General features: G+C 41.5%; 1 protein-coding gene across 1 annotated transcript; it reads right to left on the minus strand.

The window, feature by feature from the left end:
- Positions 4,814-42,493, minus strand: ACBD3 (acyl-CoA binding domain containing 3). Its single transcript, XM_018060225.1, has 8 exons — positions 42,095-42,493; positions 22,471-22,612; positions 21,613-21,753; positions 18,637-18,795; positions 16,746-16,920; positions 13,175-13,361; positions 10,774-11,058; positions 4,814-7,087 (listed from the first exon to the last, which is right to left on the minus strand). The coding sequence occupies exons 1-8, from the start codon at positions 42,378-42,380 to the stop codon at positions 6,876-6,878; spliced, it is 1,587 nt and encodes a 528-aa protein (XP_017915714.1). The 5' UTR covers positions 42,381-42,493; the 3' UTR covers positions 4,814-6,875.

Genomic DNA, 72,089 nt, shown 5'->3' on the forward strand with positions numbered 1-72,089 from the left:
GAGTATATACAGTAGGGGAGAATTTATAAATATGTACTTATTTACTTGGCTTTACAGAACACAAATGAAACTTGTAATATTGCTTGCCGTCAGAGAGCAAGGTGAGTGGCTGGCAACAAGGTAGAAGTATTTTTTATATAAGCTTGTACCTATATATTGTTGTACCTTTTGTATTGTGAACCATGTAAATACATTAATATTAAAAAAAAAACTAAGAAAAATAAAGTTAACATGGAAAAGCGAAGTACAAAGCTAATCAAAACAATTTTGAAAATTAAGGGGAGATGGGACCTTCACTCTCTCAGATATTTAGACTGTGTAAGACTAGACCAAAAAACAAAGAATAGAGAAAGGTCCCCAAACAGACAAATACACTCACAGTATGAATACATACATATGTTTTGTCTCTATGTATCAGACTTATATAAACAAATAAATATAAAAATTCACACAGGGTAACTAGTCTATGAAAGATGGTAGAATAATCTTAGTTATCCCTATAGAAAAATAAAGCAGTAACTCCTGCTGCTGCTGCTGCTAAGTCGCTTCAGTTGTGGCCGACTCTGAGACCCCAGAGACGGCACCCCACCAGACTCCCCCGTCCCTGGGATTCTCCAGGCAAGAACACTGGAGTGGGTTGCCATTTCCTTCTCCAATGCATGAGAGTGAAAAGTGAAGTCACTCAGTCGTGTCCGACTCCTAGCGACCCCATGGACTGCATCCCATCAGGCTCCTCCATCCATGGGATTTGCCAGGCAAGAGTACTGGAGTGGGGTGCCATTGCCTTCTCCGAGTAACTCCTGCCTCACACCAAAAATAAATTTCATGTGTACTTGAGACACAAAACACATTTTAAAGAGAATCTTTATAGCCTCTGGGGTGAGGAAAACTTCTTAAAGTGGATATAGAAAACACAAACCATGAAAGTTTAATAAATTTAAAGTAAAAATTTCTAAATAGTAAAAGCACAAGATAAAGGATATAAATATGCACTTCATAAATGGCCAGTAACATAAAGAGATGCTTATCCTCACTGGTTATTAAGGACATGCAGTTAAACCACACATAAGGTTTTAGTTTTACCTCCATCCAATTGGTAAAATACCAAAATCTGACAATTGTCACTAAACATGTGGAACAAAGGCACCTTTGTATATTGCTTTTGGGAATTTAAATTGACACAATCATTTGAAGAATAATTTCACATCATCTAGAATAGTTGCAGATTCATGCAGCTTAAGACTTAATTCTATTTCTTGATATATACACAAGAAACTGTTGCATATGAGTATAAACAGACACATACAAGAATATTTATAGTAGTGGAAACCTGAGAACAACCCTAAATATCCAAAAGTAGGAGAATGACTCCATGGTGTTATATAGTATCCACATGACGAATTTCTCTCAGCATAGAGCTATATGAAGCTAATCACTAAAATAAAATGCAGATCAGAAAAAATAAACTATCCAATGATATCATTTTATATAAAATCAAAAGCATTCTGCAAAAGCAAACTATTTTGGCAACCAAACTTTTCTGGCAACACACAACAATTATAAAAGTCATATAGAATGATACACCAAAATTAGAATTATAATTATCTTTGGGAGCAAGAAAGAGGAATGGTAATCAGGGAAGGTACACAGGGCTCAACTCTTTCATTCATGTTTTATTACTTTGGCAAGATCTGAAGCAAATAAGGTAAAAGGGCACATGTGACCAAAGGGGGTTGTAGCTATATGAGTACTCATATTATGTTCTATACTTTAATGTACACTAGAATTGTATCATAATTGAAAATGAGAAAAAAAGATCAGAAGGAAGATTCCCAAATGATAACTATTATTTCCTGGTTGTAGGTTTATAGTTTTATTCTTTTCCCCTATGCATACTGTCTAAATCTTCTATAATAAATGAGTATGGCATTTATAATGGAAAAAAAAAATCAACAAAAGTTATATACTTTAAAACTCACCTGGTAAATTCAAGACTGCTAAGTGTCCACTAGAATCCATTTCTTTTTCCTAATAACCACAGACAAGAGTGCCCAGCAAGAGACACTGCAGCTAGAGGAGGCCATGTAACTAAGTACTTGCTAATGGAAAATGATCCAGGAAATAAGGGTTTTGCCCTTCAAATTAGGCATGAGTCCCATCCCCCTCCCCTGGCTGAGTCAGGAATGTGATCCCTGCAAGCCTGAGTCAGCCATGCACACAGAAACAAGACCGTCCCTCAGGACAACGGAGCACTAACATTAAGAATCTGGGGCTCTGGGAATGCTGGAGCCCACCTGCCCGGCAACATCTGCCTTCTCTGGCCTGTTTGAGATAGCAAACTATCTTTCTTGAACTACTTTATTTTTGAGTCTCTGTTGCCCCAGATTAGCCAGTATTCTAATTAATAATGGCAGGAAAGACAACTTAAAGGTTGTACCTTCCATTTCTTCTCTTTAAGTTACCATTTAAGAACAAAGAACTGTCTTTTAGAAAGGCCATCTAAAACCTACATTAACAAATCAGTGGCTGAATCTCTACCAATTAATCTAGAAATTAATGAAGTATTCCAATGTAAATCCCCAATAAGACTTTTCCATGAAATACAACCACCTAAAGATTAAATTCATATGGAAGAAAGGTGCAAAAATAGCCAAGAAAAAGTATCAAAAGAACAGAGGAGATTTACCATGTATCAAAATGTATTTTAAAACTACAGTAAAGTATAGTATTAGCACACAAATGGCCAAATAGATAAATGGAACAGAATTCAGAAACAAACTCATATATATATATGGAAATAACCAAAACATAAAGGAAAAAACTCAATAAAACTGACAACATAGTTTATGACATCTACGACCAAACAGACACATACACACAAAAAAAACCACCATAAACAAAATTAACAAACCAGCAATAAACTGAGAGAAAACACTTAGATATAATGTATGATCAGTATATAAACTGTATTTTTAAATGCTAATAAATCAATATAAAATTACCCAGTTGAAAATGGGTAAAGGATATAAACAGGCAATTTATATAAGAGGAAATACATATAAGCAATAAAAACAGATGCTTAATCCTACTAGTTAACTGGGAAATACACAAAATTTCATTTTTCCCCATCAGATTAACCAAAATTAAGTCTGATAAAAGAGAAAAAAGCAGTATTCTCATACATTACCAACCTTAGTGTATTAGAGGGGAAAGTAGTCAACCACTTGGAAGCACCATTGGTAGGGTCTATTAAAATTAAAAATGCACAGAATTTATCCAGCAATTCCACTACTTGGTATCTACTCTTGAAAAAGTGATGCACATTTGCAGAGACATATAAAAGAGTGTTCACTGGAACATCATTTATAATAAAAAGTTGGAAGTAACTGAAAAACATTCACTAACAAAAAACAGCCAGAGTCACTCCATAGCACACACAGCAGGCTGAGAGAACACAGGAGACCCATACTAAACAACAGGAAACACTCTCCAAACACAACCTGAAAAAATAAGCTGCAAAGTGTAGACCTTTTGGAAACATGTTTACATTTCTGTATTTTGCCATGCTCCCCTTTCAAAAAAGTCATGTTATCTGTCATATTAATGATCTTAGAAAAGGGTAAAAATTGTTATAATTGTACAGATATGCCAGAAAGGTTTAAAAAAAATCAGCAACTGTGACCGAATTTGTACTTGCTCTTTTCAGAAACAGGTAAGTCACCAGTTCACTGCAGGGCTGACCTGAGCCACCACACACAAGCTTTCAGCACAGATGAGTAACTGCTGTTTATACTTTACCTACGTTTGGACTGCCTGAGTCCAAATGCCAATGTCAGTTCTGGAAATGCCATCCACTTAGTTTTCTGGTACAAAATTAAGTACCCTAATCAATTCACACCTTACAAGTGGCATGTCAACTAACAAAAATAGAGTCAGTGCCTCCATCTTTAATTATAAAACAAATCAGGTAACATAGTAAGCATCTGAAAAGTGTAACCTACTCAAAGGTGTTGAAGTAATGATTAACTTGGTCTTAAAAGACTCTCAGTAAGAAAGCTGAAGAACCCTAGGCAAATGTATGGAGAAGCCAGTCCAATACGGGTTCATAGACGTTTTTACGGTCAAGGCTCTCTGTAGCATGGTTTCCAAGATGTGCTCACATAATCAACAACTCTCTTTAACTGTTCCATGATCTGCCTTCATGGTAGCAACAAACGACACAGGGGGGAAAAAAAAGGTGGTAACCTCAGTGAGCGTCTCCAAATTTCCAAAGCGGAAAAAAAACTTAATGTCCAAGTCTCCTGACATTTCAGTGGGGTCATTTTAAGAACAGCCTGTGGCATTTCACATCACACTGACTGCGGCATGCCTCGCACTGCTGCTTCCCCAGGCGCTGCACCTAAGGAGACTTTAAAGTAGCATGTTCCGTCTTCCAGGAGTATGCTATACCAACAGTTTGACAGGGGAAATACAGTAAGTCATTTAAATTACAAGTCGGTTGTCTTCCCTTCCATCAAGAAATCTAGGGGTTCCCTAGTGGTTCAGATGGTGAGCATTCTGCAGGCAGTGCAGGAGACCTGGGTTCGATCCTGGGATGGGATGCCACCTGCTCCAGAGTTCTTGCCTGGAGAAAACCATGGACAGAGAAGCCTCATGGGTTACAGTCCATGGAGTCACAAAGAGTCGGATACGACTAAGCAACTAACACTTTCACAAGCTACAGGACACTTTCGAAACAAAAGTCTGAAAAACTGTTAACCTATTTTAACAAACTAGGGTAATCCACAGCAGAAACAAAATAATCAGCCAACAATAGTTTGTTATTGTTTACCTTTTTAAAACAGACCATTTAAAACATTTCTTTTCCTTCTACCCAAATGATGAAATACAGAACTGAAGCTTCAAAGAATAACTATATTAATGAAACATCAACAAGTTACAGATAAACATTTTAATTGATTAAATATATTATTTTTAAGATCTTTTGGAAATCGCACTTGTAATATTCTATTCGACAGCCAAAGGCAATAAAAAAAGTTTAAAACCAAAAATGTTCTGACATGAACATGTGACAGGAATTGCTGCTATGTGAAGTAACATACACTGCTCCCAGGAACAATATTTTTAGAGAATAATTCATCTTAACATGTGCAAGGACAAATCTGTAATCAAAGGCTGGAAGAAATATATATTAGTGCCTGCTTTTTAAAAGTTTATTTTACATTTTAAATACAATATTTTCTCATTAAAAAAAAAAAAAAGCCAGGAGGTACCTAACCCCATGGTTTCTATACCATATACACAAGAGCTGATGGACAATGGGACAAACCTTCTGAGTGTAACAAAATGAACACCTATAAACTGGGACTACCGAATTCAAATTAAAAAACACAAATTAAGCACTGCTTAGGAGAAAATAATCCAGTTTCCGAATAACCAAAAGAGAACAGAGTTAGATATGTACAAAACCAGGTATTAAAAAACAACAACAAAAAAATGCAGCACACAAAAAAAACAAACAGCCCCTTATGTAGTGAACTGTGTATACCGCAGCAAGGAAACCCTCCTACAAGAAGTGATTTATGATCAAAAATTTTAAAAGTCTAAGTATTTCAGTAACAACATATAATAACAACATTACGTGTATATTGCCATCTTTGTAATTTTCTATCTATACCATCCTTCTGAAAACAAGAATCTCTAGACTATAGTCAATCACTTACACAAATTTGAGGCAATTAATCCATATTTGTTTCTAGTAAGGAAAACAAAGATGTACCTCCTTCCATCAATGAAGACATAATACAGATTAAAGCTATAAAAAAATTTAAGCATGGCCATATGCATTTCCAATTCTTTCTATTAAGTAATTCCCAACTGGGATCATGTAGGATATGTGCCTAAGTAGTATCAAATCAAAAGAAAATGGACTAACTCTGGCAGTGATTTCCATATTAGTGCAATGTTATTCACCATACACTGAATTATATTTAAATGAGCTTATATATTTTAATTCAGTAGGTGTCAATTTGTTTACAAAATCCCTAACTATATGCTTGTGTAGAAAACAGTTTCAACTTGAGATGCTCAAAAAAAAGCTAAATAAAGGTAAATCAAGACAAAAATGAATTCCTTTTTTTGCTTTGCTACTGGTAGCATACATACCAGATGAGGAGAAAAGGGCCAAGGGTTTGTGGAGGCTTGCTAATTTGCTAAGATGGATGTTTTCAGTGTTCTATGTGTCTTGATACTTCAATTATCAATTAGGTTTGAACATTCTATATTAAGATTATTCAGAAAATAATTATCTGTAACATAGCTCTGAACTAAACAGCAGTACCCAAAGCAAAACAATCTGGGTCACTCAGAATAAGATCAAATTGAGGCAATTTCTTTTCTATTATCATCTGTGACACCTTAAGTTTCAAAAATGGTGACCTTGGATGAAAGTGAGATGTACCTCATGTAGACTATTACAGGACTTCAAATCAGAGGGCACTGTAAAGAACTATGGGCTCTCAGAAAACACAGAGCAGGCAGCAATGGACTAGCCATCAGCCAGGTGGGGTCAATGTTGAGCTGTTTTATTTTGGAGACTTTGAAAGATTTAACACGTAGCTCATGTAACATCAGCATCCACTCGTTACTCTGCTGGTCAGCACCGAAGGGCTGGATGAGTCTGAGGAGTCCCTTTAACCCCAAAGTACTAACGCTCAAGAGTTTCAAGGAAATCCTGATTCCCAGCAAGAGTCCCAACGCATGAGACCAAAATCAACACGGTAAACACTGACTGCAATGCTCCACAAAAGTCAAAGAAATTTCCAAATTAAATGCCATCTTCTGCTCAACCCTAGACTCCAGACTCTGTAACAACTTTATCTAGTATAATAGACTCTGTAGTAGACTGACTTTGACCTCCACAAAGAGTAGGAGTTGTCAAACTTGAGGAGGTAGACTCCTCTCCCTGGATACTGGTGGCTGCCGGCGTACACCTCCTCATGACAGTCCCGCCGGTACACAGGCACAATCTCATCCAGCACGGGCTTGTTGGCATTCTTTTTGGCCTTCTCTTCAGGACTGATGTTCTCTGTGAAAGAAAACAGAGACACGTCAGAGTGAAGAGATTCAGGAAAAACACACGTCTGCCTCAGGCATTTTAAGCTCCATCCTTTCTTTGAGAAATTGCTCATTAGGAATTCTCTCAATCCATTCTACAACTTATGGGCATGTGAATGTGTACTGATTCCTTCTTGTATCTGAGCAGCTGCTATGTACCAAGCACAGCACTTTCTGGGCCCTGGGAGCCCAGTGGCAAGCATCTGGTGGCGGCAGCAGTCAGCAGCCTCCCTCCCTCTGTACTTGAACCACTGTTCCCCTTCCACATCCCCCTCACTGTTCCCCTTCCACATCCACTCAGTTCCTAACTCCTCCCAACAGGTAGGGCATCATTCATCTGAGTAAGACCATGGAAAATGCTGCTGTGACCCTCTTCTTCCCAACAATATGGAAGTCCTCTCTTGTTTTGGGAATGGGGAGAAGGGAGCTTATGAGGACTATTATTTTCTACTGATCTTAAATACAAAGAGAGAGGATGTTATTTTCTTAAATAAAATGAGAAAGACAGAAAAGAGGTAAACATTCAGAGAAAATTCAATCACTTTCACTAGGCCTGTCTAACCCAAGGATGATCCCAGTGGCAAAAAAATAGGCTTTGATTCTAGGTTTGCCCCAGGTTAACAGTTTTTTGAATTGTAATGATATGAGGTTAGGAAAAAAAGACCTGCAGAAACCTGTAGGAATGAGAACTTATGAACCAGCTGAAAGTCTTAGTTTAACATAGTCATATAAACAGCCTCAAGGAAAACTGTTGTTGTTTTTAGTCTCTTTTGAGACCCCATGGACTATAGCCTGCCACACTCCTCTGTCCATAGGATTTCCCAGGCCGGACTACTGGAGTGGGTTGCCATTTTCTCCTCCAGGGGATCTTCCTGACCCAGGGTTGAGCCTGCATCTCCTGTACTGACAGGCAGATTTGTTACTACTGAGCCACCAGGGAAGCCCCTCAAGGAAAACATATCAAGGGAATATTTAGCATAGATTTTTAAAGACTTTCAGGTTTGCAATATGGCAGAATGAATTACAGGCACATGAGTCAATTATATGATGACTGTCAATGGTCACTATTAGGAATTTAAACCAGGAAGGTCTAAGAAACTCTCAGCCGAGAGGAGCTTAAGGAGACTTTTTACTACAATGCGGCATCCTGGATGGGATCCTGGAACATTCAGAAAAACTAAGGAAATCTGAAGAAATATGGACTTTAGTTAATAACATATCAACACTGGTTCATTAGCTAAGATGAATATAGCATGGGACAAGGTAAGATGTTAACAATAGGGAAAAACTGGGTTTCAGAACTCTTTGTACCATCTCTTGCAATATTTCTGTAAATTTAAGGCTATTCTAAAATAAGTTTATTCAACAATAGTAGATGACAAATAGGCCCAATTGTATTTTATCATAGCAATACTACTTAAATTAAATGTCCTTCATTTGCAAATGAGAGATACAAGTCATTCTAAGTACACACTATTGCCCATAAGGATATCCATGAAATAGATTACTGGGCCCATTAATTCAGGATCCAAATTTTGCTCAAAAATCTACAAAATTAAAGGTTATTAGGACAGATGAAAGATGTATCTTTCTTCAATCTAAGCAAAGACTTGGGACCTAGAAACACTCAAGTGGAGAATTATAGCAGAAGGGTGGATTACCCATCATGTTTTCCTCAGAGAAAACAAACTCCTCCATCTTTCAAGACCAAATGAAGAAAACTAAAACAATAAACAAAAAACTGGACTTTGCTTCCATCTTAAACCAAGCTGAAAGGACCCCACATAAAACAAAATACAAAATGTGGATAAGACCTGGCAGCACAGCAGCCTCCATAAGGAGGCACGTGGCAAACAGAACCATTTTGAGTTAAATCTTCACTGCTGTTACTTTTTTTTGGGGGGGGGGACGTGGCTCTGGCATGTGGCTTGTGGGATTCTCAGTTCCCTGGCCTGAACCTGAACCATGGCAGTGAAAGCCCAGACTCCTAACTACTAGGCCACTGAGGAACTCCCCTCACCGTTGTTACGAGTGCAGAGGCTTCAATGGGTCAGTTTTAGTTGCAAATCACGTTACAAGTAATCATGACGGGTAATGCCACTTTCCATTTGAGGCTATCATATATTAGTGCAAAGGTCAAAGATGTCTAGCTTCTCACCTTGAGTGAGGCACTGAACCCTAGCCATTTTGATCAGTGCTCTTCCCAACAGCAATAACACAATGATAATCAGCTGAGGGGTCAGACTACGAAGTATCCTGCTTTAAAAGCTCTCAAGCTTACAAACCAGGAGAAATAGATTACGTCAACCCACTTAATAGAGAATTCTCTTATTATTCACAAAGCTCTTTAAAAATACAGTAATTTGCATATACTAAAAGCTTCCCTTCCCAAGCATGTGCAAATCACCTGATTGTAAGGAGTCCCCGTGTGCATCAGAAAGACTAGTAAAGGGCTTAGTCCTATCCTGATGCTGCTGAGGGGCACCTGAGACAACAGAAGTGGCGCCTGCCCTGCACACTCAGGTCTCTCTGGTTTCTTTTTTCTCCCTACTTTGACATTTTTTTGGTCTGGTTCAGTCAGCAGTATTCACGTGCAATGCTCTCCCTTGCTGGTGGTACTCAGACAAAGACTGCTGAAAACAAAATGCTAAAAGAGAAAGCAGCTCCTAAATGACACTGGCCCATGTGTGTGTGTTGCCAGACACGACCTGAAGGGGCTCAGAGTATCTTGGTGATATAACCGAATCACCAAGATTCAGCTTGTCTATCAAAAGCGGACTGAACTTTTAGCCTCCCTCCATGTACCTTCAACAACTACCTCTTTAAACGTATCCCAGTGTAGTCTCTGTGATTACCTACACTCTTCAATATGCAGTTCATTTATAAGTCACCTGAAAGGTTAGTTACGGTCAAGAACTGAAGGTGCTTTCCCATTCTCCCAGTCAGGGCACTCCTTCCATATTACTCAATCAAGTCAATAAATATTTAAGTACTTATTAGGTGGATACAAAAGCTCTGTGTTCTAACTTTTCTGGATAATAACAAAATTAAGAAGACTACTCTCTCAATCAGTAAGCAATACATTTTACAACCTACTTCCTAGACCAAGATAGTTGTTTTTGGTTACACAAGACATGTGGGATCTTAGTTCCCCAACCAAGTATTCAACCTGTGCCCCTTGCCTTGGAAGCCTGAATCACCAGGGAAGTCCCAACATCAAGACAGCTGAGACGGTCACTGGAAACATTTGATTTTGTCTAGTCAGAGAAAATACATCTTAGAATAACAACCTAAAAAGCTGATATCAGAAATATAAATTCCAGAGTTGGGAGAATTTCTTGCTTGCTCTTTTATAATTTTTCAAAATGACCTTGCATATTTGGCTTTTCAACACACACGGCTGAAAAGTGTAACAGCATTCAGAAAGCAGTAACATAAACTGTCAAACAGACTTCCCTGGCATTCGTAACAATTCAGGCCTCAATCACTCAGGAGGCTAGCTTCTCTCACAATCTTTTCAGCCTAACGTCCCACCACTGAAACGTTTGATCCCTGTCCAGGAAGTTAATCAGGAAGCATGAGGTTGGCTGACATCAGAACTGCTACCATTTCTGCAAATGCACAACCCAGCTACTGAACATGGACCAATGGCTCTACCTTCCTCCTCCTCGTCGTCATCGCTGGACTCACTGACATGCACGCTGACAGCAGTGTTCGGAGAGTCTGTCCATTCAAAATATACCCCAAACCCAATGTCATAATTGTCTGTAGCAAATTCCCAAAAGAGATACGATCCCTCTTCATGGGTGGGTACTCGAACAGTGACTACTTCTCCTCGGCCCACTGTAATCACGGAATCCGCATCCTGCCGAATCTTCTCTTTAAAGTCTTTGATCTGGGGTCGTGTCCACATGGATGGAGCTGCGATTACTGGAAGAGATTCTAAAGGCAACAGGAATTACAAAGGATAAAAAGGATGAGCCTTCACTTGTAGGCAACAATACCTACATAGGACCACCTGCCCAGCCACGTGCAGGTACCAAGTGCAGTCTGGTCTACCTTAGATTGAGGACTTTAAAAGCCTCCCCATGGAATTCTCCCCCCAAATGCCTATATTTAATAACACCACAGGTATTCAGAAGTCAACGTCCCGTTTTAAGTAACAAATGCAAACCATATTCTTAAGAAGGATTTTTTTCCAGTACTCTAACTGCATGTGGGCATGGAAGAATGACCTTGGAAACTTCCTAGCTGGAAACAGGGAAACATTCAAACAGAGAGAGATCTGGACTTGAAATAAATTCATTTTTGGATATGAACAAAGGCTGGGCTTTGACTTCAGACTCTGTCAGAAAAAAAAGTCTTGACCTTGGAGTAAACCAAAGCTCTAAGGGAGGGGTTACTCTAAGGAAACTCAGAGAAAAACTTGGATAGGAATGGAACTGCTGGCAACTGAGGAAAAATGGGTAATGTCTTGTTACTGAGAAATATCTATGTGCACTCAACAGGTTTTCCAGAGTTATTCAGAGCCTTTGACAAAAGATTTATTTGAAAATACTGGCAAACTCTTAATAGGAAAAAAAGGGAAGAGAGGAATTAATCAAGGTATTTCAAGGTCTTTTCTGCAACTATTCTATTACTTGTTTTAAAAAGACAAGGAAACCAACTTTCTTATGAACTATACTACCATCATCTCTGATCAGTCACTGAAATGGTCTCTTATTCCTTCTTACTTGGAAACTGGTACTCTTGATTCAGACCTCTCAGCTTAAGTGTCCCTTCCCCAGGAAAACCTCTGGTAATCTTAACTAGCTTGTATCTCCATATTATGTGCTTTCACACTGTAATGGACTTTTCTCTCCACACAGTACTTACCAAAGCCACAATTTGCATTCTATGTGTGTTATTTTGCTTCACCCCTGTAGCCCAACACCCAGAAAATCTTGAACCAATTGTTGAATGAATGAATGAGCTGCCCGTGAAAAGGTAAGTAGACCTTTGAAAATCTAAATTATCTTACCGGTAACATGGTACTTCTGTCTCAAAAAATATACTGTGAACATATGGTAAAGAGCCTACAAGATGGCACCCAGTGATCCTCACCATAGGTATTCATGTACTTGTAAAGTCACCACTAAAAATTCACCAGGACCAACAGAATACGGCAGCAGTACTGACGTATTCCTTCCAAAGCCAGGGCAGGAAGGACACTGCCACTCTTGCTCTGTTTCCCTCTGCATCATGTTCTCTAGAGGAAGCCAGCCACTGTGTTGAGAACACTCAAGAAGCCCTTTAGAGAGGCTCCATGGGGCAAGGAATTGAGGTCCTCCTGCAAATGGCCAGCATGAACTTGCCAGTCATGTGAGGGAATCACTTTGGAAGCAGTCTCTAGTCCTAGTCAAGCCTTCACATGAGGCTTGACCTCATAAGAGGTCAACACCATAACCTCATAAGAGACCAGAACCACCATCACTCAGTGTGTGTGTGTGTGTGTGTGTGTGTGTGTGTGTGTGTGTGAGTCTCTCGGTCGTGTCTGACTCTGCGACCCCATGGACTGTAGCCTGCCAGGCTCCTCTGTCCATGGGATTCTCCAGGCAAGAATATTGGAGTGGGCTGCCACTTCCTTCTCCAGGGAATCCTCCTGACCCAGGAATCGAACGCCAAGTCTCCTGCATTGTAGACAGATTCTTTACCATTTGAGCTACCAGGGAAGCCCACCACTCAGCTAAGCAGTTCTGCAATCCCTAACCCACAGAAACTGTGAGAGATAATAAATGTTTAATTAGTATTTTAAGCTGCTAAATTTGGGTACAATGTGTTACACAGCAACAAATAACCAGTATATAAAATAAGACAACCCAAAGGACATCTGATTTACTCTTCTAAACTATTCCAAGAGTCACCAGAAGCATCAGTCAGATTAAAAAGAATGAAAAAGCATTCAACTCTCACAAATATGTAACTGCTCTCAAAAGCTAATTAATCTGACTTTCTGATTTTTGCTTTTCATGAGTCTGAATTATAGTATCTGGATGGAAGTGCACATACACAACCATACCTTTTGGTCCATTCTCCAGGGCTTCTTCGGCGGCTTCTGGTTCAATCTCTTTTTCAGTGTTGTCAGTGTGGGTTTTGGCCTGTCCATTAATTGACATCATATCACTTGGTGTAGTTGCATTCACTTTTGATGATGTAGGAGAGGAAGCCCCAGCTACTGATACTTCCTGTGGTTTCTGTAATGCTGCCTGTAAGTCAAGAAAAAGTGAAGACACACTGACCAGGAAGGCTAAAAAAGGGACATTTACCCTGAGATGCATTCTGATCCCATCAGAATTTTTGCCTCATCAAGTAGCTCCAAGAAATTCAATACACTTTATCAGTTTTTATCCTATCTATAACGAATACTAGTATAATAATATTCTGAGGACCACATTCTTGTGTCCTAAAGGTCACTAGAAAAACTAGGAAAAATTAAAGTAGGTAGAAATAATCATCCCAAATAAAATTATTATAGGTAAAAACTGAACATGGAAACATCTGTTCTTAAAACTGATAGATAGAAAAATTATCACAAACTAAAGACTGCTAATCAAGTAAAAAAAAATACTGACCTAAAAATTAAATAGGCTTATAAAATGGAGTTTGAGGTCAAAATAATTTCTTTAAAAAAATGCATCACTTTACATAATTATGATTAAAGTATGTATTTTCATAAATGTAAAATTTAAAAGTCCTTTGAAAAATGGAAAATAAAAACAGCTTAAATCCAAAGGACAACTACTTTAGGACATTCCTCTCATATTAAAATGAACAAATATTAGTATTAACATTATGAGAAATGCCTAAGTATTACATAACTTTTGGGGAAACTTTAAATAAAATTAACTGTAACAAACATATAGAAAAATATACAAATCACAAATGTATGGCTTGCTCAATTTTCGTTAGACGAACATACACATAAAACCAACATCCAGATCAAGACATTATCTGCATCCCAGAACCCTTCCTGGTGCCCCTTTCCAGAAAGTCCTTCAAGGGTAATGATGAAACTAACCTGTAAAATTACAGGTTTGGCTCTGCCTGTCTTCAAACTTTAACAGAAATGAAATTGTATATTATATGCTCTTTTTTGTGTCTGGCTTCTTTTATTCAACATTTGTTTGAGAGGTTTATCTATAAAATCACAAGTATATAACTGTATTTTGTTTGCATTGGTATTGCTATTGTAAAAATAGGAAATTTACCCAATGTATTGTTATGCATATTAGGGCATTTAAGTAACTTTAAACTAAAATATTAAGTTATATAGTAAGTGAGCATATTTTTACAACAGTTTAAAGAAAATAGGGAAAAAAAGCCTGCATAATTTCATGGGTTAGGGATAATGATACATTTTGGCCTATCTGAAAACAGATTTCATTTAATGAAATCATTACATTACTAATCATCTACAAATCAGTTGCTTAAGCAGCAACACCTCTCTCTGCTGCTAGTGCTGGTTAGCAAAACACTTAAGATTTTAAAATACCTTCTTCCAAAGCCTAGATTCTCAGTCATTTCCCCATCAGTTTTCTAAGAGCACCAGCTTCCAGAAAATAGGCACAGAACCAAAACAAGTCAGCACACTCACAACATTTCACTGCATGACAGGAAAGCAAAAAATAAAAAGGAATTTCTGTTGATGATCAATTGGTCAGCTCAAATGGTCCCTCTTCACTTTAGGCTTTTGCTGAAACTCTCTAGCAGAATGAACAACTCTCTACCCTGTGATCCCACTGAATATGATTATACATCTATTATACATAACAGATCACAATTATTTATTTATATGATCTCTCTTCTATACTCCAGGAAGTTTTTAAAAGCACAGAAAGGCACAGGAGCAATAAAACACTTGTGTCACCACACTCCAAATTAAACAAGCGTTCCCATTTTTTGTCATTTTGCTCAGTATTTATATAAAAGCTAATACTTCACGGGGCTGAGGCTCCCTCTGTTCCTTCCCCAGTTCCTCTCATTCTCTCTTGGCAGAGACAGCCAATCAATCTGATAAACTGAGTCTGATCACTGCAATCTAAATTATGGCTTTCCAACTCTATTTCAAAGATTTTTGGTTTTACCCTATTTGACTGACTTTGTTCTCACTAACTGATAGCAACCTGTAAGCAGGACAGTGTGAATGAGCTAGCCTGTTAATAAATTATCTCAATACCCATCAAAGAAGTAGGAAAAGGGAGTGATATACTCAAGTATAAACAGTCTCTGGAGGACAGAAATTCCTCAAAAATACCACTTATTATCTTGTAACTCTGGTTTGACATCCTTTTCCTCTTCTCATGGATTATACAAAATCTGCAGTGCCTCTTAAACTGCTTCACTAATGCTAAAGACTCAGGGAAAAACATACTTTAGGTAAGGATATGAATTTTCAAGAAATTTTAAAGAGTGTGGCAACATAACAAAGATCACTTCACCTAACAAGAAATGTGCGGCAACTAAAACACAACTCTTTTCCTTTTTTTAAATTTTAAGACATTTTATTAAATTTATAGAGAAACACAGTTTGTGTTTTGGTTTTTACTCTGGCCTCGCTGCCAAGGTAGGCGACTTGCGGGAATCTGTTCCCTGACTAGAGATGGAACCCAGGCCGCTAGCAGTGAAAGTGCCGAGTTCTAACCACTGGATCACCAGGGAATCACCTCACAACACTTTTCTTCACTCAGATATTTTGACAAGTAGTACCTGTTTTGTAACTGAAAATTAAATAAGAAAACTTACCTTAAAGTAAAACTTAAAGGTTAACTTTAAGGAGGCATTTTATGCCTCTGCAAGATGTAAAAAAATTAACGTTAATCAGCTATCTTCCCTATGTATCAAATACTTTCACAGAACTATTTTCTTATTTCATTCCTCTGATAGTCCTGTGAGGTTAATAAGACTATGTAACAGGATTTCATATCCCATTCTTGCTGGTTTGGAGAAAAGGCAGAAATATCAGAGCAGTAGGTAACTAGACTGAGATCAAACAAGATAACGGCAAAGCTAGGGCAGAATCCAGGTGGTATGTGACCTCCAGTGCTGTGTCCTTCCCCTCAACCACCTGCTCCTGTGTGGAGGCAAGACTGCGGGGGCAGGAAGCCAAGGAGGACTGCCACTGTGCTGCAGGCAGGCAGCGCAGCTACTGCACACAACAAAAGGGCAAGACAGACCCAACCAAGTTCTGCCTTAGGGACTGCGGGTCCTCCGATTAGAAGCTGGCCAGGACTATGGCAGCAGCTGGCCTGAAAGCTGTCCTTGAACTAACACTGATCACCCAAGTCTCCATGGTTCTGGGACCACATTTAGAGCTATGTCAAACTCACTGGGATAACACTAGGTCCATTCCAAATACACTTATGACAATATAATAGAGGCCACATCATCTGTTGTTTCGAAATTATATACTTTCTTTCATAACTGCCACTGCAATGTTAAAAATCTCTTTTAATAAAGGTCACCTAAAAGTTACTTGATATCTGAGAGGCTAACTAATGCAAAAGTCATCAGCAACTGTTAAAAAAAGAACTTTTGTTTCAGTGAAACTAAAAACCCTTTCTAAGGCTGAATCTGGGTGTTAGCTATCGTACCTGTTGCTGTGCAAGCTGGACTTGATACAGCTGCTGCATATACTGCTGATAGTGTTGCTCCTGCAACTGGCGGATGAGAATCTGCTGCTGTTCGTAGTTCCCTGGATACTGTTGGGCTGCATACTGCTGGAACTGCACGGCAGTCTGGGAGTTTAAAGCTGCCATTATCTGCTGCCTAAAAACATTAAAAAATAGACACTAGTCTGACTACAGGAGATTGATTGTTCATGACCAAATAAAATCTCTTTGTTATTTCATTTTATAACGAATACCTCTTAAAAACGATTAAGGTAGTAATGTATACCAAGCAGCATGTATCCAAGGTCCAGAAAAAGATTTAAGAAAATAAACCTGGCTTTTAATTTTTCACTTAGGTTTTTCAAGGCCAACTTGAGATGGAAAAGGAGAATAATAAGCATATCACTGTCACTGCCATCATCATCATCACCATTTATTGTGCCCTTACAATGTGCCATGCAGTTGTTTCAGGGCACTTCTATGTACTAACCCACCTAGTTCTCACAACTACCCTGTGAGGTGGGGTTTCCACAAAGCAGAAAATGGAAGATTTCAGTGACTTGCCCAAGATGACACTGTGAGTAGACGCCAGAGCCAGGACTCAAGTCTAGGCAGTCTGGCTCCAGCCTACAGATTTTGCTGTAAGAAAAATGGATTGTCATTTATTACAGAGATGAGATATTTAACTGCTGGCCATGGTTTTTCTACATAAATATATATAAAGTAGTAAAAGGCTGAATAATAGCTAAAAGATGGTACAGGTGGCTCTGGCAAGTACAAATAAGGCCAGTGGAAATCTGAGCACCTTGGCATTTAATGTAAAGCAAGTCTTAAACAGGAACACTGAAGACAATATCTGGGTACACTTGGTCTAGAGATACTGATTTCTGTGAACTATTACTATTCCTTTTTTCCCCACATACAGGAACCACGTGCTTAACTCAGTCACGTGATCAACAGCAATGTCCTCTAAGCCATCTGTTAATAGGTAATAACAAAGCTAAATCTCACAAAGTCCTAAACAGAACATGACACTGGGTCCAACTAGGGTACCCCTCTCCCCAAAACAGAGTAGTATTCATAGCTTCTCTCCAAGGTAGACACAGACCCTGAGTCAGTTTGAAGCTTTTCTAAGGAAGTATTCACAAACAATGGGGAGAAAACAAAGGACTCGCATGTTGTCTGGTTTAATCTACATGTTATGCCACCTCTAGAACCACAGGCCTTCTCTTTGTTTTATGGCCATTAATCCCTTCCTCCTCATTCCCACAGCTCCCTCTTGAACTAACCCCTTCTGAGACAGTGGCTCTCACAGCCCTTACTGAATAAGAAATGGGTTCAGCCCCCAGGTCCTGTTCTAGGGGACTAGGAATAGACATCTGACATAGGCTGAACCAAGAGATCCTCTGGCCTGGGAATTTTTAACCGGGTTTCTGTACTCTAGCCAGTCTCTGTCAGATGCATGAAAAGAAAGACCACGTAAATCCAGGCTGAGACAGCCTTGCGTGTGGCAAAGCACAGAGACAATTCGTAGAGAAGAGGAAGAACGCATCAGAGACACAGCCGAGAGAAGCAAGGACAGGAGATCATTATGGACCCAGAGACAGACAGCAAGCAAACCACCTCAGCTCCTCTTCTAGTGTCTGGGTTCTGGGAGCAAATCCCACATCTTTCTTCTTTTCGCAACCAAATGATGCTTAAGATGAGGCTCTCACCTTGGTAACATATCACTGGTACAAATGGCAATACCTAATGCTGATCTACCTCCCAGTCGAACAAAACAGAGAAATATTCCAAGGCACACAAGGTGAACCGTCAACGCAACAGTGTGGTGGCCCATCTGGCATTTTTAGACGATACCCGACAAGCGTACTTTTGCTGCTCCAGCCGGAGTCTCTCTTCTTCCAGCCGCCTCCTCTCCTCTTCCTCCCGTCTGAGCCTTTCTTCTTCTTCTCTCCTACGTTTCTCTTCCTCCTTTTGCAGACGTTCCCGTTCTTCCTCTTCACGCCGCCTTCGCTCCTCCTCCTCCTTCCTAAGTAAAGGACAGAGAGAATGAACCCTAAACAAAGAATCCTATTTAAAAATAATTTAAGACTCTTTCCCAGTGAAGACTAACCCAGGTTTCTTGGGAGAAACGTGATAGTTTTATCACAATTTGAAACGAACATTTCCAAGAGGAGAAATTAATCATACGGAATCAATCTCTAACTATACAGATCACAACAAGAACGAGACTGCTACACGGCAGCAGAAAAAGGAGTCTATCGGTAAGGTACCACTTAAACCATTACAGTATCTCGAAGGCTCCTGTCTAAGATATGCGCACAGCATCACAAGCTTTTCCCTCACACTACCTGCTGTCGTTGCAAATAAATGTATGTGATAAATGTAGCATATATCTGCCTTACTCATTGAAGTACATGCTACATAAGAGCAGAGACTGCCTGTCTCACACAACTGTAGTCTCAGGGTTTATATGTTCATGTATAATTTCTGAAATTAAAAAAAAAATTAAAGTTTTAAATTAAAAAAAAAAAAGGAACAGTTGGACATCTGGGTACAGCTAGATTTTTACCCAGCTCTCGCCCACTCCTGCAACCCCTTTCTCAAGAGAGACAAGATGCACTAGGAATGAAAGCCACACAGGTCTCAGAGTGAGGAGGACGACAGGGAGGCTGAAGACATGACGAAAGAGCAGACTCCCGAGGTTCTCAGACAAGACACCGTTTCATGGTCCTGCCATGAGAAGTGTCTGGGTTGCCCCACTTACCTCCCCAAACTCCTGTAAGTGATTAACACACCTGAGTCACAACCAACCAAGACTCAAAATATAGCAGTAACATGACCTAATTTCAACATGTGACAGTACACAGGGCAAGATGTTCCAAAAGCCAAAGCGTAAGCTTCAGGATAGAGGAAGTCTTGTCTTAAATGCTTTAAAAGAATTCGACATGGACCTCATCTCATGACAAGAGTATATTTTTAAAAGGAAAAACACAGTTTTATATGTTTAGTAGTAACTTAAATATTCAATTTATCATTACAAAAGAACTTAAAAAGCAATGGATACTCCTTTCAAAGACACAGCTACACCTCAATGATCCAAAATCACTACACAATGGATTGCAGCACATAGATCAAGTCTCCAGTAAAGGAATCTCCTTCCATTCTAATAAGAAAACGTTTTTGGATAACAACTATATTCCTTTGGATAAATATTTTCTGGAAATATATTAGGATATGTTCTATCCTTTTAAAGACAAACTATACCCAGTGCTCTGTCTATTGAAAACTCAGGAGTTATAACTCCAAACATAAATACAGTACATGTTATAATACAAGGATAGTTTACTTTCACATTAAATGACCCCTGACTGCCATGTTTTTATAATTCTTACAATTATTTTTCATGGTTTCTGTCTTTTCCTTCACTGTCAGGCTATTTCCCCTTCTAATATGTTATTTCCAGGATTAGGGGGGAAATCAGGGAACCGACTGTTTCTAAAGTAAGTAAAACATAATTCGAGGGAAAATCAGCTTTACAGAATTTTTCTTTAAAGTAACTTAGTTTATCTAACCATTCTGTCACTATAGATGCTAACTGGTAGCATTTTTTGTTTTTTGCTGTTGTTATCCATAGAATTACAAGGAACATTCTCGAAAATGAAGTGAAACTGTTAGTGGCTCAGCTGTGTCTGACTCTCTGCAATCCCGTGGACTGTAGTCCGCCAGGCTCCTCTGACCATGGGATTTTCCAGGCAAGACTACCGGAGGGGATTGTCATTTCCTTCTTCAGGGGACTCTTCCCAACCCAGGGATCGAACCCAAGTTTCCTGCACTGCAGGCAGAGTCTTCACCGTCTGAGCCACCAGGGAAGCCCTTGAAGGTAAGTCTCTGCAAACATATTCTGGTATTTCTGTAGAATGGGTTTAAGTGGGATTGCCGGGTAGCATTTGAACTTTTAATAAATTCTACAAATTGTCTCCTAAAAAGTTTGTAATTATTTTTAAATATACTCACTACAAACAACAGTATGTGAAAATGTTCATTTCAGGATGTTCTCACAGTGACTGCTATAAAATGGCACCTCATTTTTTCCTTTTAATCACGAATTTCTGGAACAACGTATTCGTCATTTTATTCTATGACTTTCTGCCATTTTCCAGGAAACTTCATAATTTCACCTTTTCAAAATTCTTTTTGAGCAAAGAACTGTTTCAGATGCCTTTATAACATTATTTTCATTACCTAGAAATTTCAGATTGTTCTTGGAAATATAATCTCTAGATAAATAAAGTGGTAACTATAATTCTGCTAAATTCACAATAATGACAGAAAATCCCATAAGCATAAACAGTGCATTCAATAGCACCCCCTGTAACCTCTGGAAGTAATTAATGAGCTACCTGGAAGCCACAGCCAATATGTAATGCCTACATAAGGCATACCATGTAGCATAGCTGATAACCATGATATAGAGTATGAATATTCTAGAAAAAAAAAAGAGAGGCAGCAGCGAAGGGTGTGTGAGACCAGAGGGTAAGGAGGAGGGGTGGCTGAGCTTACTGCGTTTGCTCAGAAATTTACAAAAGGAATGCTGCCGTGATGAATGGGTGGTTCCTTTTAAAGGTATAGCCAGACGGAAGCAGTAAACCCTCTCCCTTCAAAACTCATAATAAAAGCACCTGCTCACATCAGAAAGTTTTGAGCAACTGCCATAGGAAGTAGGGATCCAGTGGAAGTTAAGACAGCTGCCTGAGAACAGACACTCCATAAAGCAGAAGCATCAGGATACTACGCAGTAGACAGGCTGCACAAGGATCTAGTATTCTGTGCTCTCAAACTTCACCTTTTTTTTTCTTGCTCTTCCTTCTCTATTTTGTGGGATGCAACATATGTGGAAAAGAGATGGCAACACCTATTCAGGAGCTTGACGAACTCTACCATGGCATCCTCTTTAGACATGTTTCCCAGGGCTGCCCATTCTCTCCTGTAAAGAACAATAAGAAAGTTACTTGCTACTCCTAAAAGAGTAAAACTTTGATTTCATTTAAACCTAAATATAAACAAGTCTCAATTATAACTAAAATGAAGAATGACTTGACTATACAGATTCAAAACTTCAACATGCATGGACTGCTTTACTAAACTAAATAGCCTACATACAAACCAAACTTACACCATAATTTAACTGCACTGCTGATAATTTCCATACTAGTAAAAGGGTATCAGAGTTCTACTTTTCTTATAGTTTAGCCTTAATTGAATAAAATGCTTAATATATTCTTTCCTGTCACAACTCTGTACGTGTCCCAACAAAAGAATCAACTAGTATACTGCAAATTGCTGTTGTAATATTATTTTGGAAGAATCAAATGAAGCTGTCTTATTTCATAATCAATGAGTAAACATCTTTCACGATATTTAGCCATAAACATCTCCAAACCAAAAACAGATAAACATCTGACGACTCCAGAAGCTGCAAGCAAAAATGTTTGCTTAGCTCTTACTCTAAAGCTAATGAGCCAGCTATTTACATCTGAACCGATTTACTCTGTACCCTTCTCACCACTCCAATATTCTTGGTTGGAGAATTCCATGGACAGAGGAGCTTGGCAGGCTATAGGATCATAAAGAGTCAGACACAACTGAAGCAACTTAGCATGCACTCACTCATTAAATACATTACACAATAAAACACTGTTACCTCCTGTCATTCCCCAACACATCAAAGAATCCAACCTCAGGACAAGTGTCTGGATTATACGGGCCCATAAGAACCTGCTTATGCAGTGCCACAAGTTTCAGTTTTTCTTCGTAAGTTGGATGAAATGCTTTGCCATCTTTTTCTATAACAAAAATAAACACAAAAACAATTAGCACTGACAAAATACAACATTTTCAACACTGTATGTTGAAATTCTGGTATAATGTATATCACAAATTGCCTGTGAAATTTATATTGCCTATAAAAACCACTGTAGGAATATTTTTATTTCAACTACTAAATTTTAATAATTATAGCCAAGATAAAAAAAAACTTCAGGCTGAGTTAATTTTTTAAAATAAAGTTAAATACTAATATTTATGTTAAAATTACTACAAAGAGTAAATCAATCAAAAAAAAAAACCTACTAAAGAGAAACCAATGTCAAGCAACAGTAAGGCACACACACACTAGTGTACCACTTAATATCTTTTTCAAATATTAAAAATGTTCAGCAATCGTTTTTTAAAATAAGTTCAAAAATTTTTATATTGAGCATTTTAAATAAGAGATATATGCATAGGAGAGTACATATAATTTGAAAGGCTATATTCAAAATGTATCCATCCCACTGAAACAGTACGATGCGGTGGAAAGGACTTTGGAATCAGACATCCTAGATTTAGATCTTATCTCAGACACTTCCTAGCTATAGGACCATTTAAACTCTTAAGTCTGTTTATCAATAAAGAGTCTTTTCTACTTCAGAGGTAACAGGACTGTATTAATGGTAATAACTGTTGGGTCTTTCCTCTGCTCTGGCAGGTTGCCAATGGGCAATTACAGTGAAGCCAGTATGACCCACAGAGACTTCACCACCACTAGCAACACTTAAAAGTATCATGAAACTGGGTGCTGACAAAATAGGGAATCCTACTTCTTTGATAAATGCAAGTGTTAGTTACTGGTTGGTTCTAATGATAAGAGACTACCAAATTTTAAAACAAAAAAGGTTAAAAGTAGCGTCTATTGCCTACAAATTTTATCCATGTACAGAGCAATCACCAAAAGAAAATTACTCATGATAAGAGAAGAAGATGGTTTACACAACAGTTCATATCCTGTTCAAGGAATCTTAGGGGAAAAAAAAATACAAGCTGTCAATAAGCATCCCAAAACATCCAATTTCACTAGTCAAGGAAATGGAAACCGAAACCATTAGATACTAAGGATGCTGTCTACCATCAGATAGGTCAAAAAAGTTAGGTCATCAAGAGTTGGTAAGAACAGGACAAACAGGTACCCATTCTCAATACACTAATGTTCAAAGTATAAATTGTTAGTTATCTTAGAGGGAAATCAGGCAATATATTCCAAAATTGTAAATATAGATGTCCTGCTGCTGCTGCTGCTGCTAAGTCGCTTCAGTCGTGTCCGACTCTGTGCGACCCCATAGACAGCAGCCCACCAGGCTCCTCTGTCTATGGGATTCTCCAGGCAAGAATACTGGAGTGGGTTGCTATTTCCTTCTCCGATGCATGAAAGTGAAAAGTGAAAGTGAAGTCGCTCAGTCGTGCCTGGCTCTTAGCGACCCCATGGACTGCAGCCCACCAGGCTCCTCTGTCCATGGGATTTTCCAGGCAAGAGTACGGGAGTGGGGTGCCATTATGGTCCAGTAATTCCAATTCTCATCATCTACTCTTGATAAGCATTCCCAAACACACAGGAGGTGGACACAGGAATATTTTCATTGCAGCACTCTTTTCTTATTACTGTAAACAACTTAAAAGTTCATCAATAAGGAAACAGCTAAATAATGTGGCACAGTCAGTCTAAGGAATAAATGAAGTAAGTAAAGGAAATATCTAGAGTGGGAAATGGCAACCCACTCCAGTATTCTTGCCTAGAGAACCCCAGGATAGAGGAGTCTGGTGGGCTAGAGCCCGGGGGGCCACAGAGTCAGACAGTTGAGTGATTAAGCACAAAGAAATACAGTTAAATGAAAAAAGCAAGCTGCAGAAAACTATATACAATCATACAGCACAAAATATAGTATCTTCAATTCTAAGTACTCCCCCAACCTACACTTTAACATCTCTAAAATCAGATTAGTTTTTACATCTATTATATTTTATAGTTTTAACTGGCAGTTTTTCTTTCTTTACAGTACGTAATACTAAGTCTTAGAATTGATGAAATCCAGCCTGTAGCACACCCACATATATATTATATGGGTACCTTTACATGCATGTAAATGCAAAGAAAAAGATCTAGATGGAGTCACACTAAAAAGATGAGAATGAGAAAGCGGGAAAGGGCTAAGATGAGGAGTAGTGATCAGAGGTCTTAAAACTAAGAATATTTTAATCTTTCAAAGGAAAATATTTGGAAGAACAAACCAAACTGTTAAAGAGAGTGGGGACTGAAAAGAATTATATCTATGTACTTCTATATAATTATATATACATATACTTCAATCTGAATTTTTTTCAATAAGAACTCAACACTTGAAAAAAGACAAAACTGTGGCACTGACTTTATTTATATTTAATAAAAATTGTAACAACTCAGAAACCTGTGGACCTGCCATCTGTCTTTGTTACTGAGCAAACAGTATCACTAAACAATTAGTACCAAGTAGGAACTTCCTCTAAAGCTTTTAGAACAGGATTATGCATAGGTCTATATATACCAACTAAAAGGCAGTTCCCATTTTAAAATTTAACTCTTAGAAGTCTGTTTCAATTATGAACACTGTAAGACCTTTTGTATATTCATTCATTCAACTTAGTAAATATTTATTGAGCCCTTGTGTGCAAATCATAGGAAACGGAAATAGATGGGGAAACGGTGGAAACAATGTCAGATTTTATTTTTGGGGGCTCCAAAATCACTGCAGATGGTGATTGCAGCCATGAAATTAAAAGATGTTTACTCCTTGGAAGGAAAGTTATGACCAACCTAGATAGCATATTCAAAAGCAGAGACATTACTTTGCCAACAAAGGTCCGTCTAGTCAAGGCTATGGTTTTTCCAGTGATCATGTATGGATGTGAAAGTTGGACTGTGAAGAAAGCTGAGTGCCAAAGAATTGATGCTTTTGAACTGTGATGTTGGAGAAGACTCTTGAGAGTCCCTTGGACTGCAAGGAGATCCAACCAGTCCATTCTGAAGGAGATCAGCCCTGGGATTTCTTTGGAAGGAATGATGCTAAAGCTGAAACTCCAATACTCTGGCCACCTCATGCAAAGAGTTGACTCACTGGAGAAGACCCTGATGCTGGGAGGGATTGGGGCAGGAGAAGGGGACGACAGAGGATGAGATGGCAGGATGGCATCACTGACTCGATGGACGTGAGTTTGAGGGAACTCTGGAGTTGGTATGGACAGGGAGGCCTGGCGTGCTGTGATTCATGGGGTCGCAATGAGTCGGACATGACTGAGCAACTGAACTGACTGAGACACCAGGATTCATCACCCTCTTGGAGTTTACAAACCACTGAGCTCAATTAAAAATGTGTAACTTGGCAATCCAGTATATAATTGTGTCTAGGTGTGTATTTTAGGTATAAATACACCACAAACAAATTATTAAAAATTCAGAAAACGAAGATCATGGCACCTGGTCCCAGCACTTCATGGGAAATAGATGGGGAAAGAGTGGAAACAGTATCAGACTTTATTTTGGGGGGCTCTAAAATCACTGCAGATGGTGATTGCAGCCAAGAAATTAAAAGACGCTCACTCCTTGGAAGGAAAGTTATGACCAACCTACATAGCATATTGAAAAGCAGAGATATTACTTTGCCAACAAAGGTCCGTCTAGTCAAGGCTATGGTTTTTCCTGTGGTCATGTATGGATGTGAGAGTTGGACTGTGAAGAAAGCTGAGCGCCAAAGAATTGATGCTTTTGAACTATGGTACTGGAGAAGACTCTTGAGAGTCCCTTGGACTGCAGAGATCCAACCAGTCCATTCTAAAGGAGATTAGCCCTGGGTGTTCTTTGGAAGGAATGATGTTGAAGCTGAAACTCCAATACTTTGGCCACCTCATGCGAAGAGTTGACTCATTGGAAAAGACTCTGATGCTGGGAGGGATTGGGGCAGGAGGAGAAGGGGACGACAGAGGATGAGATGGTTGGATGGCATCACTGACTCAATGGACTTGAGTTTGAGTGATCTCTGGAGTTGGTGATGGACAGGGAGGCCTGGCGTGCTGTGATTCATGGGGTCACAAAGAGTCGGACACGACTGAGCTACTGAACTCAACTGAACTGATACTGAGATAAAGGAACAATTATTTTAGAGTTTAGGAAAAAATATGTCAAAAAGGTAATAACATGACTTGTTCCAACTGTTTAAGTTGGACCAGTAGTTACATTTAATTTCAATGTAATATATAACAAAAATAGAGCAAAATAGATGAGTTTAGAAAACCAAAATACATCTTTACATTGTCTCTCATGTAAAAACCAACAAGCCTAATGAATTCTTTTCTAAATACTGCCTTGAAAAATTATCTTAAAAACGGTGTTACACCTGTTAACTGCTGAGTTATTTAAAATTTAATTATTCAACAATAACACAATACTTAAATTACAGTAATCTGCTGATTATACAGCTATTTAAAATGACAAAATAAGGGCTATATATCATTTCAGAGAATACTTATAATGTATTAATGAAAACAAGCAGAATAAAAACAGATATTAAAAAATAATTTTATGTTTACAACTATGTAAAAATGGGTGATTATACATATACATCTTTCTTTTTAACAAAATTAGCCTGCCAGAACTCTGTATTCTAAGATAATAGTGTTAAAAAATGTGAAATAGTGGCAACTTTTTACCAAAAAGCCTTTTTCAATTTTCAAGATGTTCATAAGCTTCTTTTAGCATCTACCTTAACTTTGTACATATTAGTCACCAAAAGTTTTCTTATGGTAATTACGTCTCAGAGACAACTTTCTTCTCACATTCCCCAAAGTGATGATTTGAAAAACAGCTCCAACCTTGATCTTAGCTTATGAGATGAAAGGTAAACCAAACAGGTGCCAACTTAACTGTTCATGTTATCTTGAGCCTTATAAAAGAAAAATATGCTGCTGGTGATTTGAGATAAAGAAAAAGAAGATACAGTAAGCCTGAGAAACAGTAAGGGTAGACAGCATACCCTCAAGGGTAGACTCTCTGCTTTGTTCCATCAGGACCCCTGGGATTTTGTTTCTCCTCAAAAAAAAAAAAAAACCTAAATTCTATTAAAGTGGTTGCTTTGACCCCTTCAATAAAGATAAAGATAAAAATCAATAAAGATAACATCAAATGGGAACTTTATTCACTGGAAGACCACTTTTCTTATCAGTCATGTAATATAGCAATTTTCAAATACAAACACACACGAATTCTTATTTGCTTCAGGGAGATGATTTGAAGCTAACAGGTAAGACTAGTAGGTACGAAAAAAATATTTTAGGGCTTCCCTGGTGGCTCAGTGGTAAAGAATTTGCCCGCCAATGCAGGAGACATGGGTTCAACCCCTGATCTGGGAAGATCCCAAACGCTGCAAAGCAACTAAGTGAATGTGCCTCCCTATTAAGAGCCCATGCTCTACAGCCCAGCAGCCTCAGCTCCCGAAGCCCTGTGCCCTAGGCCTCCTTGTGCCCTAGGGCCCCTGCTCTGCAACAACAGCAGCCACTGCGACAAGAAGCTCGAGCACAGCAACTGGAGAGTGGCTCTCACTCTCTGTCAACAGAGAAAAGCAACGCAGACCCAGCATAGGCAAAAATAAAACCAAAATTAAAAGCACATATTTTTTAAAAAGATTACTACTCTAAAGTTACTTTAAAGGAGGGAGGGTCGATTTCTTACCAGGTGATAAATCTGCTCCTTTACTTCAAATATTAGGCAGTGCAAACCAGAATTAGCAGACCACAGGAGAGGGTGAGTCAACAAGGAAACTGTACCCATTTTTCAGCAGGGTGTTAGTCTAACCGTGACCCTAAAAGATGACTCAACAGAGGGAGGGGGGTTTCAGGATATTTAGATGTCATTTTAATATCTGCCCTTTATATGCCAGACAGGATTAAGAATATACTGCCAATCCATAAAGGATTTTTCAAAAGAGAATATGTTTTTAAGTGTAAGTTCTGGTCAAGCACTCAAATTTGCTCACCACCATGAACGCCAGTGCTAAGCACAAGCTTTGTTAATTAGGCACTCACCACACCAAAACCATGCCCAAGAAATCTCTCTAAAGAAAAAACTGACTGCAAAGGTCAATCTCTGTGAGAATAAAACAGTACATCCATTCTTTTGTATTTTACTGGCATTTCCACAGAATCTTTATACATTTGCTAATTTTTCTTTTTTTCCCCCTCTTATTTGATTCTCTGAAATGACAAAAAAAATTGATAAACCTTTAGCTAGACTCATCAAGAAAAAAAGGGAGAGAACGCAAATCAATAAAATTAGAAATGAAAAAGGAGACGTTACAACTGCCTCCACAGAAATACCAAGGCTCCTAAGAGACTACCATAAGCAACTATATGACCGATAAGGGATTAGTCTCCAAAATTTACAAAGTTGCTTCAGTCGTGTCCAACTCTTAGAGACCCTATGGACTGTATCCTGCCAGGCTCCTCTGCCCATGGGATGCTCCTGGGCAGAGTAGGTTGCCATGCCCTTCTCCAGGGGACCTTCCTGACCAGGGCTCAAACCTGTGTATCCTGTGGCTCCTGCATTGCAGGCAGATTTTTTTTTTTTTTTAATGCTAAGCCCCAGCGAAGCCTAGCCACAGGGGAAACATACCAAAAGTTAATACTTATTCCTAAGAGATCGGATTACAGATTTTTTTTTCTTCTCTCACTTTTATTTTCTGATTTCCAATATGCATATGTACTTTTATATCAAATACATATATGCTTTTTTCCTTTTATAGCAAACAGTTTTAAAAAGTGAAGGGAACTTAATCTTTCAGCCTTTAGGATGAGAGTAACAGAGCATTTATTTTCTCCTGAGAACCGTACAAAACCCAGGAGGATAAACCAAGAATCCCAACCACCTTTAGTATAGGACAACCTACATCATGTTGACATTCTAAACCTCAGAGAGAACAGAAAGTAACCCCCGCCCCCAGCCAGATCAGTGTCACTGGAGAGACTATTATAGTGTTACAAAAAATTACTTCTCTTTCACTCTTCAGATGGCTCAAGTTCGCACACTAGGAGGGTTTATTTAGTTTTTCTGCATTAGATGAAAATAATTTTCTCTTGAATTACTTTTTAACTATATTATTACTTTTATTTTAAATTTGTCTGTGCCCTGAGGCTTGTGAAATCTTAGTTCCCTGACCAGTGAAAACGCCACATCCTAACCATTGGACCACCAGGGAATTCTCTTTCCTAAATTATTTTTGGTTCCAAAAGCATTAAACATAGCAGAAAAGAAGTTACCACAGTAACTGCATAGACAGAAAAAGTCTTGCTGAAACTCAATCTTTAGCCAGGGCCACAACCCTAAAGGAAAGCTGTTTCAGTCCTGCCATTCAGGAAGACAGCCATTACCCTTGGTCCCTGCATTTATAGAGTTAATTAATCCAATCAATTTGGAAAACCGCCTTCTATGGCAACCAAAAAAACAAATATAAATTATGCTGGAAAGAAGCTGCAGAGCTATTGTTCAGATGCAAGCGTGTGAAAACACACCAATGAAAAGCAGAAAATGACTACTTCTACTACCTGGAGAAGTTGAATACAAAGCTGGCCATTTTCAATCAAATGGACTAAAAGGGATCACCGGTTAGCATCTGTCCAGTGATAATTATATTAAAAAAAGTTTATTTTCAATAAAATTGAAGACCAAAAGTCAGGTTAAAATTTTATTTTACCTAAAGGATACAAACTAAAGCAGGGATCGGCAAACCGGACCAACTCTGCCCACAGCTGTTGTTTATATTAATTTATCTTTAACTTTTTCCCATTGGTTTGGGTAACATCCACTTTAGCAGTTAGTCATACTCAGCCATCGTTCTCCCTGCACCCCCACCCCCCGCACAACTGTTTTTTTAAGACCTGTGAACTAAGAATTTTTTTTAATCTTTTAAAAGAAATCTTTTAAAAACAAGCAGAAACAGACAAATAAAAAAACAAAGAATATGAAGACAGACCACATACGGTCCTTAAGGTCTAAAATATTTATATCTGACCCTTTACTGAAAATCCGTTATGACTATACAGTGGAAGTGAGAAATAGATTTAAGGGACTAGATCTGATAGACAGAGTGCCTTATGAACTACGGATGGAGGTTCGTGACACTATATAAGAGACAGGAATAAAGACCATCCCCAAGAAAAAGAAATGCAAAAAAAGCAAAATGGCTGTCTGGGGAGGCCTTACAAATAGCTGTGAAAAGAAGGGAAGCAAAAAGCAAAGGAGAAAAGGAAAGATATACCCATTTGAATGCAGAGTTCCAAAGAATAGCAAGAAGAGATAAGAAAGCCTTCTTCAGCGATCAATGCAAAGAAATAGAGGAAAACAATAGAAAAGGAAAGACTAAAGATCGCTTCAAGAAAATAAGAGATACCAAGGGAACATTTCATGCAAAGATGGGCTAAATAAAGGACAGAAATGGTAGTGACCTAACAGAAGCAGAAGATATTAAGAAGAGGTGGTAAAAATACACAGAAGAACTGTACAAAAAAGATCTTCACAACGCAGATAATCACGATGGTGTGATCACTCACCTAGAGCCAGACATCCTGGAATGTGAAGTCGAGCGGGCCTTAGAAAGCATCACTACGAACAAAGCTAGTGGAGGTGATGGAATTCCAGTTGAGCTATTGCAAATCCTGAAAGATGACAGTGTGAACGTCCTGCACTCAATATGCCAGCAAATTTGGAAAACTCAGCAGTGGCCACAGGACTGGAAAACGTCAGTTTTCATTCCAATCCCAAAGAAAGGCAATGCCAAAGAATGCTCAAACTACCGCACAATTGCACTCATCTCACATGCTAGTAAAGTAACGCTTAAAATTCTCCAAGTCAGGCTTCAGCAATATGTTAACTGTGAACTTCCAGATGCTCAAGCTGGTTTTAGAAAAGGCAGAGGAACCAGAGATCAAATTGCCAACATCTGATGGATCATCAAAAAAGCAAGAGAGTTTCAGAAAAACATCTATTTCTGCTTTCCTGACTATGCCAAAGCCTTTGACTGTGTGGATCACTGTGGAAAATTCTGAAAGAGATTGGAATACTAGACCACCTGACCTGCCTCTTGAGAAACCTATATGCAGGTCAGGAAGCAACAATTAGAACTGGACATGGAACAACAGGCTGGTTCCAAATAGGAAAAAGAGTACATCAAGGCTGCATATTGTCACCCTGCTTATTTAATTTATATGCAGAGTACATCATGAGAAACGCTGGGCTGGAGGAAGCATAAGCTGGAATCAAGAGTGTCAGGAGAAACATCAATAACCTCAGATATGCAGATGACACCACCCTTATGGCAGAAAGTGAAGAAGAACTAAAGAGCCTTTTGATGAAAGTGGAAGTGGAGAGTGAAAAAGTTGGCTTAAAGCTCAACATTCAGAAAACTAAGATCATGGCATCTGGTCCCATCACTTCATGGCAGATAGATGGGGAAACAGTGGAATCAATGGCTGACTTCATTCTTCTGGGCTCCAAAATCACTGAAGATGGTGATTGCAGCCATGAAATTAAAAGACGCTTACTCCTTGGAAGGAAAGTTATGACCAACCTAGATAGCATATTAAAAACCAGAGACATCACTTTGTCAACAAAGGTCTGTCTAGTCAAGGCTATGGTTTTTCCAGTGGTCATGTATGGATGTAAGTTGGACTATAAAAAAAGCTAAGTGCTGAAGAACTGATGCTTTTGAACTGTGGTTTAGAGAAGACTCTTGAGAGTCCCTTGGACTGCAAGGAGATTCAACCAGTCCATTCTAAAGGAGATCAGTCCTGGGTGTTCTTTGGAAGGAATGATGTTAAAGCTGAAACTCCAATACTTTGGCCATCTGATGCGAAGAGCTGGCTCACTGGAATAGACCCTGATGCTGGGAATGATTAAGGGCAGGAGGAGAAGGGGACGACAGAGGATGAGATGGTTGGATGGCATCATCGACTCGGTGGACATGGGTTTGGGTGGACTCCAGGAGTTGGTGGTGGGACAGGGAGGCCTGAGGCGCTGCGGTCCGTGGGGTCGCAAAGAGTCGGACACGACTGAGCGACTAAACTGAACTGACTTACTGAAAATGTTTGCTGACTAAAGGAAGAAATGCAAAAGCCAAACTAACTTCAATATTTTAAATACTGAATTTAAAAAATTCAAACAAAGGATAGAAAACATACAGTTAAACTTCCACGCCAGCATTCTTGCCTAGGAAATCCCATAGACAAAGTCTAGGCCTGGTGGGCAACAGTCCATGGGGTCTCAAAGAGTCGGACACAACTTAGCAACTGAGCACAAACTTCCGTTAAACCTGGTGAACTGAATATACACAATTACATCTGATCTTCGATGATACCCCACTGAAAGGAATAAGGAAGCTAATCTAGAGAACACTGAAAAGGCTCAGGAATTGAAGATACCAGGTTCATTAAAAGCTGGAGTCTAGATAAAAACAGGGGTTTTGGCTTAAAACCTATCTAAAGAGCAGGTACCCTTACCCACCCAACCCCAAGCACACAGATGGCTACCTTGCCCCTAGTTTAGCAGAGGCAGTATATATTAACAGATGGGTATACTCGAGAACACAAATCACATATACTCAGGTGGGAGGACATCAGTCTAAGACTAAGCTGCAGGACTAAAAAGAGAAATGAAATGAACGTTACCCTAGTAAATGGTAAATGACTTCCACCCATGCTCCCTTCTCCTGTTTAATGCCAAAATACTGGCAGCAAGATTCATACACTGCAGGCAGGAGAAAAATATTTTCATGAAAAAAAACTGGCCTAAAAGACCAGTACATACTGGCTTGAAAGGTACTGATATTTAGAGATCCTCAATGAAACTTCTGCCTCATCACCTACAATAAAAGCTGTACTCAAGGTTATAGTTGGCTCTCCAATGCCTTACCCTTAAAGAATGAATGCCCAAGGATCACCCAACATTTGAGAAAGCTCCCAACATGGTTGGGGGCGAAGGGGAGTGTAAAAGAAATTTTCCAATAGGAAAAAAAAAAGTCTAAAAGAAAACAAATTCCAGAAATTTCAACATCACAGAGAGGTGAAAGAAATTTTCAGGATGACAGTAAGCAGAGACTCAACAAAGGAGAAAGCTAAGACTGGATCAAAAATTTAAGAACATCTAGGAGAGATGTTTTTTAAAAAAGCAGTTTACCTGGGAACAAAGAAAACAAATGATAATTACTTCTAACCACACAAAAGACAAAGAGTTTGCATAAGAACAAAAATATAATCAAAGTGCATGATCTGTCTCGGCTGTAAATAACACAAATAGAAACAACTGAGTGAGTTAATCACAAATGTGGTATCATAAAATTGGGAGTTTGGGAAGGAGGAAGAGAGAGGCACATATATATAAGTTGCTTTTTAAAAATAAAGCAGCAGCAGGAAAGTGAAGACAAATACCAGGAGACAGTTAAAATACTGGAAAGTGGCTGCCTTAGGGGAGAAGGTCTTGGAGATGGGGAAAGAAACAGGGGGATGGCTATTTTTCATTATAAATTTTATATTACAACTTGGTCTAATTGCCTTGGTTTCCACTTTGATAAAAAGGTAAAATGAATGAACACATTTGCTCCATTTCAGTAATCAGTTCATAAGAGATTACAACGTGTGGCAGGCATAATACTACTCCCCTTAAAAGACATCCACATCCTAATTCCCACAATCCATAGTATATTCCTGTGAATATATTAGGTTACATGAAAAGGGGGAATTAAGGTTGTAGCTGACCTTAGCCTAGACTACCCATATGGGCATAAAGTAATCACAAGAGTCCTTATAAATGGAAGAAGAGAAAGAACAGAGGGAGGTATGAAGGTGTTATGCTGCTAGCTCTGATGGAAGAAGGGGGTCACATGTGAAAGCACAGAGCTGGTCTCCTGAAGGTGGAAAAAGGCAAGGCAACAGATTCTCCCCTAGAGTCTCCAGAAGGAACACAGCCCAGCTGACACTGTGATCCTAAGCCAGTGAGACCCATTCTGAACTACTAACCCTCCAGGACTATAAAACAGTATGTGTTGTTTCAAGCCACTACATTTGTGGTAACACATTTTCCCAAGTTAATAAGGACAGAAATGGCTTCTAGATTTGTTGTTGTTCAGCTGCTAAGTTGTTTCTGACTCTTTGTGACCCCATGGACTGCAGCATGCCAGGCTCCTCTGTCCTCCACTATCTACTGGAATTTGCTCATTCATTTTAATTGCATCAGTGATGCTACCTAACCATCTCATCCTCTGCCACCCTCCTCTCCTCCTGCCCAAAATCTTTTCCAGCATCAGGGTCTTTTCCAATGAGTCGGCTCTTCACATCAGGTGGCCAAAGTATTGGAGCTTCAGTTCTTCCAACAAGTATTCAGAGTTGATTTCCTTTAGGTTTGACGGCAATCCAAGGGACTCTCAAGAGTCTCCTACAGCACAATTTGAAAGTATCAATTATTTGGCTCTCAGCCTTCTTTTACAGTCCTACTCTCACCCACATGACTACTGGAGAAATCATAGCTTTAACTACATGGACCTTTGTCAGCAAAGTGATGTCTTTGCTTTTTAATACACTGTCTAGGTTTCTCATAGTTTTTCTTACAAGGAGCAAACATCTTCTAATTTCATGGCTGCAGTCACCGTCCACAGTGATTTCAGAGCCCAAGAAAATAAAATAAAAATGTGCTTTCATCTTCCCCGCTTCTATTTGTCATGAAGTGATGGGATCAGATGCCATGACGTCAGTTTTTTGAATGTTGAGTTTCAAACCAGCTTTTTCACCCTCATCAAAAGAACCCCATGACAGTATGAAAAGGCTTCTAGATTACATTCCTATTAAATTTTAAGTATTTAACTTTACAGCTCTAATAAGACAGCATAATTTTGATAATAGTGTTACAATCACAGCAACCAAGCCCAAAGCACTGAATGATTACCCTTCCACCCGAAATTAATTATACAAAAGGATATTAGTCTCACACATCAATTGTTACAGTATGTTTACTGAGAAATATTTTTATCATCTCTCTGGAGGGAAAGACAGAGAAATATGACAAATTATTTCAATGGTCCTTCTAGCCTTTATCTTATGAAATGAAAGCTAATAAAATCTATGGGTGGGAAAGGATATTAAAGATAGATGACTGAATTGCAAAATCAAAGTTCAAATCCTCTCTACATAACCACTAGGTCTACAATAATTTGTTACTGGACACATTATACAACTTATGTGAGGAAGGGAGAAATGAAAGTATAGAGTTTCTGTATGCTATGGAAGTTATCAGCTTAGACAATGTAACTATAAAATATTTTATATATGCCTCACAGTAAAAGCAAAGAAAAAAATCTGATGTTGATACATAAAAGATTATGATAAGGAAATCAAAAGCATAGCCACCTAGTAATTGTTAACGTATGCTTGAACACTTCCTGGTGATGAGAATTCATTGTCTCAAACAGTCTATTCCATGTTTGGATGGATAGCTGTAATTTTTAGCTCTTTATCCTGATTAGATTCTTCTCAGTTTTAGCCACAGGGTCTATTTCTAGTCCTGGGCATTAAATAAAACACATCTAACAGATCAGACCTCAAAAACAAAAAAACAAATTCCACAAAATACCACACATCATACTTGCCCTGAGTTCTCTATTCTTTAGGCAAAATATTTTCAGCTTATTCACTCATACTTACCTTCTAAAGACTTGTGTTTAAATCTCAGTTCTGTTATTTACTGAGACAAAATACAGATAACCTTTCTGAGTCTCAGTGTTGCTATCAAAAAATGGAGAATATAACTTCTCTTTCTTGTGAGGGGTAGAAATAATGTGCTCCAAAGTCTTGACACAGTGCCTGCATAAAGCAGACATTCACTAGGCAGCAGCTATTATGGTGATGGCGGGGATTCAAATCCCCACAATACACAAGCTGCTTTCTTCTGAATTAGCTCCATTTTGTCTTTAACTCTATGAATGATCCCTCAACTGAAAGCAGGATCCAGCGATGGTCTGAACTGCGTACATGAGAGCAGGACCATCTCTCTCTTCTCTCATTCCAGATACTGTATTTCCACCAAAGCAGCCGAAGCTCAAATCTGTTCTTTTGTGGCCCTATCACTGTTGCCTGGCAGAGAATACACATCGAATAAAATCCATCTTTTAGAAATATTAAAATTAAAACCACATTTTCCCCACGTTCAATTAAGAAAAAAAGTGATATATTTTTTCTGTATCTGATTTATTCTTATACTACTTATAAGAAAGTATAATAAACGCAGTATTTCTGAGTTAATGAATATGCAACCCTGTAAACTGCCTAGCCTGCTTGAAGTGCTTAATAAAAGTTGATCACATTCCATAATAAATTCTTGGTAATCTCTCCTCTTCAACATAGGCAGTCACAGGATACCAACTGCTAGGTACTCTGCTAAGAGTTTATAAATAATCTGAGTAAAGGAAGGCAGAATTTAAACAACTGAGTGACAACTAGGAAGCAGTACCCCAGGGAGTATTCACTCCAGAGCTCAACTTCCTAAATACTGAAGCAGAGAAGCTCTCATTTTAGCTAACTGATAAAAGTAAACATTATCTCCTTCTGGGGGTTGGGGTTGGTTACCAAAGTGTACTCATTTGCAAAAATTCATCAAGTATTACTTATGATTTGTACTTTTCTGCAGGGGTAGTAAACAAAGGGGAGGCCTCAGGTAAATATTAAAATCAAAATAAAACATCCATAAATATAAACACATATATGTATATATATCCTTGAATACCCCATATTCAAAGGAAAATTTTAGTTCAGTTCAAATCTAATACGAAATAGCAAATAAGAAGAGATGTTTAAAAGGCATTATATTCCTGGTGGTTATAATTTTCTTTCTTTGTCTCAGGTCTATACATCCTTCTATGCTATACACTTATACCTAAAGACAATAAAGAAGAGGAAAATAAACTCAAAATTTAACAGACATTCAGTAGTAACAATTAAACCTGAAATTATCTGAGGCTAATCCACTTAAGTCCAGGAGGCACACACTAATTATATGTGTCACCAAAGAGTAAATTACAGCTTTACAGTATTTTAAAACATTAATGGAGCCATTCATAAAAGTTCTTGGAAGTGCATATGTTTAAAGAAGACAGAGAAAAATGGAACCATTCAGTATGTCCATATAATTGCCTCTATGTTATCAGCAACATAACACCATGTAATAGATAGCAATGTTAGTGGAAATGCATTAACAATTTCATAGAAAAACTGAGTCTAAAACTTTAGTTCTCTCCAAATTCGACTACAGCTTCCTTTTACATATCATACTCTCAAAAACTTATCACTCCACACACACATTACCCACACACACCCCTAGATCTGTCTACTGAAATAATGACCAATCTAGTAGCAGTGAGTGCCCACTGCTAACATCCTGATTATGGCTCTCAAATGCCACTTTCCACTAAAGGAATCAATTCTCTTTGGAGAAATGGCTGATTCCAATGGAGGCAGGAAATGCATATGATGAATCTGGACTATTTCATCATACCAGAGAGCAAAGAAGCTATGGAAGACTACTAGTCATGTCAAAGGAACTTAGGAACCAATCTGAAGAGACCTACCACTTGCTAAAGATGGTACAATTTGAGCATCAATCATAAGAGCTCTCAAAACAGTACCTGATATTTAGCGAACATCTGCTCAATAACTGGTGGCAATTATTAGCCTAGAATTTTAAATGAATGCAACCACCTACCAGCTAATGGAGCGAGGTAGTAAAGTTATTAGAGAAGGAAAACCTCACTTCTAAGAACTCTAAAAACCAAAACACAACTTCCCAGGTTAACTATATCCAAGAAGTATAAGGCTCCAGTAAAGGCAACCGATTTAGTCCTTAACCCAAAGAGATAAGAAAATCAGCTTAATCTTGCTATTTACAATGCCATTCAAGTCCTTACATGGATATGACACTAACTGAGCTTCCCAGTTCTCTCCAGCTAACTACCTAATCCCTGCTTGCCATTTCCCAGACACACAGAACTTTCCCTTCTCTGGAAGGGCACCTGCTCTCTGGATCCTCCACACTGTGCTGCAGTTGCCACTGAGGCTTTAACTCCCTGGACTATAAGTTTCAAGCAAAAGGGAATATACTATTCATTTACAGTGCTAGCCTAATATAAAACTTTATCCATAATAAGGATTCAACAACTCGGCTTGGATGATAAAATGCTAACTTACATTTGCCAATATTTTCATCTATTATTTCACTTTTACCACCGAAAACTAAGAGGATAGGCAGTTGACACAATGGGTTCAGTCACTGGCCTATGATCGCTGTGATAGAGACAGAATAACAAATAGGGTTCCTGATTGTTAATTCACGTTATTTTCAATCAAAAAAGATGCTCATGTTTTCAAGATTCATATTTATTCCACAGCAAAAGATAAAATGTAATGTTATTTCTAATTCATGTGAGATATAAAACCACAAAATAGTGATTTATTAAAGTCCTCACAAGACTGATAAAAATGTCAAGTATTATGCAGGAAAAAGGGTTTTCACACAATTCAAAAGCAGCAACCCTTCACTCACCCCATTTCCATAACCCTTCTGACTGCTTTTAGAGCCTTCCTCCCTTCCCCCAACCTAAATCAGGAACCTCATATACTAATAGCTTCTTCACTGCTAACTATGTAATGACCCATGCAAAAATGTACCTTTTAATTGCCAGGCTGATATTTCTAAGTACTTGGATACCACTTTGAGAGCTTATCTTTGGAACTTCCTGAACCATACCTATCAATGTAGCTTCTCCCCTCTAAGGTGACTATAACTAAGTTCCCAAATTACTGGTTCCCCTAAGAGTCTTACATTGGACAAACATGTTAAAATAATGGGAGGTTTAGAGCACTAAATCGTGAATGTGAGATGTCAAAATTCATTTAATCCAGTCATATATATCTATATATATAAACAAATTGAGTCTCAAAGAAAAGTTAATTGGCTAGGAGTAGGTTAATAGAATCGAGAGCGATTTCCCTGGCAGTCCAGTGGTTAGGACTTGGTACTTTCACTGCTGTGGCCTAGGTTCAATTCTTGGCTGGGGAATTGGGATCATACAGGCTGCTTAGCATATTAAAAAAAAAAAAAGTCCTCTGGAGAAGGGAAAAGCTACCCACTCTAGTATTCTGGCCTGAAGAATTCCATGGGCTGTATAGTCCATGGGGTCACAAAGAGTCTGACATGACTGAATGACTTAAAAAAAAAAGAGTCCAAAGCTTCTTGACTCCCAAGCAATGCTAAATTTATTGCACATTAACAGTGTTTTAATTTTTCAAAGAAGATACTACTACTATCTTCAAATAATACAGATTCAGAAGATAAAATTATCCATTTATTTGTTAGTCATATGGCAAAAGTTAGGACTAGAAGTTCATTCTTCTCTATTCTTACACATTGTTCTGCTAAGATACACTTTAATCTTATCATACGCTAGAAAAATAAGTTCCAAGAATAAAAATTTAAAGTAAAATATAGTCATACAAATTTCACAAAAACCACCAGGTTTTTACATAAGCAGTAGTATATCATCACCTCAGGAAACTCTAAATTCAAGCCAGTGATCTAAGTGTCAAGTGTTCCAAAACTCATTGCTGCTGCTGCTAAGTCGCTTCAGTCATGTCAGACTCTGTGCGACCCCATGGACCACAGCCCACCAGGCTCCTCCGTCCATGCAATTTCCCAGACAACAGTACTGGAGTAGGGTGCCATTGCCTTCTCCGCCAAAACTCATTAGCCATTACCAGTTCCCCAAACTAGCAGAGGGCTTAACTCATAGTGGAATGACCATGAATATTTCAAGGATAAACTTTTAATAGAAAATGCAGTGAGTAGAGATACCAACCAGAAGGGGAACTAGGGGGTGGGATGAATTAGGAGAATGGGACTGACATACACACACTACTATATATAAAATGCTTCCCTGGTGGCTCAGATGGTAAAGCGTCTGCCTGCAATGTGGGAGACCTGGGTTCCATTACTGGGTCAGGAAGATCCTCTGGAGAAGGAAATGGCAATCCACTCCAGTACTCTTGCCTGGAAAATCCCATGGGCAGAAGAGCCTGGTAGGTTAGGGTCCATGGGGTCACAAAGAGTCGGACATGACTGAGCGACTTCACTTTCACATATAAAATAACTAATGAGAACCTACTGTAGAGCCCAGGGAACTCTACTCAATGCTCTGCAGTGACCTAAATGGGAAGGAAATCCAAAAAACGGGGGGCATACGCATATGAACAGCTGATTCACTTTGCTGTGCAGGAGAAACTAATACAACATCGTAAAACAATCTTTCACTCCAATAAAAAAAAGGTTTTTTTAGTGCAATGAATGGAGAATGACTAAATTTTCTGTAAAATTTATACAAGAAAGGCTATCATCAGTTTGCACAATTATTTTCAGAGAAAACAAGTAACTTTTGAATGTTATCAGTAGTTTCAACGACTCAACTTCAGCTAGTAAAATATGTACTCCAAAAGGTACTCCCTCTGGGGAAAGGTCATAAATATGCTGTTTTGGAATGTATACAGAACCTAGTAACCACTTTTAAAGTTTCATTTGCGATGTCTCTCTCTGTTCTTCTGCCCCACGAGATCTAAATAGCTCATCAGTTTTTCCCATTGACAAGGTCATGTGACTCACCATTTGACTAAGTGAATCACCTAATTTAAAAAAAAAACAAATCCAAGACCACAATTTTGCTCTATGACAAGATTTACTACAACTAATTCTGTGAGAAATACAGAGGCTACTTTTAGGCCTTTATCTGAGAATCCACTCTTGGACACTGGAAAAATTTTAACCATCTAGAAGTCGCTAGAACACAGCAGCTATCCCTTCTCTTATTTAGAGTTTGACAAGCTAGAAGGGATTAGCTTAATACTTAACTTCTTTCTCTCTGCCATATCAATACTGTCAGGTGATTAAGCCCTATTCGAGTTTATGGATCCCCAGAATGAATGGAAAGCGTAAGAATGGAACCCATGAAAAAATTTCTTTCACTACAGAAGGGCAAAAATCGGTGGTTCTTAAGTGCCAATCACAAGAAACAAGAAAAAGAACGCGATGTTAAAAAACAAAAAATCCCAGATTGGGAACCTCTGGGAAAGAGAACTCATTCTTCCATCCAGGATCCTGGAAAACCGAGAAGCTAAATCTAGGTAAGATGCCTGGTAACCTCCGGGAGGCCGGACCCGGAAAGCTAAACCAAGGTTCCAGGCCCCTAGGGGTGTGACCTAGTGACCAAGCGGATAGTGACAAACTTCGAGTACCCCCAAGGACAGAGCCCAGCTCCAGTCGCCGCGGTCCCGCACGGGTAGGTCAGGGCTACTCGGGTCCAGTCTCCCCAAGGCCCGGCAGAGGCGGCGGGGGTGGGGCCTGTCAGGCTCACCTTTGAAGAAGCGCAGCGCCAGGCCGTATAGCTCCTCCAGGCCGAAGCCCCACCGCTGCTCCAGCCGCCGCGCCTCCTCCGCCGCACCCCCAGCCACCGCCTCCCCAGGCTCCGGCTGCTCCCCTGCGGTGCCCGGGCCCCTGACGGACCCTGGAGGCGAGGGCGGCGGCAGCGGCGGCGGCAGCAGCGGGGCGCCCTCCGCGCCGGGTCGTTCCTCTGGGTCCGGGCTTAGCGTGAGGCCGTCGACAGAGACCTCGAGTCGCTCTGCGCTTAACACCGCCGCCATCTCCGCCTGCTGCGCCTCCTCGGCGGGGACAGGCGGCGGCCACGTATCGACTTCCTGCTGACCTCTGACCTCCGCTCACCAACACCGGAACTTCCGCCGCTGAGTAGGCGCTAGAGTTCCCGGAGAGGGGCTGCGGCCTGGTGCCCCGCCCCCACCCCGGGGGTCGTCGGTGGGCTCCGCCCCTCCGCCACCCGCCCCGCCCACCACCCCGGCGGCTTTCGAACGCCCCACCCCCACCCTCACCCGGTTCCCTTCCGGCCCTTGTTCCTCCCGGAGGGGTGCTACGCCCAGCGGCCCTGGCCCTGCAGTTTTTTCCCGCAACTCTCGGTGTCCGGCAGGGGCGGGGTCGGGCGGGACCCGCGTACAGTCTGTGCGGAGAGGGTGACTCCTGCCGGGCGCCCTACCCTTCTGGTCAGGCCCTCCCCAGGTGTAGAGAGTTGTGTGGTTGGAGTAACTGTTGGTAACTCTTAAGGAGATGCCGAGCAAATGCCTTTTTTTTTTTCTGAGAAAGAAACTGAGGCTGCAGAGAAATCCCGCGGTTTCTGAGACTCGTAGAAGAGCACATCCTGGTTTTTCGGGAACTGAAGCGCATACAATTTGTGGGGTCCCTATTTAGTTAAAAAGCAAAAAGTTAGAAGCAGAGAGTTAGGGAAGTGAATATATAAAATGAGAAAGAATTTACAAATGACATTTGAAAGGTTAGCAAAATTCACAAACGTCACACAGATAAACTAAAAATTTTAGTAACTGCCTGACGCACTTCTACAGAGTGTCAAAAAATCCAGAAACGTAATGTTTCTTTTAAGATTAATAATGCTCTTGACAACTATATATATTTATTTATCTCTGTCTCTAGACTGTTGGGGCACCATTTACGGTCATTCTCCGCCCCCCGTTTTTGTATACTTTTGATCACTTTCCTATGACAGTTATTTTTTAATGTTTTCTATGAAGAAAATAGAAAAATCAGTATTATCTTTTTAACATGTTGATCACAACTCGTTATTATTGTTTATAAATTTTAGCTTCACAACTTACCACTTTTTTAGGATTATTGTCAAATTTGGGAAAACATGTGTGAAGCTTCTCTCATATGAGCTATAATATTTCAGGACTGTTTGGCTGTTTCAATGGCAATTTATTGCTTAGTTTTTCTTGGATCTCTAGTACTCTTCAGGGCAAGATTTATCTATGTTAAGACAGGGTCTCATTAATCAAGATGAATAAAACACGTGACTTCACATACAGACTTACTGTAGTACAGCTGCAGTGGAGCAGGGCAATATGCCTGCCTATTATTGTCTGTGGAAAACTAGTCAAAGAGTAAGTTTAATCTGAGAAGTGAGAAATGCTGAAACAAAGGAAAACAGTATAAGGAGACTAATAATGCAGTCATCAGGCACACTCAAGGACCTTTAGTTCTTTCTCAAGGGCTATAGATAATATTCTGAGCCATAGCCTGTGAGCTGTCTTATAGATACTAAAAAACCAGGAGGAGACATTAACTACGTGATGACCAGACTGTACCTAGGGCTTGAGCTGCCACAATTCTGAGAATTGACCCCAAAGAAATGGGAACAAGTGCACCCCAGAACTGAAGATTAACTGTACCTAAAACCAAGATGATGCTAGTCAGACCACTGATGACCAATTTTAAGATGACTGTGCTGTTTCTTCATGCAGCCCTCCAGCCCCTGCCCCACCCTACTCTGTCTGTAATGCTCTCACCCCCTGCTTGTCAGCGGGGGAGTCAGTCTTTGGACAGATGTCTGCCACCCTCCCCCCGCCCCCGCCAGTCGCCAGCATCTGAAATAAGGCGAACTTTCTTTTCTACCAACCTGGCCTATTTACTGGCTTCTGAGTGGCGAGCAGCTGGACTCCCCACGCATACCTTTCGGTAAAACAACTGCAAGTTTGTTTTCTATAGATATAAGAAATCCAATATATTCTATTTTGTATGCTTCACACAAAAACAAAAATAAGTACGGTGCACTTACAATTGAATATATGACATTACTTAGATTCCTGATGAAAGAGAACCTTCATTTTAGGTTAGGCATTGAGAAAATTGATCCCTCCACTTAAGAGTTTTTTACTTTTGAGAGTGAGAAGGATTTTTTAATGGGCTAGTTTCTCCTTTTCTTTCAAACCTTGTTTCTCTGTCGCCCATGTATTTCCTGTACCCGGCATCACAGAACGCTTTTGCCTCTAGCCCTGTACCTCTGTGACATGGTGCTGGCTGAGTTGGCATAATGGGCAGTAGGTGAATTCCAGAAAGCCATTCCTACACCCACAGTGAATAATAATTTAACAGTAGACGGAAATGACTGCAAACCATAAATGCATGCCACTAAACCCAAATGAAATGTATCCCTAAGTCAATCATTGTTCCCTTAGTCAGGTCTCAAAAAAGCCAGTAGCTATTCCTGCCCCATTTACTGCAGAAGAGAAATGATGGAAGTTTGAATACAATGTGATGGTGGTCTTAAAAACCTTAATTTAGAAACTTTTATGGAAACATTTGACCTGGTGAATATATTGCCAGGGTCTCTCCAAGGGCTTTGGAAGTGACCCGGGCAAGTGAGGCACCCTGAAGCTTAAGTTTCATTAATCTATGGTAAACCCATGTCTCAAAATGGATTCTGCTATTCCAAGCCCAGTGAGTTTTTCCACTTAGCTGGGATCTTCAGATTTAGCTTTAATTATTTATAAAATATGCATGTTAGAATACAAGGCGCTGCCTCCAAGAAGTCATGTATACATTACCTTTTTGTGGTCTACCTTTAGTATTTAGTAACTTTTGGGGGTGATAATGAGATGGTTAAATACAATTCTACTTCCTAGAATTACAGATTCTGTTTCCCAAGTTCACTATAATAAGCATTCCTTTTGTAATCAGAAAATAATTTTTTCCAAAGCACTGTAAATATTAAAGCCTAAAGAACACACCTAGAAAGATGGACAGGTAAAATATGATACACTAGTAATTATTGACTTTTTAAAATTGGTTTGGACTTTAACATATTGAAAATTCTTGAAAATCTGCTCATCCTCTAGAGCAAACATGTAAACCTCTTTCTAATGTAACCATCAAAGAATGCTCAGTAGGGAGTTGCTCTTAGTGACTAAAACAGAGTAGGGAATATAATTTTCCGTTAACAACTCATGGTGGGAAATGAGTTCCTTTCATTCATTATAAGAGGTCAAAGTTAACGTGTATGAGAATCACACACGGGTCATGTTAAACTGCAGATTCTGACTTAGGAGGGAGGCCCGAGAGTGCATTTCTCATAAGCTTTCTGGGCTGATGGCTGCTGTCTACAGACTACATTTCAAGTGTTTAGGAAACTTTTTCTCATAGCTTTATTGAGGTATAATTAACACCAAATAAACTGCAAATATTCCAAGTTCACAATTTGATGAGTTTCAACATACGCAAATACCTGTCAGACCCATTACCACAATGAAGATGACAAACATGTCCATCACCCTTTCTTTAATGCCTCCCTCCCCCAAGACATCTCAGTAAATAGTTGTTGGAATGTGCTTGTCACAGTAGAATCTGATCTCTATAAAAAGTTCAGGGAAACCACCTCTATTACCACACTCCTGTCTTTTATATGTGAGGAGACACAGAGTTAGCAAAAAGGTATATTTTCTGAAACCTTTCGAATATCTTCCCTAAGTCTGTGTCTATACAAAAGAGCGTTTTTAACCAAACAACTCTGTTGTGTGGATTTCAGTTAAGCATCATCACATTCAGATGAAGTATTACCATCTGAAATTTACCAAAAATTTCAAATGCTTTTGAAATATCTTCCCTAAAATCAACCTTTCCCTTTGTTCTCTCCACATATTTTCATCTTCTCTGTAGACTAATTAGATCACCAGACAGAGACTAGGTTGAATTGTATGTTTCCTGCTTCATCTGGTGAATTCATTGTTGGTCCTTGGTAAAATTTTGCAGTTAGTCTTGTTTAGTAATGATAATTATGGACTTCCCTGGTGGCCCTGTGGGTAAGAATCCACCTGCCAATCCAGGGCACATGGGTTCGATCCCTGGTCTGGGAAGATTCCACAGCAAATAAGCCTGTGCACCACAGCTACTGAGCCTGTGCTCTAGGGACTAAGAGCTGCAAGTACGGAAGGCCGCATGCCTCAGAGCTGCACGCTTGCAACTACAGGGCCCAATGCTGCACCTGCTGAAGCCCATGTGCCTAGAGCCTGGGCTCTGTAACAAAAGAAGCCACTGCAATGAGAATCCTGTCTCCCATAGGTCAGAGACAGTCTTGCACACTGTAATGAAGAATAGCACCTGCTCGCCACAGCTAGAGAGAGCCCGCAAGCAGCAACAAAGACCCAGTGCAAAAAAAATAAAAATAATAACAAATTGTTAATGATCAGTACTATTCTTTTGTGCTGCTGCTGAGTCGCTCAGTTGTGTCCAGCTCTTTGCAACCTCATGGACTATAGCCCACCAGACTCCACTGTCCATGGGATTCTCCAGGCAAGAATACTGGAGCGGGTTGCTATTCCCTTTTCCAAGGGATCTTCCTGGCCCAAGGATTGAACCTGAGTCTCCCACATTGCAGGCAGATTCTTTACCATCTGAGCCACCAGTGATAATTATTTTGTTCTCCTTGATTGGAACCACCTGGAGACCAAAAACTATGTCCCATAGCCCGTAACACAGGACAGGAAACATGGCAGTCACTCCAGATGTTTTACCGAGTGAATGAATGAAGGTATAATTGCATCTGATACATGCAGTTCAGCTCAGCATACATTTAAGGAGTGCCCCATATGCTATTGTAGGAAATACACAGATGAGAGGTTCTGGTGTCTGTAACAAAAGGATCACAGTCCAGTAGTTAAGAACATGAAAGAAGCGCTTATATTACGATCAGGCTGCCAGTACTGGAATGAACTCAGTAATTCGGTGGCTTTTTATAAAATCGGGATGATAATAGTATCCATCTCTCAGACTGTTGGGAAGACTGCATGCGTGAATATGTGTAAAGCACTTAGAAAAGGACCTCTCAGGCATCTAGTGAGCGTGTAGTAAATTTGGCCACTATTACGTAGAATGTTTTATTAAAATGTAGAAGAGAGGAGTTCCCTGGTGGTCCACCGGTTAGGACTCTGTGTTTTCACTACCATGGGCACAGGTTCAGTCCCTGGTGGGGAACTAAGATGCTACAGGCCATGCAGACAAAAAAGGTATAAGAAATATTGCACACTGGAGGCCCATCAAATGAAGCCTGCCCACTAACGTCTTCTACCTGGCTTGCAAAAGTTAGTCCCTGCAGTGCTTTAAATCTGAATCAGTTGCCAGCATTTAAAAATTTGGAATTTTTTAGACAGAATTTTTACTTTATTTATTTATTTTTGGGCCTCGGTGCACTGCTTATGGGATCTTAGTTCCCCAACCAGGGATCGAGCCTGGGCCCACGACAGTGAAAGAGCTGAGTCCAACTATTGGCCTGTCAGAGAGTTCCCCCTAAAAATCTGGAATTTTAAATTAAAAATTCAGATATCTGAGTTACCTTAAAAAATTAAGAAATTGGCGGCACTGGCCTGGCACTGGTGCCAGACAACCATGAGCTAGAACTTTGTAGAGGCTGCCTTGTTAAGAAGGGACACAAGCTCTCAAGTTTGCAACAATCCCCCCAGCCCACTGGGACAGACACCGTTCTTGGTGTTTAGCGTGGGCCTGCAGCTCGGGCTAGTGCCCATTTTATATTGACTCTGTCTATACTGCTACTTGCCTGGCTGTTGTAGGCATTTGTGTTTGGAACTTCCTAATGCAGAAGGAAGAGAATGGCATATTGCCAGGAGGGTTTAGAGATGGCCTCAGAGAGGAGATAAGTATGATCATTGTGCATGCTTACATTAGAGGAAAGTAGAAACAACTTTCTAGGCAGAGGGGATACCATTTGCTAACTTCCTGAGGGTTAAGAGAGCTGGCAGGTTTGGTTAGCCTTAGAGAAGTGAAGGAGAAAAGCCTGAACAGATAGGAGGGGTCAGATGTGCAGAGCCTAGAAAGGTAGGTCAGAGGCAGTCTTGAAGCTGGTGGGGGGGTCACTGAAGGATTTTATGCAAGGGAGTTTCACAAATAACTTAGGCAGTGGTGGAAGGAGAACCTGGAGGGGAGGCAGGCTGTAGGGAGCTCAGAAAGAAGCTGCTGTTAGCCCAGGTGAAGACCAGGCGATCCTGAAGAGGAGCAGCTTAAGGAGATGACAAGGAAGAGACAGATTCCAAAGAGATGTACAACAGAGCCAGCCAGAGTCAGTAAGGGCAAGGGACTGAATCCTTTTTTAGGTGTTGTGAACTTACGGCCATTTTCTGGATGTCCGTCTCTTTATCTATATAAAGTATAAATTGTTTCTGCCCTGGCCTTTCAAAATCCATCAAGATGTGAAAAGGCCTCAATTATACTGTGAAAGTGCTTTAGAAACTGTAAAATTCCTGAACAGATAAGATATGATTAGCATGGCTGCTGTTACCATTCCTCCCAGGCCTCCACATCCAAAACACTTTAAGGCCACTTTCCAGTATGAAATTATGTATATTTCTTCAGATTCAAAAGTAAAAGTGAGTCTAATAAAAGAAGTCAAAGACAGGGATGACTGGTGTACAGCACAAATCTTTCAATTGTGGAAGTGTGTATATATTTATGTGCCAGATACCTAATGTTCATGAACAGCTGCAAAGATATTCAATGGACATCAGATTAATAAAAGAGTATTTTTTGCTTCATTATGTTAAAAAAAAGTCAAAGACATAGATATTTGTATCAAAAAATATACCTCTTCCATAATCCCATTACTGAGATCTAACCAGTATTAGCAATGTAGGGTACATTATTTCATTGTCTTGAAAATAATAGTATTCATATAATAATGATGATGATTATAAAGTAATATTCTCCACTTATAGTAAGAAGAGGTGAAACTTTCAGGAAGAGAGATGCCCTGATTGCAAGGGATCTATTCAAAAAATGCGAGACTAATGCTTAAGCTTCGGGGCCCCTCAGCCCCACCTGCTGGCGGGAGGAGGTAGCGCTGCCTGAGCAGGGCTCACTGGTGTTCTTGGGATTGCCAGGCTTGGCTCCTCAGCCGCCGCCCTGTAACCATCTCCTGGGTTGGGAGAGAGATGCGGGCAGCCATGGGGAGGGGCTGGGCTTCCCTTGTACCTCAGACGGCAAAGAATCTGCCTGCAATGCAGGAGATGCGGGTTCAATCCCTGTGTCAGGAAGATCCCCTGGAAAAGGGAATGGCCACGCACTCCAGTATTCTTGCCTGGAGAATTCCATGGACAGACCATGAGGTCACAAAGAGTCAGACACGACTGAGCGACTAACACACACAGGGGAGCAGCTGCTAGGGCCCCACCTGGGAGCTGCAGAGCCAGGATGAAGCCTGGGGCCCTGGGCAGGTTTGCCTAGATGATGACACTTCAAAATGATGAATGTAAAACCTAAAATTTGATCAGCCATGCTAGAGGAAAAGACTAAATTATCTTTCTGTGCTCTCAGTAAAAAATTAAATTATGAAACTGTTATCAAATGGAGGACAAGGAGTATGCAGCCAAAAAAATGTAGGATGTGTCAGGGAATCAAATAACAGTATTAGTAGTAATAATAGTAATAGCTGTTGTTGACTGTTGTTGTAGGTGTGTCCTTTGAATTTTGTCATTGCTAGTCAGCTTTTTAAATTCATGATTCATTGTGATTTCATTTCTCAGTTTAATTAAGCATTCATTTTTGTACCTAATTGTTTATCTTTTTTCTTTAAGAGTTCCCTGTCCCCCCAAAGTTGAATAAGGTTCAGGCCAGGATGTGCCCTTGCTTGGTTGCGCTGGAGGGCTGCTCTCCAAAGAGCATAGAACTGAAGCTGGAGACACACCTTCCGGGATGGTTTGGTCACTTGTCCTGTATCTCGGATACAGCCTGTGCTTCCGTCCAGCTTCACAACACACTCGGTGCAGCGAAAACTTACTTTACCTGCACATGCGCTTCAGCTCCCTGGTGGCCAAGCCGGAGACTGACCTGAGGTTTCCTGAGGGGCACTGGCTGTGACTTGGGACTGCTGTCTTCCCTTTCCTTTCACAGTGCCTGCGAGCCTTGGCTTGCTCTCCAAAGAAGTGGGAATCCACCAGGAAATTGGCAAGTGCAAACAAACAGGGAGAATGGAAACTGGGTCCTCACGTGCTGATAGGATAACTGGGGCAGGAGGATATGGTTGCTGAGCGCTGAGTGCGGTTTGGGAAGACTTCCTGGAGAAGCGATGATTTTGAGCCTTGATTGAAGTCAGCAAGCAACAAGGGCAAGAAGTACAGCTAAATAGATGTGGGAGAGAGGGGCTGAGTCTGGGAAAAAGGTATGTCAAGGAAAAAGTGATGGTTCTCCTTACATATTCCAATGACTCTCATGTGGAGGAGGGGTACTTCTCCCACATACAGGGACCCGTCCTTTTTCTCATTTGTGCTCCCAGGCCTGGCCCAGTCCCTGGCAGGCAAGAAACATCCAATCCATGTTTGCTGAATGACTGAAAGAACATACCACAATAAAAAACATTATAAATAAATTTTTTAAAAAAAGAAAGGGCATACTTACAGATTTCATGGCAATGCAAGGAAGTTACAGGAGACCAATTTCAGCTCAGTAAGAGGAAGGACTTGCTAAAAATTAGAACTGACAGCTGAAGAACACCAATAATAGCTACTGAACATGTTGTATGTGCTGTGGACTAAGCTAAACTTTTGATGTACATTTCCCATTGAAGCCTTACAGTAGCTGTTTGAAATAGGCATCATTGTCCTCATTTTAAAACGAGGAAACGAATTCGCAGAGGTTAAGCCACGTGCATAGGGTCACAAACCCTTGTTCAGAGCAAGTGGAGGAGCCTTGATTTGCACCAAAGCTGTCTGACACCAAAGCCACAGCCGACCCAGCCTGGAGGTTTGCCAGTTCCTCCGGCCCTGTTTGCCAGTATCTCCCGCATCTTGCTGGCCCATTGGCTCTTGCATTTCATATGCAGAATATGCACAGCCTTTCCCCTGAAGAGGCTCTGTCTGGTAAGATCTACCAACAAGGTACAGGAAAAGGTGCTCAACATCACTAATTATCAGGGTTTTGCAAATCAAAACCGCGACAAGGTACCACCTCACACCTGCAAGAATGACTATCATCAAAAAGTCAAGAAATAACAAATGTTGGGGATTTCCCGGTGGTCTACTGGTTAGGATTCAGCACTTTACTATCCTGGCCTGGGTTCAGTCTCTGGTCAGGGAAGTGAGATCCTGCCACCCGAGCCTCATGGCCAAAATAAAAATAAATAAAAAGGAACACGTTGGTGAGGATGTGGAGAAAAGAAAATCCTTGTGCACTGTTGGTGGACATGTACATTGGTGCAAACACCAAAGAAAACAGCGTGGAGGGTCCTTAAAAACTTAAAAATAGAACTGCCATATGAGCCAGCAATTCTACTGCTAGGTATGTGTTTAAAAAATGAAAACACTAATTCAGAAAGATGTATGCACCCCAATGCTCATAGCAGGATTAGTTACAATAGCCAAGATATGGAAGCAATTTAAGTGTCCGTCACCAGATGAATGGATAAAGAAGATACAAATGTGCGTGCACACACACACACAAATACTACTCAAACATAAAGAATAAAAAGTTTTGCAACAAAACAGATGGATCTAGAGGATATTAGGCTTAGTGAAATGCCATATAGAGAAAGACAAATACTGTATGTCGTCACTTACATGTGGAATCTAAAAAATAAAACAGATGATGAATATAACAAAACAGACTCACAGATGTGGAGAATAAACTAGTGGTTTATTACCAGTAGAGAGGGGAGAGGAAAGCAAGGAAGGGCAAGATAGGGGTAGGGTGTTAAGAGATACAAACTACGGTGTATAAAATAGCTAAGCTACAAGGATATACTGTACAGCATAGGGAATATAGTGATTTTAAATAGAGTATAATCTATACAAATTTTGGATCACTGTGTTGTACACTTTAAACTAGTATAATATTGTAAATCACCTATGGATGGCTAAGTGCTTAGTTGTGTCCAGCTCTTTGCGACTCCACGGACTGTAGCCCTCCAAGCTCCTCTGTCCATGGGATTTTCCAGGCAAGAATACTGGAGTGGTTTGCCATGTCCTCCCCCAGGGGATCTTCCAGATCCGGGGAATGAACTCACATCCGCTGAGCCACTGGGAAACCCTACCTCCATAAAAATAACTTATTTTTCAAAAAAGGAAGCAGCAAAGTTTTTTGGCACATCCTCCCTCCAGGGCAAAAATCCCGTTCCCCGTGCCCTTATTTTGCTTGGGGCAGGCCAAGCGAGACAAGATTTGAAGCTGGCTTCCCATGCAGGTATTAACCAGGTTCAACCTTCCTTATCTTTCAATATTAGAAGACATAAGGTACAGTTAAGGTTGTTTGAATACAGGGTGAGTCTGGCCTCTTGACAAGAGGTGCAGAGTCCCTTGAAAGAGTACCAAATCACAGACACAGGAGTGTTTATTACAACAGCGTTTATAGTAGAATAAAATTAACAGCAGCCAAAGTGTCCAGCAATAAGGGACAAGCAACAAGGGTACATCCATTCAGTAGAGTTCTAGTAACTATTAAAAAAAATGTTCCAATATGGAAAGCTCTCAAAAATATATTACTGTGTTAAGAGCCATGTTTATAGCATGGTTCTTTTAGGTTAAAATATTTATGTGGCTAAAGAAATTGATATATATGGGATATATGAGGGAGGTTTTTAACCTTTCATTTTCTACCTTTCTGTACTGTTTAAATGTTCTAATCTTTTATGGGCTTTACTTTAAAATACCACTGAGGATTATCTGGGAAGGAAAATAATGGCTTATTTTTAAAACCTATCTGTTGTGTATTCTTGTGTTAAAATACATGGCTCTTCTACTCTTACAAATAATCTAGTCTTGTATATTAAAAATTAACATTTTTACATACATATATGTTTGACTGAATCACTTTGCTGTACAGCAGAAATTAACACAACATTGTAAGTCAACTATACTTCAATAAAATAAAATTCATAAAAATTAACATTTATTCAAAGACTATTTTAGGAATTTTTGAAGTGATTGCCATTATTGCTGGCACGACTACCACCCCTCCTCGTGCTTGGCGCATAGTAATTGCTGAGTAGACTATTCGGATGAATACTTTCATGAATAGGTTTGAGGCGTATCTTTCTGACTTTTGTTTACCTTCAGAGAACATTTCCTGGGTTAAATTCCTGCACTTATGGAGCTCAGCCCCTCAAGCTCTCCCATAGTCTCTGAAGAGCAGGTTATCTTTTTTATTTTATTCATTTTTTTTGGCGGGGAGTGCATTTCTCTCAGTGAATGGGATGTTAGTTTCCCAGCCAGGAATCGAACCCATACCCTCTGCATTGGAAGCATGGAGTCTTAACCACTGGGCCACTGGGGAAGTCCCAGAGCAAGTTATCTTAAATGTAACCTTTGCAGCCTTGGTGTTCTACCCAAAAGTACATTTTCACACCTTCATTTAGGAACTATTTATTGGTCACTTATTGTATGTACAAGGCAGAGGAAGGGGCTGGTGTTAGTTTCCCCCAATTACTTTGATAATTTATTATTTAGTCAACAAATATTTACTGAGGATCTATCATGTATTCCAGACGCAGGGGCAAAACAGACGTGGTTTCTGCGCTAAAGGACCTGGAGGTCAAAGGCCATGAATCTCAACTCTATCAGACCCCACGCCTCTTCTTAAAACAAATCATTTTTAGTATCACTCTTCCTATCTGGAGAAAATCCGTTGATAAAATGGCGTATCTATAAAGTCATTTTTTGTGTCCTAAATTTAATATAAAGGAGAAATGCAGGGAAAGCGATTAATAATAAAAGTGTTGCTGTTTGTTTAAGCATGACTTCCAGAACAGTAATGAAGTGGTCAGATACTTGCATGCATACATAGTACCACCTTGAAAACAAGGTGCTATAACAATCTGCTATAAATACAGATGGATGACGTTGTTGCTGTTGGCAATAAGCTTTTTGAAATTATGAACGACTCTTGAAAAGAAATTATGCATAGATACTACCCTGGAAATTTTGGTGCAAAAATTCACGGTGTTTCTTTGTGAAAGTCAGGGTCTGTGCTTGGATAAATGCAGACTGGCTTTTTGTCTCCATGACCACCCAGTGGGACGTGGGAGTTGAGTGACCTGACCTGAGAGTTGAAGGACATGGAGTGTCCCCGCCCTGCCCACCAGTTGCCGGGTTCATTGTCTGCTTGGGTGACAAAAGCAGAAATGCTCGAGGGAAGACACTAAAAGCAGCCGGTCCAGAGGCTGCCATGGGAGGGTGCAGAGAACCAGCCCAGTCACACTGCATATCTTCAAACTGCAGGAAGTCCCGACACCCAGGAGAAATGTGGTGTGCAAGCCCCAGTGCTAGGACCCGGTGTAGGCTTTCCAGGTGCCAGACAGCAGGATTCTGGCTGAGGCAGATGTAAAGGTGATAATCAAATAAAACCCCCACCACAAAGGGCTTTAAAATAAGTACCAGGAGTATGCCAGCTACGAATACGTACGCCCTCCCCCATGGCACAGGGTTGTGTGCCAGCCTACATCTACTTATTTAAAAAAGCAAACTTTTTTAAGTTGCCTGAGAAGCAGAGTGATGATGGCAGCTCTTGAGAGCCCTAGAGAACATTCCAGTGGTCAAAAAACAGACAGTGGTATCAGGCAATATTCTTATTATTTTTATTTCTTATGAGGTTTATGTATTAATACTTAATTCTAATTTATAAACTTTAATATGTGGTGCATTTTTTAAAAAAAGATAAATACATCATGTGCATTTGTGCAATTCAGTCACTTCAGTCGTGGCCAACTCTTTGCGACCCCATGGACTGTAGTCCATCAGGCTCCTCTGTCCATGGGATTTCCCAGGCAAGAATACTGGAGTGGGTTGTTATACCTTCCTCCAGGGGATCTTCACGACCCAGGGATCAAACCTGCATCTCCTGCGTCTCCTGCGTCTCCTGCATTGCAAGCAGATTCTTTACCACTGAGCCACCAGGGAAGCCCAAATACATCCTATTGCTATAATATTATCATTAAAATAATTATATAAATACCAATAGTAATTAATTCTTAGAGAAATATTATTTCTCTTGACTTCTTTCTAATATATTTACTTTTAAATTCATCACAAAATAACACAGATTTGTGGTAAAATATATTCACACAACACTGCAGGATATGAAGTGAAAAGTTAAATTCCCTTCTCCTACCCCTAAATTCCCCAGTCCCACCTTCTAGAGGTTAGAGTTTCTCCAGTGTCCTTCCCTGAAACTTTTTCTATGCATATGCAAATATATTCATGTATATACAGTCTAGAACCTCTTTAGAAACACACACATGTGCTTAAAGTGGCATTGGGCTTCCCTGGTGGCTTAAACGGCAAAGAATCCTCCTGCAATGTGGGAGACCTGGGTTGGATCCCTGGGTTGGGAAGATCCCCTGGAGGAGGACATGGCAACTCACTCCAACATTCTTGCTTGGAGAATGCTCATGGACAGAGGAGCATGGTGGGCTACAGTCCATGGGGTCTCAAAGAGTCGGACACGACTGAGTAACTCAGCACAGCACACACAGCACATATAGTCTTCTTTGGCAATTTCTTTTTTTTTCATTTCACAGTTCTTTCCAGACAGTAAATTTAGAGCTACTGGGTTGACCAAAAAGTTCATTTGGGTTTTTCCAAACCATCTTATGGGAAAACCTGAACAACCTTTTTGGCCAACTCAATACAAATTCTTTATTCTTGGGTCTAGATCGCCTTTGAACCAATGTACCCCAGTTTATTTAAGCAGGGAGTATGGGCACCATCTGAAAACTTGAGGGGTGGAGAGCACAGCAAACCTGACAAGATGCACTCAGCCCTGCAGCCTCTCAGGCACACCTGGGGAAGGGTGGGGCGGAGGGGCCGCCTAGAAGGTGGCTGTTGTGTGTCGTTATCTCTTCTCCCATTGCAGGCCGGGGAAAGGTTTGAGTCCTGGAATTGCAAGGGACCTTAGACTCCAGTTCCCCTGGAGAAGAAAATGGCAACCCACTCCATTCTTGCATATGAAATCCTGGTGGGATTTCATAGGAGCCTGGTGGGCTACAGTCCATGGGGTCACAAAACAGTTGGACGTGACTTGGCAACTAAACATCAACAACAAAGAGTCCAGTGCACAGACCATATGGATGAGAAACTTGAGGGGTTGTATTGACCCAGGTCACCACCAGCTGGTGGAGGAGCCTGAGAAGTAAAAGTGAAAGTCGCAAAGTTGCTGAGTCATGTCTGACTCTTTGCCACCCCACGGACTGTATAGTCCATGGAATTCTCCAGACCAGAATACTGGACGGAGTAGCCTTTTCCTTCTCCAGAGGATCTTCCCAACCCAGGGATCAAACCAAGGTCTCTGCATTGTAGGCAGATTCTTTACCAGCTGAGCCACCAGGGAAGCCCAAGAATACTGAAGTGGGTAGCCAGCGGATCTTCCCGACGCAGGAATCAAATTGGTGTCTCCTGCATTGCATGTAGATTCTTTACCAGCTGAGCTACCAGGGAAGCCTGTACTTGACCCAAAGGCCCCCAGTGCAGCTGACCCACCACTCCTCCCTATGGACTCAATCCCCCTGCCCTCACATTCCAGCACCCTGGCCTCTTCTTCCTCTCGGTCTGGGAAGAGCTTTGCAAACTGCTGAGAGGGGCCTTTCTGTGCCTTACCAAGAACTAGGGGTCAGGGCAGCAAGCGGCTTTTGATGTAGCTTCTTTGGGGAGTGAATCCATCTGACTGATGTTTTTTTAAAATAATGGATTTATTGGAGTATTTCCCCCCATATTTAATAAGTGAATACAACCTATGATCTCATTATCTTAAAAGAAGCAGCATTAATATTTTCAAAGATGCCCCACCAGAAATTTTTCTGTGAATTTATATGTGTATGTGTGCTTTTTATCTTCAGAAAATGATATATTTTCCAAAGTTTTGTCACACAGCTTGCTTTTTCCCCTTTGTGGTGGAGGGGGCTATATATCATTTTCTCATGATAACAAATGTTATATCACAACACAGTTTTCAATGGTTACATCATGTTCTATATTATGAATGTACCATAATTTATCCAGCCAACCTTCTGCTAGTGCTGGTTTGTAATCAGATCAATTGTAAAGGGGTTAAGTTATCACCCAGTCCATATTTCCTGCACCTGAGTCCAGCATGTGCTGAGGGAAGGGCAGAATGCTGGTCACAGCTCCTGTCCTCCGGAAGCCAGACATCCGCAAACTCTGATCAAGAATGAGAGGAGGCTCTTCCCCGGCAGTCCAGCAGTTAAGACTCTGCAAGCGTGGGCTCCATCCCTGGTGGGGGAACTAAGATCCTGAATGCTGCACTGTGTGGCTGGCAGGGGTGGTGTGTGGGGTGGGGAGAATGACCGGAGACCATGCATCGTTTTGCTGGAGGTTATAAATGTGCCCGAGTTGAGAGAAGGGAGTGATGGAGCGTTGCCATGGTGAGGAGGTTAGACTGTGGTGTCGGGCAGACCTGGGCTTGGGTCAGGCCGGACCACTTAAGCAGCTTGGGTAAGGAGGTCTTGAGTAAGTTATTTGGTCCTGTGCCCAAACCTCAGTCTCTTCATCTATGAAATAACTAGTGATAACCATACAATGGGATATTTTCCAGGCATGAGAAAGGAATGTAGTGCTGATACACGCCACAACATTAGACAAACCTCTAAAGTATTACAGTGAAGTGAAAGAAGTCAGATTCAAAAGACCACATACTGAATGATTTGGCTTTTATAAAATATCCAGAATAACCAAACGCATAGAGAAAGAAAGTAGACTGATGGCTACCAGAGGCTGGGGGAGGAGAGGAGGAGAAGTAACTGCTTAGTGGACACAACATCTCCCCCGAGGAGTGATGAAATCCCTTGGAAATAGAAGCAATAGTTGTACAATATTGTATATATACTAAATGCCACTGTACTGTATACTTTGAAGTGGTTAATTTTAGGTTATGTGAATTTCACTGCTTAAAATAAATGGACACAGTAACTGTACTTACCACATAGGGAGGCTGTGAAAGTGAAGTGAGATAAAGAATAGAAAGCATTGAGTGCAGAATTCAGCACAGAAAACTCAGTGTCAGCTATGGTTACAAAGCCCCTCTTTTGAACAAAGCCTCCAGGGCTTGGATTCCCAGGAAAAGCCAAAGTCATTACTCCATCTACGACCTAATGTGGGCCCATCCCCTCCCTGGCCTGTTTCCTACTTCTTCCCCTACTGCATACACTGGACTTGAGGTTCCTGCAACCCACCAGCCACACTGCCTCCCTAGGGCCTTTGCATTAGCGTTTACCTTCCAGACACCTAGAGCCATCACCTTCAGTGTTTGTTTCAGACTTCCCTGATTAGTCTGCTTCACAGTGTCTTCCTTCTTAAAAAAAAAAAAAAATTATTTGTTTGGCTGCACCAGGTCTTAGTTGCAGCATGTGGGATCTAGTTCCCTGACCACGGATCGAACCTGGGCCCCCTGCATGGGGAGCATGGAGCCTTAGCCACTGGACCACCAGAGATAGCCCACCCGATTTTCCTTCCCTACTCTTTATACCAATTCTACCAAACTATGTAGTTACACCATCCCAAAGTCATATCTTATCAATCTCTTCTTTTGCTCATTGTCTGTCTCTCTCAGTTAGAACCCCATGGGGGCCAGGAGTTTTGCTCTTTGGTGCACTGCTGTGGTCCCAGTGCCTGGGACAGTGCTGGGCTGATGGCAGGTACCCCTGGAACACTTCCGAATGAGTCAGGGCAGGAGGCCAGCGTGCCTCCCCTGGAATTTGTGTCAGGGTTGGGGGCTCAGGGCCAGAAAGTATCTGAGGTTCATGAGGGACGTCGGGGGTTCAGAAATCCTAAACTTCTGAGGTGAGTGTGCTGAGAAAGAACTGGAGCGAGAGCACACCGAGCGGAGGACAGGCTCCAGAAAAGTCAGGGAACATCTGTTTTGTCCTGACTGGTTGTCCAAAAGACAAGGCTGTCATCTCAAGCCTCAGTCCCTTTCGAGTTCCTGCGAGAGAACTGCTTGACACCTAGCTGTTCCTGGATGGATGAAAGAGGGCAGGGCAGCTGAGGAAGAAGGCGCTGGCTTTCCCATCGTCTCCAGGGAAGTACCAGCTGCAGAATGGTAGTGGGAACTGCATGGGGCTTGGAGGTGTAGGTAGATCCATCCCCACCACATACAAGCTGTGGGATCTTGGGATGGTCATCTACATTCTTGGGGCCTCGGTTTCCTCACTTGTAAAATGAGAGAAAAGGCAACAGGAAAAGAAAAAGAAAAGAAAAATGGGAGAAAAGGCACAAGAAGAGTGGATTATTGAGGAATAGGTAATAGGTGCATGGCAGCTAGAAAAGGTGCTGGCCTAGCATGGATACTCACTCCTTTCTCCTTTCAGTGGGGCTGAAGAGGGCCTAACTGGATTGTGCTGAGTCTCTGTTTCTAAGTAGATATGTATGAGAGCGAAGTCTCATAAGAGGGTTTAATGTGGGTCTACCTGGAGTACGTAAGAGACGTGGATTCAGTCCCTGGATCGCGAAGATCCTCTGGAGGAGGGCATGCAACCCACCCCAGTATTCTTGCCTGGAGAATCCAAGGACAGAGGAGCCTGGCAGACTATAGTCCATGGGGTTGCAAAGAGTTGGATACGACTTAGCAACTAAACAACAACAACATACTGTGTCCCATAGGTTGTTCTCAGCAGTCTAATAAAACCACGGCTGCATCTCCCAACAGAAGGGTGGGGCTGAGGGCTGCTGCCGCCTCTCTGCCAGGCCTTGTGGTGGACATGATGCACAACCAGGATGAGACTCAGGGACTGCTGCAGAGCTGCAGACAGCGGGGTGGGGGAGTGTCTGGGTCAGCAGAGGGGGCGGGCAGTGATCCTAGCATACGAGGGACCAAGGGCCAGAGAACTTGGTACAGATGAAAAATCCACTGGATATTTGGCCACCTCTGTCTGTCCCCTCTGGTCCCTGCAACTCCAAACACAGCACTAGCTCTTTGTTCGTTTCCCGTGATGTCTGGGGTGACAGCCTGCGGCTGCTGTAAGTCTGGAGGTCCCTGCACAGTGTGCAGTCATGGGCACATCTCCAAGGTCCTTACCCCTCTGAACAGCCTGTATGTTAAAGAAAAAAAAAATGTCTTCATGCTACTTGTTAAAGATGCTAGAGTCAACTCTATTCAGGAACATCTTGATAGATATAGGGACCACAATGACCGAATTTTGCAAGGGAGGGAGAGAGATTGGTCTCAGCTCCAAATACAGCTTAGGCAAGGAACAGGATGGGAATCAGTGGACAGAAAATTACTAAGAGGTAATTGCTAAAATTACATCAGGGGAAAGGGGTATTCTGGCTAATCAAGCTAACAAGATTCTTGCTGAAGACAGGCCAGGGTGACCAGACATCACCTGGGGCTAGTGAAGGATGAGGAACCTGACCAGACATGGAGGGTGGGGGGTTCCTGCTAAGTAAGTATGTTGCCCAGTCATGCCCGATTCTTTGTGACCCCATGGACTGCAACCCACCAGACTCCTGTGTCCATGAGATTTTTCCAGGCAAGAATACTGGAGTGGGTTGCCATTTCCTTTTCCAGGGGATCTTCCCAACCCAGGGATCAAACCCGGGTCTCCGGTGCTGCAGGCAGATTCTTTACTGACTAAGCTACAAGGGAAGCCCAGGGTTCTTGCTAAAATTCGATTCAAGTGCACAGATGAGCCCAGAAGTTTCAGGAACCAGACTAAAGTTAGGCCAAAGGATCCTCATCACCTTCAGGTACTACAGTTTCACTCTCTGTACCTACGACCCTGGCGCAGGTCCAGAGCCAAGGGACTCAGTGAGACCCTGAAACCAGTCCCTGCCACGGCAAGTTTCTGCTGGGTGGGGATGGAGTCCCTGTGGCAGAGAGAGGGAGAGGAGCTGGCATCAGGAGGAAAGCCCTCCTACTGGTGATGCCTGGAGAGCCTGTCATTCTTGCGCCCCCTCTCCTGGCTGCTGACTTTTGGAGCCCATCTCACTGCTCACTGAGGTTTCCGCCAAAGAGGGTCAGGAAAAATGACAGGAGACTGAAAACTCAAATAGTCTAGTGGGGTTGCAACTCTGGTTTTTAAAATTAATTAATGATTAAACTTTTTCTTTTAAATTGAAGTATAGTTGTATAATATTATATTTTAAAGAAGTACAATAGAATGATTTACAATTTTTAAAAGGTTATACTCCATTTAATTACTATAAAATATTGGCTCTATTCCCCATGTTGTATAATATAACCTTGTAGCTTATGTTTATTTTTTTTCAAGGTTCAAAGTAGGTCACTCCACTTTATTTTTAAAATTAATTTTTATTCAGTATAGTTGATTTATAATGTTGTGTTAGTTTCTGCTGTACAGCAGAGTGAATCAGTTATATGTTTACATAGATCCACTCTTTTTCAGATTCTATTCCTATATATATATAGGTCACTACAGAGTACTGAGTAGAGTTCCCTGGGCCGCACAGTAGGTTCTTATTAGTGATCTGTGCTGTGCTGTGCTTAGTTGCTCAATCATGTCTGATTCTTTGCACCCCCGTGGACTGTAGCCTGCCAGGCTCCTTTGTCTATGGAATTCTTCAGGCAAGAATACTGGAGTGGCTAGCCTAAACCTTCTCCAGTGGATCTTCTCAACCCAGGAATTGAAGTGGGGTCTCCTGCATTGCAGGCAGATTCTTTACCAGCTAAGCTACCAGGGAAGCCCATTGGTTATCTACTTTGTAGCATATTTTACACCTGTTTGTATTTCTCATTCCTGTACCCCTATATTGCTCCTCCCCCCTTGCAACTACTCTTTTTTTTTTTATTTAAATTAAAAATTTTTTTGGTTACACCACAAGGCATGGGGGATCTTAGCTCCCCACCAGGGATCAAATCCATGCTCCCTTGCATTGGAAGCACAGAGTCTTAACCAACGGACCACCAGGGAGATCCTCTTTTTTAAAAAAAAAATAATTTGGAGAAAAAAATAAAAAATAATTTGGAGGAAGAAAACTAAACCTGACTAAAAAGAACACTAGAAAAATTTTATATTTGAGAAGTGGTTTGAAATAAATTAATAACTGAGTTCTGCACACAGAGAGAGCTCCGAAAGACTCAGATATGTGAGTTAAATAAATCCCTCACAGAATCCCTCAGAGACTCCTTGAGTGGGGGAGTTATGCTCAGCAAACCTTAGAATCCTGGAAATCCTTTATTCCAGAGCTTGAACTGGGCTGCACGCTGGAATCACCCGGTAGCTTTAAAAACTTATGATGCCAGGGTTCCACCCCAGAGGCTCAGGTTTATTCCATCTGAAGTACAATCTGGAGACAGGGTTTTAAAGCTGTCCGCAGGAGATGACATCACAGTGTGAATACGGCCCAGTTTGGGGACAACTTCTCTCCTCAGTTTCCTCCTTTTGTACCTTAGGAAACTGAGGCCCAGGGAGGGGAGGGCTTGTCCGAGGCTTTGCCTGTCTGGGCTTTGTCCATCTCCCTCAGAACATTGCCCCAACCCCCCTCTTCAGGGAAATGACAGGTTTTGCCCCAGATAAGGACTCCGCTCCCCGCTGCCCTCACGCCCTAGGTGTGGCTGATTGGCATGCTAATTCTGCCCAGCATCACCTTCTGGGCGGCTTCACAAGTACCTGTCAGCTGACCACTTCCTCCAGCAGCTTCTCTCAGGCTTCAAAAACTGTGGAGAAACTTAATATGGCCCTAAGATCCTTTCATCCCATCAGAGCCTTTCATCTGAGCCTTTTAAAAGTGAAAAGTTGCATCTATCAAAGAACCCCCAGGAAGAAGGTAGGAGGCAGGTACCATTTTCCCCATTTCACTGCTGGCAAAACTGAGGCTCTGGAAGAAGCTGTCAGTTGCTGCCCTCTCCTTGTCCCCCAGCCCTCTAGTTCCTCTTGAGATAAATCATTTGACAGAAACCTGCAGGAGCTGAAAGAAACCCCACTGAGTCTTCCAGAAAGAGCTGGTGGACCAGATAGCGGCTTTAGCTTGGACAGCCTCCCGTGTCATCTTGTGTCTCGGCAACTGGGGTGGGTGCTGCGCCCCCTTACTTTTGTACCCTCAGGAGCCGAAGTCCCCAGCTTCATACAACCACTGCCCGTGCAGCCACATTGGAGCTAGCCCCGGAGCTCAGCGGACACCGGGGGACCTGCCCTCCGGGAGCTCACAGGCCAGATGGGAGCCGAGATGAGAACACCTGAAGAAACACTGCAAAGCAGCATGTGAGATGTGAGGGACCCAGCAGTGGAGGTCATGGGTGGTGGGAGGGTGTGTGGGCAGAGCCAAAGTGAGTGCACAGGGTCCCTCTGCCTCACCCACTCTGCAGCACCACCAGTAATGTCCTAAGGACCAGCCAGAGGCTCCATGGGCAGTCTTAGAGTGTTCGTTGCCATGTCAGCCGAGGCGTGCACAGGCCTGGGCTACCCAGCTTAAAAAGCCTTCTCAGGGGACTTCCCTGGTAGTTCAGTGGTCAAGACTCCAGGCTCCCAGTGCAGGGAACCTAGGTTCAATCCCTGGTCAGGGAACTAGATCCCACACGTTGCAACTATGACCTCGGTGCAGCCAAATAAATAAATATTTTTAAAAAAAAGCCTTTTGGGGAGGTGGGGAGGGGATGGCGGGGAGGGAAGGGCTCATCTCGGCTCCCATCTGGCCTATGAGCTCCCGGAGGGCAGGTCCCCTGGTGTCCGCTGAGCTCCGGGGCTAGCTCCAGTGTGGCTGCACGGGCAGTGGTTGTACGAGGCTGGGGCCTTCGGCTCCTGAGGGTACAAAAGTAAGGGGGCACAGCCTGCAAGGCTCCGTGGGCACATTTTGCAGAGGAGAAAACCAAAGCCTGGAGACATTAAAGCCCTTGCCCAAGGTCCAATGACTAATCAAGACTAAACGCAAGAATCTGCACCCTTCCTGGGTTTGGTAACCTGACCCAGAGCAGGCAGGACCCCTAAGCTTGTGCAGTGTGCCAGCCCCCAAGGTGCCCTGACCTGCTAGGTGTTTATCACAATGAAAAGTGCACTGAGGGAGTGGAGAATAAGTCAGATTCAGCTCTGCTAGTCTCCCAAGGCAGGTGGATGTTTACTCAGGCATCCCAGGCAACATGCAGACAGGAGGGCTGGGAACAGGGGCTTTGGTCTTGGGCTCATCTCTCCTTTTGGGTGTTCACACCACACTTCTACCTGGAACAGAACCCAAGGCCATCCAGCTCAGATTAGGAAATTTAGTGACTCCGTGGGAAGGAGGGAGCAGTCATGAAGATGGACTGCATGCCAGAGTGTCATCCCTATCTGGCTCCAGGATGTCAAATACACTCAAACACAGACAGTAATATTCCTGAACTGACTCTTGCTTTGAGGAAAAGCTGGGGCTAACACAGGGAGTGACCTTTGAGAGTCTAAGATGGTGCTCCACAAACAGTTCAGTCAGCCCCTCCTCATCCAAGTCCCTGCAGACTCCACCTCTTCAGCCCACAGACTTAAGGTGGCTCATGGACCCCAAGTAAGAGATACACACTCAGCCACGCTCTCTACTCACCCTCATTCCTTTCTGGTCACAGAAGAAGGAGAGGCGTGCTCAAGTTTCTGACGCTCTCCTAATTTAAAGGTTTGCAGAACATCTTTGTTGTTGTTGTTTAGTTGCTAAGCCCTGTGGACCTTTTACGACCCCATTAACTGCAGCACGCCAGGTTTCCCTGTCTTTCACTGTCTCCCAGAGCTTGCTCAAACTCACGTCCATTGAGTCAGTGATGCCATTCAACCATCTCATCCTCTGTCGCCTGCTTCTCCTCTTGCGCACAATCTTTCTCAGTGTCAAGGTCTTTTTTTAAGTCAGCTCTTTGCATCAGGTGGCCAAAGTATTGGAGCTTCAGCTTCAGCATTAGTCCTTCCAATGAATATTCAGGGTTGATCTTCTTTAGTATTGATTGGTTTGATATCTTTGCTGTCCAAGGGACTCTCAAGAGTCTTCTCCAGCACCACAATTTGAAAGCATCAGTTCTTTGGTGCTCAGCCTTCCTTATGGTCCCACTCTCACATTGATACATGACTACTGGGAAAACCATAGCTATGACGATATGGACCTTTGTTGGCAAAGTGATGTCTCTGCTTTTTAATACACTGTCTAGGTTGGTCATAGCTTTTCTTACAAGCTGCTACTGCTAAGTCGCTTCAGTCATGTCCAACTCTGCAACCCCATAGATGGCAGTCCACCAGGCTCCTCTGTCCCTGGGATTCTCCAGGCAAGAATACTAGAATGGGTTGCCATTTCCTTTCTCAATGCGTGCATGCATGCTAAGTTGCTTCAGTCGTGTCTGACTGTGCAACCCCATAGATGGCAGCCCACCAGGTTCCTCTGTCCACAGGATTCTCTAGGCAAGAATACTGCAGTGGGTTGCCATTTCCTTTTGTCTTTTAAGTTCTTGGCTACAGTCACTACCTACAGGGATTTAGGAGCCCAAGAAAATAAAATCTGTCACTGTTTCCACTTTTCCCCCTTCTATTTGCCATGAAGTGATGGGACCAATGCCACAATCTTAGTTTCTTTAATGTTGAGTTTTAAGTCAGCTTTTTCATTCTCCTCTTTCACCCTCATCAAGAGGCTCATGCAGAGTCAGGATCAGATGCTTCCAAAGCAGGACTGACTCCAGTAAAGTGGACTAGTCCCAGAACTGGGAATCTAGGGACTTCCCTGGGGGCATCCACCCTTGGGCATTGCTTGAGTCCTTCCAAACCTAGAAAACATAAGATTACAAGAGTTTGAGATTGATTGCTATACAATAGCAATGGCACCCCACCCCAGTACTCTTGCCTGGAAAATCCCATGGACGGAGGAGCCTAGTAGGCTGCCATCCTTGCGGTCTCCAAGAGTCGGACACAACTGAGCGACTTCTCTTTCCCTTTTCACTTTCATGCATTGGAGAAGGAAATGGCAACCCACTCCAGTGTTCTTGCCTGAAGAATCCCAGGGACAGGGGAGCCTGGTAGGCTGCCGTCTATGGGGTCGCACAGAGTCGGACACGACTGAAGCGACTTAGCAGCAGCAGCTGTACAATAAGTACAGATACAACCGCTAAAGTCTGTAAGGTAAAGCGTGAAAACCGCTCTCTCCCACCCAGGTCCCCTCCCTGCACAAATGGGCACATGCACAGATTTTAGATTGTGACTTTCCAGCCCATGACAGATTTTTACAGGGTGCTAAGCACATGGAGAGGGCACAGTAATATCAAACGAAGCAATTATGGTCTGGCTAAGGAAACAATATTCAACTACATAAAACTATACATAAAATTATATATGTATAAATACACACACCCACACACATGGCTACAAAGAAAAGGTTTTATATGAATGAGTTGATCACGGCTGACCTCTGATAGATTTATTTCTGGGTCTTTTCTTTTTTCTGTGGTTTACATTTGACTTCTGCAGAAACCAGGATTCACAGGAATTGGCTGGAGAGCCCCACATACACAACCAAGAAACAGTGGCTGCTGCGGCAGGCCTGGGGGAGGAGGACTGGCACCCAGTCTGGCAGTGGGTGGGGGTGGGATCTGGAACAAGTATCAGGAGGAGGAACCAAGTTACTCCAGAGAAGGAGGAGGAACAGATGAGCAGATCTGAGAGGCTGTGGGGTGAGGGGATGGCCTGAGGGGGAGCAGGTGGCACAGGTTCTGGACTGGGTCAGCCGGGCTCTGATTCCAACCCCCCGGGTCCTCCTGGGCCTGTCCCCTTCTTGGATCACCCTGCACCCCAGGGAGCCAAGGCTCCATGAGATCAGGTTTGCACGGCCTCTGCACAGGGAGCTCCAGGCCGGGCCGCCTCTGATAAGCCCTCCGCTAGGCCCACAGGGACAACGTGGAGAACTGGCAACAGGCTGAGGCGGTCTTTCCTGTTCTAGAAAGTTCCCAGGGTGGGCTCCTGAGCTCGGCACCTCTGGGAGAGGTTCCCCATCACCCGTACCCCTGTTCCTGCCCTTGGGCCCAGGCCCAGGAGCACAGGAAGGTGAGGGTCCCCAAGCAGCGTTCACCCCAAGGCACACCAACCCCCAGGGCCCGAGATCGGAGAGGGGCCATCCCATACTGGGCTGTTTTCTTAAGCCCTACTCAAAGACATCTTAGGGCTGTGGCTGCAGCTGAGGAGTCTCTTTGCAGACTTAAATGGATCAGTCCCAAACTGCCCTCACATTGGCTCTCTGCCACAACGGTGGGCATGACTTCCAGCAACTTCTCCTCTGGTGAAGACTTAACAACAGATGAAACAAATTCCGGGGGATGCCCCAGAACTCAACTCAGAGGCCCCAGAAACTTGCACAGGATGATGGGGAAGAAAAAGGGGCCTTCTGGGTGAAGAACTGTTTGCAGAAGAAGAAAAAATTCCTCAAGAGCGGTGGAAGAAGCTTGATTTTCTTCCCTCTGGTGAATTAGCTCTTCTTCCAGGTCCCTGTCCTTAGGCTGATGCTTGGTGGTGGGGATCCAAACTCCCGGAAAGGCCCTTGCTTATTCCTGCATTCATACCTGGTTCACACCCTCTTCCCCCAAAGTCCTTCTTACAGCCTCCCTAACGCCTGACAACCATCTGCGAGGCTCAGCCCAGCCACTCTTCACCCAGGAACTGTTTCTGCACTGCTAAGCCCACAAGGCCTGCCTTCAGCTCTCCCCCACGTACTCTCCTCCTCCAATGCCCCAGCCAGCATCCCTTCCTTTGACACAGTAGCGTGGCAGTATCATGGTTGTGCAGTAGGTACTGATTGCTGGCTGTGATTTGCACAGCTTCGCTTGTGGCAGATTCCCTAGAGGAAAGACTCAGCTACAGACCCTGCTCATCTCCAGCCCCACCTCTGCAAGCAGTGACTCTGCTCTCCTACGGGTTCATAAAGCAAGTGCCACCTCTAGGCCAGCAGACCCTGATGCTCCAAAGTGATACTCTTTTCCTCAGGCTCAGCATCTGTCTTCCACTTCTTTCAAAAATAATGCCTATTGCATTTTGAAACTTTCATTCTGGAAAAATCTCAAATGTTTACAAAAATAGAGACAACATCATAAATGATCGTGATGTTGCAGGAAGGGGGACCCCTTTCAGGGCCCAAAACTGGGCTCTTGTCACACTCGGAAATGAATTGTCCGAGGAGACACATCTGCTGACAAAGCAAGAGATTTTATTGGGAAAGGGCACCTGGGTGGAGAGCAGCAGGGTAAGGGAACCCAGGAGAACTGCTCTGCCACGTGGCTCGCAGTCTCGGGTTTTATGGTGATGCGATTAGTTTCCGGGTGGTCTTTAGCCAATCATTCTAATTCAGAGTCTTTCCTGGTGGCGCACATATCACTTAGCCAAGACGGATGCTAGCAAGAGGGATTCTGGGAAGTGGACAGACACGTGGTGTCTCATTTTGACCTTTCCCTAACTCTTCCGGTCAGTTCAGTTCAGTTCAGTCGCTCAGTCGTGTCCGACTCTTTGCAACCCCATGATACGCAGCACGCCAGGCCTCCCTGTCCATCACCAACTCCCGGAGTTCACTCAGACTTACGTCCATCAAGTCCATGATGCCATCCAGCCATCTCATCCTCTGTCGTCCCCTTCTCCTCCTGCCCTCAATCCCTCCCAGCATCAGAGTCTTTTCCAATGAGTCAACTCTTCGGTGGCCAAAGTACTGGAGTTTCAGCTTTAGCATCATTCCTTCCAAAGAAATCCCAGGGTTGATCTCCTTCACAATGGACTGGTTAGATCTCCTTGCAGTCCAAGGGACCCTCAAGAGTCTTCTCCAACACCACAGTTCAAAAGCATCAATTATTCAGCGCTCAGCCTTCTTCACAGTCCAACTCTCACATCCATACATGACCACTGGAAAAACCATAGCCTTGACTAGACAGACCTTAGTCAGCAAAGTAATGTCTCTGCTTTTGAATATACTATCTAGGTTGGTCATAACTTTTCTTCCAAGGAGTAAGCGTCTTTTAATTTCATGGCTGCAGTCACCATCTGCAGTGATTTTGGAGCCCAGAAAAATAAAGTCTGACACTGTTTCCACTGTTTTCCCATCTATTTCCCATGAAGTGATGGGACCGGATGCCATGATCTTCGTTTTCTGAATGTTGAGCTTTAAGCCAACTTTTACACTCTCCTCTTTCACTTTCATCAAGAGGCTTTTTAGTTCCTCTTCACTTTCTGCCATAAGGGTGGTGTCATCTGCATATCTGAGGTGATTGATATTCTCCTGGCAGTCTTGATTCCAGCTTGTGTTTCTTCCAGTCCAGCGTTTCTCATGATGTACTCTGCATGTAAGTTAAATAAGCAGGGTGACAATATACAGCCTTGACGTACTCCTTTTCCTATTTGGAACCAGTCTGTTGTTTCATGTCCAGTTCTAACTGTTGCTTCCTGACCTGCATCCAGATTTCTCAAGAGGCAGGTCAGGTGGTCTGGTATTCCCATCTCTTTCGGAATTTTCCAGAGTTTATTGTGATCCACACAGTCAAAAGCTTTGGCATAGTCAATAAAGCAGAAATAAATGTTTTTCTAGAACGCACCTGCTTTTTCCATGATCCAGCGGATGTTGGCAATTTGATCTCTGGTTCCTCTGCCTTTTCTAAAACCAGCTTGAACATCAGGGAGTTCACGGTTCACGTATTGCTGAAGCCTGGCTTGGAGAATTTTGAGCATTACTTTACTAGCATGTGAGATGAGTGCAATTGTGCGGTAGTTTGAGCATTCTTTGGCATTGCCTTTCTTTGGAATTGGAATGAAAACTGATGTTTTCCAGTCCTGTGGCCACTGCTGAGTTTTCCAAATTTGCTGGCATATTGAGTGCAGCACTTTCACAGCATCATCTTTCAGGATTTGAAACAGCTCAACTGGAATTCCATCACCTCCACTAGCTTTGTTCATAGTGATGCTTGGTGGCTTATTAGTTCCGTATCCCTTATCAGGATCTTCTGTCATAAGACAACTCATGCAAATGGTGCCTGGCCAGGGTGGGCGGTTTCAGTCAGTGTGCTTCCCCTAGCAATGACATAACTTCAACTGTTATCAATTCATACCCAATTCTGTTTCTGCTATATTTTCCCTCTCTTCTCCCAACCCCCAAAATAGATGACCCCCAACATCTTATTTCATCTGCCAGTGTTTCCATATATCTCCAAAAGACAATGAATCTTTAAAAAATAGGACACAAAATCACCATAATGAAAAAGATGTTAGTAGCAATTCCCTAATATCATCTCCTATCTATTGTTTAAATGTCCTATCTTGTTTTTGAAATGAATTTTTACAGATGGTTTGTTGGCATCAGGACCCAAATACTGCACTGGGTTGAAAGTGCTTTATTATATCCTATATCCACCAAGAATCTGTGATTGATTAGACTAGCTATAGGTGGTATTTTATTTTACTTGCACAGAATCTCTCATCTGTTACAGCGTGTGTGTATGCTAAGTCATGTCAGTCATGTCTGACTCTGTGCAACCCTATGGATTGTAGCTCACCAGGCTCCTCTGTCCATGGGGATTCTCCAGGCAAGAATATTGGAATTGGTTGCTGTGCCCTCCACTAGGGAATTTTCTCGACCCAGGGATTGAACCCGCCTCTCTTACATCTCCTGTATTGGCAGGCAGGTTCTTTATCACTAGAACCACCCAAGAAGCCCCATCTATTATAGGCTTATAATATATCCAGTAAAAGACACTGTATTGGAAATTCAGACCCAGTACATGCTGGCTGGGACAGAGTCCAGAAATGATCTTAGATTACTTTGGGTATCTGCTAACACATAAATAAATTATTTGGGGGCAGCAAAGACAGGTATTGGCAGATTCTGTATTCTCCTAATACCTCTCTACTTGTCTTGGTTCAGTTTAACTTTGTACAAGACACATGATATGCATTAATTCAATACCATGCCACACCCCACAGAGAATCAGGAAATTCTGAAGCTAAATTTCATTACCTAGTTAGAAGAGAACAGAATGATCAAAATGAAATGGAGTTTAACTCAAATGACAATATTGAAGAAACTCATGGTATCATAAGCCTTCAATCAGCAGTGCTCTCTCACGCTGTCACTTCGGAGAAAGACCATTCATGAATGCTACAGGAGTATGTCATATGCTGCTTAGTTAAATCTGTGTGAGACTGACTGGCTGGAAAATGTGGTAATCATTTTGAGGATCCAGAGTTCTGTTTAAACAATAAAAATGAGATTCTAGAATTCAAATCTAGTATATGATTTTGCATCAGTTGAATACCTTTTTGTATCTAAATATAAAAAATTACCACCGGGGAGTTCCTTGGTTAGGTGTTTAGGATTCTGGGCTTTCACTGCCACGGCCCAGGTTCAATCCCTGGTCGGGGAACTGAGATCCCACAAGCTGAAAGACACGACCGAAAAAAAAAATTATCATGGATCTAGAGGTTATCATACTAAGTGAAGTAAGTCAGAGAAAAACAAATATCATACGATATTGCTTACAGGTGGAATCTAAACAAATTATACAAATGAACTTATTTACAAAACAGAAATAGATCCGCAGACGTAGAAAAACTTCTGGTTACCAGAGGGGAAAGAGTG

This window comes from Capra hircus, chromosome 16, assembly GCF_001704415.2.
Source record: "Capra hircus breed San Clemente chromosome 16, ASM170441v1, whole genome shotgun sequence".
In the NCBI taxonomy this organism is placed as follows: Eukaryota; Metazoa; Chordata; class Mammalia; order Artiodactyla; family Bovidae; genus Capra; species Capra hircus.

Excerpts from the sequence above, each read along its gene's own strand:
- ACBD3 (XM_018060225.1), bottom strand. The coding sequence starts at position 42,380 with ATGGCGGCGGTGTTAAGCGCAGAGCGACTCGAGGTCTCTGTCGACGGC. Across the intron at positions 13,362-16,745 it reads TCCAGCTTGCACAGCAACAG|GCAGCATTACAGAAACCACA; the intron begins GTACGATAGCTA and ends CTTGACTTACAG. Across the intron at positions 11,059-13,174 it reads CCTGGAGAATGGACCAAAAG|AATCTCTTCCAGTAATCGCA; the intron begins GTATGGTTGTGT and ends TGTTGCCTTTAG.